The following is a 71053-nucleotide window of genomic DNA, read 5'->3' on the forward strand; positions in this document are numbered from 1 at the left end:
TAAGTTGTGCTTGGGAGGCTTCCTGCAAGTCTCTTTCACTGCAGTTTGCTCTGGGTACACCAACTCCAAAGTTCACATTTTCATTATGAATTTGGGCTGAACCTATTAATCTAGAGAAATAATGAGCAGAATAGGTACCTGGTGAGGTGCCTTCCCCGGGATGTGCTGACATTGAACTCCCTCAAAGGGCCTGTGTTAGATAATGATCCTAATAGGTGGCTCCTCCAGGCAATTTGATAGATGTGCACTATCAAGCATTGTCAGAAATAGCTCCGTATACAAAGCAAGCGTTTATCATCATGGACACCTTGCAGGTGGTCACTGATTCGGTGACATTGTAAGAAATAAATAGATAACAATCCCCTGCTTGCAGATGGAAGAGATGATAGTTTAGAACAAATTAGAGCTGTCTCTAGGCAATTTTTTCATAGAGGAGTTTTTGATTTGAAGGTGCAGGACAGTACCTCCTCTGGGTGACCTGTATAATTCCACCTAAACCCCGTGTTCACTGGGTCAGCTGAACGCATAAGAAAAGGGGGGAAAAAAAATCCTTAGCATCATTAAAAGAGGCATGGAGGAACTGTTTTTCTTCTAATTTCTAAGTTCTTAGGTAAGTGAAGAGAACTGCAAATTAAAAGGTGAAATTCCTGTCTGGAAACACCTGCTGTTTTGGTGACTTGGGTTGAACAGACAGTTCAGCCTCTCTGAACTTCTTATTCAGTGGCAGTGTCCACAGCTCGCAGTTCAGGTATTCTGCAGACAAAAAATTCACTCGTTTATGGAATTTGAGCCACTTGGGGAAAATCAGCACACAGCTCACAACCTCAGGGATCAGGGGAATAACAAGAAAAATGAACTTTCAAAAAAAGGCACTTGTTTAATCAATAGAATCAAGAGGATGGCTTGTTCTCATCAGGGTGTTCCTGGAGTGACTTGATGGGTGCGTTCCACTCCCACCCTGGTGTTTCATCCACACCAGCTGAACTCCAGTCTGCAGCGGTGATGTCACTGCAGCTCTGATCCAACTTGAATCCTTCCAGCAGCGTTCACAGCTGAGCAACGAGCAGCTTTTAATGAGGCAAAAAGATCATCTCCATTAAGGAGATGAGGCTGTGGGTTGTACTGACAGTGGTTTTTTATCCAGATCCCAGGCTCTCTGCAGTAACCCTGCTGCAGCAGGCTCCAGCCGGCATCCCTCGTGTGCTCATTGTGTTCAGCCCCTGCCTGCTTCCCGCCAGGCTCTCTTCATTCTGGGCAAAATCCTGCTGGAAGCACTCGGCCGGGGGCCAGGGGCAGCTTCCAGCAGCTCGTTGTGACTGCTGAGATGCTTCACTATTAAATTCAGCCCAGGTCTTGCGTTTGATCGCTTTACAGTGCACAGCTGGGGTAGTCCAAGGACGGAGCGTTAACCCAGATGTTGTGGCTTGCTGAGGGGCTTGAGTGCTGAGCCTGAAGTTTGGCTTTTAATGTGTGGGTGGTGGAGGGTGGGAGGTGAAAACAATTACTCAAATTAACAGGCTTGTAAGCGTTTTGCAATTTAAGCTTCTGTAACTTTGCTTTTTTCTTTCTCCTCTTTTTCTCCCCCCTGTCCTAACTGAGAAAGATTTAACATTTAATTAACCTGACATCACTTAGCAGTTGGGCACGCAATTAGGTAACAGATATTAATTAGGAGATGCGACTGGTGGGGACTTTCCCAAGCTGGGATCTTGCAGCACAGAGGCTGAGCGGTGCCTCGGAGGGGCTGTGCAGCCAGGCGCCGTGCTGCGCCAGTCCCCCGGGACCCTGCAGCCTTTCATCCCATCCTGTGTCGTGTGTCACAGGCGGCGAGGACTTCAGAAACCAAATCAAACAGCCGTGTTTGCTATGGATTTAGCTGCAGCTTCTTCTCCTCTAATTGATTGTACTGCGGGGCTCCGGAGGAGCTGCCTGGTGAGCCTTGCTGCGATGCTTGCTCATCTCCTCCGTGCGTGCGTGCTCAGGAGCAGGGCAGGGGCTCTCTCCTGGCACGCACCCGATGGTTTTGCAGGGACGTGTGGTTTAGGAGAGAGGCCTCCTTCCACCTTTCCTGAAGGAGCTGCTCCCCACCTGGAGCTAAGGATGCCAAAAGCCTCACAAGGGGCACAGCTCACCCCGGGGCTCGGTTTGGGTGACAGCTGGGTCTCTGGGGGTACAGGGAGTGGTGCTGCAAGGCACAAAGGCAGGGTGGGGGTTGGGGTTGCTTGGTGGAAAGGGTCCCTAGCAGGGGAGCTGCTGAGATAGAAGAGAGTTTTGTTTGTAAGACTCTGGTTTCAGGGAGCTGTGTAAGAAGCCAGAGGGGCTGCAGCTTAGTTCCTAGGTAGGAAGGGCTGAGGGATGAGTTCCTGGGAAGTTGCCTTGCTCTGTGAGGTCTGGAGGTGCACAGCACCCTGGTGCAGCTCTGCTGGTCCTGTGCTGGCTACCATGAGGAGGATGGCAAGTGGTCACAGCCTGTCTATATGGGCTGCCAGTGGCTACCTGGCAGAACAAGAAGGGCTTTGCCCTCCCTGCACCACCTGCCTCTACGTGCCAGAACATTTCAAAGGTCTGAGGGAGAAGTCCCTTGCCTAAATAGCTGAGTTCTCTGAAAAGGAAAGGATGAGCACAGCTTCTGCGGGGGCAGGCAGAGAGCTGGGGGATGAAACCGCCTGTGCTGAGCCCCATCCAGCAAGAAGAAGGCTCATGTTGCCATACTGCAAGCCCTTTTTTAAAACATAAATCAATATTGCCTTCTGTGAGAGGTGGTCACAAGGCAGGATGGGTCCTTGCCTTGCACCAGGAACAGGAGCCAAGGAAAGTTTGAGCTGTCAGGAGCCCAAAATGAGTATATCAAATTTATTCATAGATGGCAGCTTTCTTAAAGGCAGCTTTCCTCCACAGCTGTGGTGCAAATCAGAGCCATATTGTCCAGTGAATCTCATTTACAGCAAGATAATATGAAAGCTGGTGTGGCTGGGCCTCGCTGTGGGGTTGCAGGGTGCCACTGCTCTGCTGTCACATCTGAGCTGGGGGAAAGCATAAATGTCCTCTTAAAATACAGCGGTGGGAACCAGAGCTTACAGGGTGCAGACTTTAGAGCGATTTCATCCCTGGCTCTGATGGGAGTGGGGATGAAATTCGCTCTTTTTCCCAGAAAATAAGTGCCCGTAAGCCATGGAACTTTACCCACTCCTCGCCCAGCAGCATTATTACGCTGAAAAATGGGATTAGACAGAATCGCTAATTTGAACATCACACACACAGACCAAAATCCCAAGCACCCTCCCTGTCTCTCCAGGGAAAGATTTATTGCCTGCTAGAGTGTAATTAATTTCCCTTAATAAGGGTGAGCCACTTAATAGGAAAGTCATGTCCTCAAAGCTGGGTGCCGCCTCTCAGCCTGGCTGTGCCCAGGAGAGCAGCCAGGGGAGAGCTGTGGTTATCTTTGGGGAGGAAAAGATGCTCTTGCAGCACGATGTTCTCACGGTGCTGTCGTCGGCCGTGCTGCTCGCGTTGTGCAGCCTTGCAGCAACCGCCCGGGAGCAGCTTTCAAGGGAAAAAAATCGATATTTACTAGTTACGGGCCAATCTTCCTTCCAAAGTACAAAACCTGCTGATTTTGCGCAGTTCGGAGCCGCGCTGAGCTGGGAAGCAGATGCATTTTGTGCACCATTTGAACTGAATTCCTTTGCTGCGAAGCAGGGAGTGGAAACGTTAATAAGATGTAGCTGCTGTCGTGGGCTTGGCTGCCCCAAACACCAGCAGGTCCCTGCTCCAGGGGAGAGATGGGGTGGGGAAAGCGAGGGTACATCCTTGGGGTCAGGGCGCAAGGCTGGTGGAAAGGAAAAGGATGATTTATCCTTGTCTGCATCCCTCGTATAAATAGCACCGAGGGGGTTTGTGTGCTAATTGCAGCCTGTCGGGGCTAGCTTAGCTCGTTACAGGCAGCAGCTGCCAGGGGGGCTGGAGGGCTCACCCAGAGGGAGGACGGGCAGCCGGGGAGCTCCTCAAGGGTCTCGGCAGCTGGGGGAATTGCTGGGCTTTAAAAAGAGCCAGCACAGGGCTTTTTAAAGCCCTTTTCTAGGGCTGGAGGCATACCTCATGCAGCTCAGCCATCCTAAACATGCAAAGATCAGGGGAGAGCTGGCTTGCACCATCCCTTTTCTGCCTCTCCCCACTCTCAGGTCGTTTTGGCTCATCTGCGTGGGGAAGGTCAGATCCGGATCACTGGCAGGGTTCGTGTTTCCCAAGTGCTGAGACTTTGTGAGCAGCCACATGGTTTATCTGAAAGGGCTGCAGTCAGACGAAGCAGTTTTGGAGGAGCAAAAAGAAAGCAAAGCTCCGTAGCTGGACTTTGCTCCCAGCACTGAGGAGCCCCACAATTTCCTGCCAAGAAATGGTGAATTTTCCTCCTAGTTATCCACAAAATAGTCCGTCTGGGGGTCCAGAAGCGGGAGGCAGGGGGGACAGTGACTAATGACAGCTCGTGTACTGGGGGTCCTCTCTCTGCTGCCACGCAGCACAGCTGGGATGCGGTGGGAGAGGGGCGCGAGGCGGACGGAAAGCTCATTTCCCACCGAGGGTGACCTTGTGGCCCGCGAGCCTGGGAAGCTGAGGCCTGATGGCACTTGATTGATGGCATGCGAGGAGTCGTTCTCCCTCAATGTCAGTCAGCTCGCCTCCGCTGACTGCAAATGAAGGCACAAGGAATTGGAGAGTAATCAATGCCAGATGGAAAGTGCAATTGGAAATGTTTCTGTCTGGGGCACGCGGCCGGGGAGGAGAGCTCGGCTGGGCAGCGCGGAGCCCGGCTCGTGCAGGCTCATGAACGCTCTCGCTTTCCCTTTCTGCTGCTCAATTATCACACACACAGAGATGACAGGAGCTGCATCTCCATAGGAACCTGCCGAAGGTGGAAAGCACTCGCCAAGAGCTGCCAGCTCCGGGTCCTGCCAGCTCCGAGCAGCTCTCGCGGATAAGAGAGGCGACGCCGTCACCCCGCCAGGCAGCAAGGGGCATGGCTCTGGAAAGCAAAAGCTTTGCACTTTGCACAGCACAGAGCAGAGAGAAGGAACCTTTAGGTTCCTTGAGAAGGAACCAGGCAGCTGTGAGAGCTCAGAAAACCCCTGAGCATCCCCAGGGAGCTGGCAGCAGCGAGGCTTTCGGTGCATCCCCTCGCGGCTGAGCATCACCCACGTGTGGTGCAGGATCCTGCTGCTTTCCGTGGCCGGGACTGCAGACATGGGAGCAAACCCTCAGAAAAGCTGTATTTCCTAGGGAAACGAGGGCATTTTAAAGAGGAATTTAGTGATTTTAACTTTAACTGAGAGAAAGAGACTGGGGCATAGCAAATGTCAGCAGAAAAATAGTGCCGTAAGTGATGCTATTCAAGCGCTGCGTTTGAACCACTTGTTAAAATTAAAGGCCTGCATTAGTTTGTTATAGGGAATTGCCTCGGGCACATTCAAATGCATTAGTTCCTGGAGCTGTGCTGATGGAAAAGGCCATCAGAGAGTGCCGGTGCCATGAAATGCATTAGAGGCACCCGGTGGGACGGAAGCTGGGGCTGTCAGGAGCGGGGTTTCTCCAGCCACGCAGATCCATCACCGGTGATGGAGAGCACTTTGCAAGGCAGAGCTGTGAGGAGCCTTCAAAGAGCAAAAAAACCTTTGGGATAACGGGAGTGCATCCCCTCCTGCGTGGCTGGCACAGCTCAGCCCTGACAGAAGAGCAGAAAATGAAAGGAAAGCCAGGCAGTGCTGGGCGGCCACGAAGAGGAGGCAGAATGGGGCTGCAGAAGGGTTGCCCATTTTTCCATGGGGCCGTTCTGCTGCAGCTGGGATCTCCCAGCTCAGGAGCTCAGACAGCAGCCGTAAATTTTATTTGGAGTAGATAAACGTCATTTCCCAGCACACAGATCGGCTTGGTCCATTAGGCAGAGGCAGCTCAGCCCGTGCAGGGCAGTGCTGCCAGTCCCAGGGGTCCCTCTCCAGCAGCAACCACCTCGTCTGATGGGATTAATGCTGGGAAGCAGCAAGAGGGGCTCTGCTGTGTGGTAATCACAGCTGTTAAACGGTGTGGTTAGGAAAGAGGGTGATTAACGGGAACCCAGCAGCAGCCAGCACGGGGCTGCTCCATCCCATGTTTGTGCAGCCCTGGACAATGGCAGGAGGCAGCGAGGAGGGTCGAGGACGGAGGACAGAGGATGCTCCTGCTGGTGCCACCTCCTGCCCCTGGAAGGACGCGTCCCCATCCCATGCCAGCATGGTATAAAACAGCGCCAGGGCTCTGCTTGCTCGCTATAAATAAAAGTCCTTGCAAGGTAGAACCAATTTCCCTTTCCCTTGGGACAGTGCTGACGGAGAGTAATCCCATTCTGTTTGGCAAATAAGACTCCTGGCAGGTTTTTTTGTGTGTGTGTGTGTTTGAGGAACAAGGCACCTCACTGCGAATCAATTCCGGGTTCACTTTCTCACCCAATACCCACCTCACCTGGAAACAAGGAGGAGGGGAGGAAACTTCAGAGGCAAAGTTTGATGCTAATAGCCCAAGTTAATTGCCAATTGATGGGAGCTGGGCTTATCAGAGCCTACAGCTCGCTCCACATCCTGACACCTCCCTCCTTTGCTCTCACCCATCTGGCATTTGCCATCTGCTCTGCACCATGCTCCCCACTTTACCTGCTGTAATATTTCCTATTAAGTGGCTGCTGTAGGAATTTGCTCCGTGCCGAGCGCTGGAGCCCCGGGAAGGGCAGGGGCACCATGGTTGGTGCCGTGCAGGCACGAGCTGAGGATTTCATTAAGTAATTGGTGCGGGCGGGGGCTTGCAGGCTGCGGGGAAGGTCTCGGCTCAGCTTTTCTCCTCTACCTCCATTTGCTAATGACCTGGCTTTACCTTCTCACCTCCTTTTCTGGCTTGATGCCACAGTCAGTTTCTGCTCTTTGTATCTGTTGTTGCCCTAAAAAACAAACAAACAAACAAACAAAAAAACTATTTTATTTTGAATAGAAGCAGAAACACTATTTCACTATTTTAATGCAGAACCACTGCATTGCTTTTCCTGCTTCCCAAAATCACCTCCTGCAGACAATATCCTCTTCCTCTTTGGAGGCTGAAACTATTTGCTACAGTCATAATTTCCTTTCAGCTCCAGAGATTACTTTTGAATATTTCTCTGTGGGTATTCAATAGCGATGCTCTTCTGGCCGTAGAGGAGGTTTCAACAGAGCTGCGAGGTATTTCCCTTCCCGACGGAGCGGGCATAATCCATTCGTGGCTAACTCCTGTGTGACCACGGGCTGGCTGTGGCAGGAGAGTGCTCCTGCTCCGGGCACCCCCAGCTTAAAGCAATGCTGACAAGCTCTTTCTCTGCAGTTCAGCAGCAATAAGATGCTCGGTGAAGAACCACTGGGGCAGGGGACAAGGCCACATGCAGAAGGGAAGGGACGTGAAGGCAAACTGCAGGGCCGGCCCCAGCCCTGCCATCCATCTCTGCCCTGCTCCAGGAGCTCTCCAAGCGAGAAGCAGCAGCGAAGCTGCTCGTGATGTTTTTAATCAGCCTGGGCAGTAAAAGGAAATCAGTCATGTTAAAGGAGAATCGTAAAACAGCTTTGAAAACCACAGAGCCGTGCAGAAGTGCTCAGCTTTGTTTGTTTAGAGCCCAGCCATTTTACGGTGCCATAAACCTCCTGGCACGTAGGCTGCAGAGCGTAAATCCTGCTCCAGCTCTTTTATGTGCTGCCTAATGATAGGGGCAATGCGTGGACACAGACGAGTGATACAGGGAGTCAGGGCACTGTGTCTCCGTGTCCTTGGTATCTCCCAGCTAGCCTGGCTGGATTTATTTTTTGCCAAGCAGACAACTCCGTGCTCCCAAGATGCGACAGATGCCGCAGCTTCCCCCTGCCCTGTGCCGCTCATTTCGATGCAACTTGCTGAGCTCCTGGGCTCATCAAAGTGATTTTTCCACTTTGTCACCATTCTCCTGGTGAGGTAGCTTCCTCTCCTTGCTCTCAGCTCTGGCCCAAAAAGAGCATCGTGGCTCCTTATCTCCCAGAGAGGTTTCCTGCAGGACTGGGTTTTGCTGGGCTGGTTGTGCTGGAGGAGGCAGCGACGCAGTGGGCTCTGCTGGCACCCTCATCTCCACTGGGATCTGGGGTCCTTGAGCTGAGGGGCATGGAGAGAACTCCCAGCTCTTCTCCAGGCTGCTCTCCATCTCTCCTGGTTAGGTCCAGCCAGGGTTTGCTGCAGCACCAGCCAGGGCAGGTGACAAATGGCACGTGAAGGTGTCGCGGGGAATATGCACACCCAGTGATAGAGGCGTAATGAATGAAACATTGGTGGAATTGATGTGGGGCTGCTGTAATGAAGGTACACGTGTTGTGAGGATTAGGACACGGGTGTGATGAATATTGTCTATCAGCTGTGATAAAAAGCCTATCATCCCCAATACATATTTTCAAAAACTAATTTAAGGCTGAACGAGATTATTAAAAATGAGGAGAGGAAATTGTCTGGGATATATTTAGAGTCCCTTGGTAGGTAGGAAGTGGAACTACAGCCTGTGGGGTGAAAAGGATGGTTGTGGGCATTGTGACAGCCTCTGATAAGGAGACAGGGCTGAGCTGGTCTGGAGGGGAATGAATTAAAGCTCATCTGGGGTCTTGGTGCTGCACGCAGGGACCAACCCCACTGGGGCTGAGCCACCTGCCTCTGTCCCCAGGCTCAGTGTCCCCAGTGTTTCTTTCTTACTTGGTTCCTTTCCTGAATCTTTGCCTGTTTTGGGGCTGAGCAGAGAAAAACAGAGAAGCTGCAAACTTTGTTCCCTTACGTACGGTGACACTTTCTCCCACCAAAAAGTGCTCCAAATGGAAGCCTTTGGGTACACCTGAACTCCCCTGGGGAGCCTTTATGCAACCCCACGTGCAACCGGACTCTGTGTCTTTGTTCTTTCTGAAAAATCCTAAACGAAACCGTAACCGGAGAACTGAGAAGAGGGGCATGCGCTTTTCACCCAATCATTATTAGAAAATGTGATGAGAGGTCAGTTGCTGGTTCTGTATGATTGTCACCAAATAGCCGCAATGATCCTCACCCCGACTCAAAAATTATTATGGGAACAGAAATGGAGAAAACTGTGTGAGACAGCGGCACTGCAGAATTTAGAAAGAACATTAGGCGACCCTCTTAGGGTGCAGGGCTTCCTCAGCTTATGGGGACGGAGCCCTAAACAGACCCACGATTACAGGCTCGGCTCAACGATGCCATCTTGCGACAGTCAGCCCCAACCAGCATTACAAGCCTTGCTGAAACTGCCAAAGCAGGAAGGAGCCAGCCTTCTTTTACTAGCATACAAGGAGTCAATGAACCTTGTATGCAATTTCTAGACAGATTGAGGGATTCGCCGGACAAGCAGATAGATAATCATGAAGCTAAAGAGGCTCTCATGCTGAAACTGGCGATTGAAAACGCTAACACAGATTGTAAGAAGATTCTGCAATCCATGCCTAATGGGACAACCTTGGTACAAATGATAGAGGCCATGGTGTAATTATACAAAACTATAATAGCATCATTCCTTGTGCCAGGAGCCACTCTGCTTGGCTGTGGGATCGACTGTGGGGTGGACGTCCCCTAGGTGCACCCCGAGCTTTTTCCTCGGAGGGATCTCCACTCTCAGCCACTCACCGCGGGAGCAGACCTCCTGAAGCCGTGGACAAATTATTTTAAGTGATATTTTCCTGTGGTATGAAAGAGAAGTGCAAGAGGCCTCGTTGAGTGATCGTGTGATTGTGCTGTGCAAGTGAGACACAGCATCACTGCGAAGCAACATCCCTGGCGCTTAGTGGCTTGTTGGCTGCCGTAGATTCTAGTAGGCACCCTACTTTACCATCGTAAATCTGCTTGTGATTTTTCACCCTGTTGCTTATTGTACCTTGCTTATTGCAATGTCTGCTGTGCTTGACAGAAAAATCTATAGAAAGCGTTTGGTTGGTTGAAAATAAAAAAGGGGGAATTATGTAAGAATGTATACTCAATAAAGGCTTCAGTTGCACACCAGCCTGGAGTCGTGTGATAAATTCCCTCCATTCTGCCATCAAAAAGTGCCCCCAAGGGAAGCCTTTGGGTACACCTGAACTCCCCTGGGGAGCCTTTATGCTGCCATGGGCATTTCTCTACCAACAGCTGAGCAGGTCTGGAAGTCCTGGCGCAGCCCTCTGCCTGCCCTGCAGCTATGGGTTTTCCCCTTGCTGCCCTTTGCTTTTCCCCACAGTGTTCCCAGCCCTGCAGTCGGGTTCCTGGGGCCAGGACTTCCCTGCAGACACTTAGTGGCACTGGCCCGTGGCTCCGGCCATCCGAGGAGCTGAGTTTTGCTCTTGAGCGTTCCCCCTCTCTTTCATTTAATCTCGCTGTGATGTTCACTATGACAAGATCATTAGAAACCGAGTTAATGTTGCAGAGCTCTTCCTCCCAAGCAGTGTGTAACCACGCAGACGATGCCTGCAAGACAAGAGACTTAATTGTGTTCTGTCGGTATCCAGGGGGATGTCAGCCAGCCGAATTTAAAGCCAGGCTGGATGGGGGTGGGAAATGCACCTCCATTACTCACCCAGGCTGAATGAGGTTTCGGTTTTATTATCTCCTGAAATAGCCAGTGCCTGGGAGGTGCTGATTGAAGCCATTTGAAAACATGACAACATCCTCGGGACAATAGGTGTCTAATCTAATGAAGCCAGAATGCATTAGCTAAGAGCTGCGTAAAGCGAAGAAAATGCAATTAAAGCATTCCTGAGGACAGATGTCGACCTACGTAGGGGACACTGATATGAAGACGTCGGCAGAAGTCTAATGAAAATAAATGATCTGTTTGAAGCATTCCTCAAATCGATAACGGAGTCGGAGGCACCGCCACTCTGCCTCGGCTCCCAGCGTTGTCACCCTGGTCCCTTGCTGTCCCCAATGACATCTGTCCTGCGTGGAGGGCAGCATGGGGATGGCGACACCCCATTCCCCTTCTCTGCCTTCTCTCACCTTAGTTTTGCTCTTAGGAAAGCTGTGTTTGTTTGTTTGTTTGTTGTTTTTTGTTTTCTTTTTTTTTTCCCAGCTGTGCAGGGGAGCCGTGCCCGGCAGGGTTGAGGTCCCCGCATTGAGCCCTTCGAAATGTGACAAGCAGGGCGGAGGTGGCAGTGGACAGGACATGAACAGTTCTGTCCTTTCAGAACTGTAAGTCACAACTCTCAACTGAAATTAAAAAAAATGTAAAAATCCCTTTTCAAGCTCCCCAGGTTGCTGAACGTGAGCTGGCCACATGCCTGCAGCTCGGGAAGCCTCCGAGGGTGATGAGGGGTTGTTCACACTGTTGCATCGATGGTCCTGCCCCACATTCCTTCACTTTCTGCCTTTTCCCCCTCTTTACCCCATCACCCAGGCGCTGCTTTGTGCACAAAATGGGCACAGAGCAGGAGCAGAGACTGCCAGGTTTTGCTGCACTTTCACAAAGAGGATTCCAGGGTTTCTGCAGGAGCAGATTAGGGCCGGGCCATCTGCTCCCACCTCCTAATCCCGCCATCCGGCACCCTGCCCGCTGCCTGCCGCAGGCCCCCCGCTGCTGAGGCTTTGGGGTTTGGGGGCTTCGGGGCCACAGAGCCCCCTGTGCAGGGGGCGATGCTCTGGGGGGGTACCCCCAGGAGCTGCCACTGTTACCTCCCCGCTTGTTTGGGCAAATGGCAAGGGAGGAAATGTTCCTTCCCTTTATCATTTAGCTGTGCTCCGCTCTCTCTCGAGCGCTGCTATATTGGAGCTGCATCAAGGATGTGGGTTTTTCTGTTGTACAGCTAACACACGTTTAGACAGAGACACCTTCCTCTCTCTGTACTCCTACCCACGTTATAAATAGTAATTAAAACCACCCACTTCTGCAAATTGCTGGCAAAAGTAACTCGCATCAAATCACGATTCTCTGGCAGGAGTTTAAATTGACAGTGACAAGTTTATTTCTAGAGGAAAGTTTTATTTTTGGCAGTTTGATTCATTGTGCCACGTCACACTCGGATGTGGCGCGATGTGCTACCTTACACGTCGCATTTCCCTGCAAGACAAAGCAGAGATTTACACTTTGCTTTGTGCTGCGAGACAATGCATCAGCTTCTGAGAGCCACCCTGCTCTTCTTGGGCAAGACAATGCTCTGCTGACAATAATTTTAACAGAGGCAGGGAAACTCAGCCTTTTGTAGGCAAATGTTACAGTCAGAAGCTTCCTTATAAAATAATTCAAGCTGGAGCCGGGAGCTGCCCCAGCTGCAGGCGTTGTGCACCCCACTCTGTGCTTAACAAGGATTAGGAAATCCAAGATGCTGCAGAGCTGATGCAGATGTCCTCCTGCCCAGCTCAGCACAGCCAGCTGCCCCAGTAACCCCACCGCTGCTGGAAAGGACACGGGGATGTCTGCGGGGTGACCACGGAGCCTCTCCTGCACGCCTGGTGCCAGTTCAGCCCCCGTCTGGGGAGGAGAGCTGCAGGATGTATGACCCTGAAGAAAACAAGCACAGAGTAATTGCTTCAGGAATCCTGGTTAGGAAATGATGGAGAGGGAATAACCCTGTCGCTGTGTCTCACACGAACCGCTGTAATAATTCTGCTTCTCCTGCAAAGCTGCATTACATCTTCACTTAATTTAACTTTGCCCAGAAGCAGCCACAGTGAAAGCAGCCTGGGTCCCCGAGCTCGTTCCTCCCCAGAGATGTAAAACAGCTCCCATTTACATACCTCTTACCCCAGGAGCTTGTATTTACAGTCACAAACCGCTATTTATCCGGCACACCAATTGCCATCACCCCAGAGCACCTAAATCTCACAAAAAGCATTTTTATTGCCCTATTAATCTCTCCCTCTCCCGTTGTTTAATAGAATTCACTTAAAAATATTTAACAGCCTAAGCCCCCCACGGCTGAGTGCCATTCCTCTGGCTGCCTTGAGGTACTGCCCCATCTGTTGCCTGCGTGTTGGGGACACCAGGAGCAGGGTGCTTTTAGGGGAAATTTCCCATGCAGCCACTGCACCTCCCTAATTTCAACACAGCCCATCTCAGCCTCCTTTCCCAGGCATCCCATGGGTGCCACAGCGATGTTTGTCTAGCACAGAAGGCAGAGGATGGACACCGGTCCAACAGGAGGCAGGACATTCGCATGAACATTCCCGGCTCTGCCCTGACCCCTGGCTTTATGTTTTTGCTTTCAAAAGCAGAAGACGTGTCCCAGGTCATTGGTATCTCTGCTGCCTCTGACCCCCATGCAGCAGGGACAAGGACATCTCACCAGCTACGGCCACAAAGAGGGTGCAGGGGATGCAAAAACACATGAGCACCTCACCCTGCATCGCTGCCTTGGGCTGCTTTCATGGTGCTCTCCCTCTGGCGCTGATTTGGCCCGGGAGGACCCATCCTGAGCTTTGCTTCTGGCATCAGCAAAGGCAAAAACCCTGCTGCTGCCCCTTGTGCCTGAGCGCCCTGCTCAGCACCCAGCTAAGAGATGCTGTGTTCCCCCTGGGAGCACAGGCTTCACAGCAGAGAAAAGCCTCACAAGAAGAACCTGAATTGCCCAAGAAAAACCTGAATTGCCCTGTTTGAAATTCTTACCCAAAAGCGCAATGTTTCTCTAAAAGCAGCTCTTTGTAGCAGATGATCTAGGGCTCTAGCGGGGATAAGCTGCTGCCGCTTTATTTCAGTTCCATTATGGAATTTAAATACTGGGCAAGTTAATGGAGATGTCTACGGCTGCACATAAAGTAGGGAGCTGTGCTCCCATCCCGCTGTGCCACGAGCTGGAGCCTCTTGCTCCCTGCTGCCAGGGCTTGGGGGGGAGGCTGTGCCACCCGCAGCACCCCAGGGTGCCAGGGGGGGCTGGATCCTGCCCCTCGGTTTGCAGAGCCCTGCAAGGAGCTGGGCTTTGTGCTCGGCCCAGCGCAGGGGGACGTCCCCGGTGCAGCCCCACGCTGTTCGTCTGTGCCCAGTGCTGGTGGGGAAATATTTTAATTGCCTGTTTGTAAAGAGCGATTTAACAAAGAGCCGTGCCCGGGTGACGTCTCCGAGCCTGGCGTGGATGCTTGGCTAATGATTGCCTTCGCTCAGCTGGTGCCAACTGCCAGCACTTCATGGAGTTTCTCTCCTCTAATGAAGGGTTGATGAGGTGCAATGCAGATGTGTGCACGCAACTGCTGGACCCCTCCTGTCTCACCGCCTCTTGCAGCTCTGCGTGCACCGCTGGGGACAGGACCCCCACACACATCCTGAGGCTGTGACAGAAAAGTGCCAGTGCTGGTGCCCCGTGTGTGGCAGTGGGGTGCCAGCTGGTCCCTCAGCAGAGGACATCTGCTTCTCCTGAGAGTGCCAAGGCTGCCTACTTGCTCCAGCATCCCACCGGCATCCTTCCACAGTCCCCGAAGAGCCAGCAGTGCTCTGACACCAGCACGGGGAGAAAGCTGCAGCGGTGCTCCCAGGCACTGCAGGGGGTGCACTTGGGGACACCCAGACCTGTAGACACCCCACTGTGGTGGTGCTTCACTGCCACAGGAATACCCAAACCCCCTCTCTGTACCTTTTCTTTCCCCCTTTGCCACCAGAGGACCGTTCCCAGCCAGCAGCAAGCAGCTGGGGGAGGACACACATCCCCAGCCAGCCATGCCAGCCCCGCCGCAGGTGCATTTTGCTTCCAAACACAGCACAAAGCTGAAAAGGCCACGCTGGGGGCACAGCTCCTGTCAGCCTGTGAACTCCTGCTGTCAGGGCTCGTTTTGTGGCAGGTTGTTGGAATGCAACAAAAACCCAGGCAGGAGAAGGGCCAGCCCTGATCCCCAAGGTGTAGCCGTGCAGCAGCAGAGCCTGGGCAGAGCAGGCAGCTCCAGGACTGATCCGCACCCCCTGACTCCCTTTCTTTGCTTTTGTTCACGCCTGTCAGTCGTGGGCAGCAGCCCAGGGCAGCAGCCCCTGTGCCAAGCGATAAGGGCTCTGCTTTGTCTGATTCCGAAGGTGCTTGTCAACCTCAGCAAGATAAAAAGGCCAAACACATTTATAATTGTGTAATTAAATGGCTCCGGTGCCTTCCAGGCATCTCGTGCAGCTGGGCAGATGGCTTTGACGCCAGCAGCCTCGAATAAGTGAAGAGGCAGCTGAGGCCACCGGGGGTTGGTGGCACCCAGGGACGTGCGGCCGAGCCTGGTGGTCCCTGGGGGTCCCAGCTCTGCACTCCACTCCTGCTGGATGTGCCCCCGACAGGCACCGCTGTGCCCATCAGGGGTGGCCCCAGCAAGGGGAGGGGAAGGCGCAGGTCCCTACAGGCTCTTCTCTGTGCTGAAATGATGTTCCTGCATCCCCTAGTTTTATTCAGAGTGTTTTGAGCAGATGTTGTTGGGAAAAAGTGAAGAGAAAAGCCAGAGCTGGATAGGTGAACCCATCCGTAACAACTCTGTCTCTTAAATTTCCCTGTGGTGACTCTGCTGACCATCAGGTTACTCCATTAACTTCAATGCTAGAGAGCCCTGCGAGGCCTCCAGGGGCCTCTAGATTCCTGGAGGAGTCCTTATTTTGCCTCTAGGGCACAAGAGGAGGTTCGTAGGGCATCCCGGTGTGCCCTGGGAGGCCTCTAGGGCATCCTAGAGGACACTGGGGGTCATTGGGAGGCTTTCTGGGGGAGCTAGGGGGGCACTGGGGGGCCCCGGTGGACCTGTGGAGGATCTAGAGTGCAGAAGACAACAGGAGGCCTGCAGTGTGTGTGAGAGTGCACTAGAGAGCACTGCGAGGCCTCCAGAGATTCCTGGAAGAGTCCTTATTTTGCCTCTAGGGTACAAGAGGAGGCTCGTGGGACATCCTCGAGTGCCCTTGGAGGCCTCTTGGGCATCCTAGAAGAACCTGGGGGTCACTGGGAGGCTTTCGGGGGGAGCTAGAGAGTGCAAGAGGTGGGAGCGGGCAGGCACTGGGGGCTTTATTCCCAACACACACCAGTTGCTAAATGGAAGCCCAAGAGCTGCAGGACACGTGCCCCGCTCCCAGGAGATGCCAAAAGCTGCCATGCAGCCTCTGTTCCTGCTGCTGCCATCCCCAGGGCTCCCTGGAGATGCCCTGGGGAGGGCAGAGGCATGGGGATGGTGGGACATTACCCCAAGGAGGGCCGATGCACCCGTTCACACCACACTTGAGGTGACAGATCACTGGTTATGATGATAGATAGCACTGGGTCTTCCCAATAATTATCAGGTGTTCGTATTTAAATGTAACTCTCCCTCCAGAGCCAGGCTCCTTTTAATGTCCCCTGGGTATCGCTCTCCCCCTTCCCGTGCTCACCCCAAAGCGGGGAGGATGGAGGACGAGAGGCAGAGCTGTGCTGGTCCTTGCCCCTGCCACAGCACCTGTGGCTCATCCCAGGGCAAGGCAGCACACACAAGAGCCCCAATACGATCTACAGCTGTGCCAGCACCGTGTATGCCCTTGCCCCATCGGCACCTGCCCCTTTCTCAGGCTCCTTTGCTCCCAGTCTGGCCACAGCTGGCACCCACAGAGACCTCAGATGTGCATGGAGGGGAGCAGAAGGCAACGGCATGCCCAAAAGGAGACGGGACAAAATGCAAACATCAAGGTGACAGATTCTGCTGTCCTTGGAGAGCTGTGACATGATTTTCCAGATGTTTTCCAGAGCTAGTTTCCTCCCTCAAAGCCATTGCTTGTGTCAGAAGCTGATACATCCATTGCTGGCTATACAATACGCACGGTTGCAGCCCAGGCTGTAATTTCCCCCTCAAACCTCCGTATCAGAGGACTAAAATTAGATCATGAGAGGTTTGCTCAGGTCTGTTGTGCAGAAAATATTCACAGTCCAGTCAGCTCCAACAGCAGAGAATGGGGAGGGGGGGAGAAGGGAGCAGGAGCTTCAATGTCAGCCCGTGCAATCCATCACTGCAGCAGGGCAGTCGCAGAGCAGTGAGCAATAAGTTATGAAGATAAAGCTTCCAGCTCGGAGCAGGGACATGCTGACACCGCGCAGCACAACCGCTTGACCCAGGAAGCCGGAAAATCGGCCTCCATTTTAGCAAGGCAGCGAGCTCCTCAAGCGTGGGCCTGCCCTGGGAGGGCTGGGGAACGCTGCTTCCTCGGCGGCAGGGAGGGGAAGGGGCTTTTGCCATGCTCCTGCCAGCCCAGGGGGGATTGATGGAGACCTTCACCCTCCCCCCAGCATCCTCCCTGTCCCCTCCTGTGTCCCCCACCAGCACAGGGATGCCCAAGCCCCCGTCCTTACCAGGAAGGTCACAAAAAAGGGTGAAAACATCACCCACGGGGCACAAGAGGCAGCAGCGCAGGTAAGGCTGGGCAAAAAAATACCTCTGCTTGGCTGGGGTTTGCGATCCACTATTCATAACCCTGCTTCAGAGCACTAATTATTTCTTTATAGTGCCAATATAGCCCTGGCCAGGCTCCTAGTGAAGACTGGCTGAATTAATTGATCGACAGAAGGCAAATAGACTTCACCCGTTTTAAGCACCCATTCAGTTCCTTTTTCCTAGCAGCTGTCACTGTTGTCAGCACACTGAAACGAGGCTTTTGTACATGCTCTTTGGCATTAAGCAGCCCAAGAAAAAAGAGAAGAAACGGGAACCGCTGAAAGAGTCGCGCTGCATTATTTCTAAATATTATTGTTTGTGCAGCGCCTGCATTTAATATGCTGGCCATACCCTGCTTTCGTTTACTCAGTTAAACAATTAATTGCACGCCTTGAGCACAGGAGCTCAGCAGTGTTTTCCCTCTGCTCAGCAGCATCCTGCACTCAGGGTGAGGATGGCGCCAGCAGCTCCGCTCTGATCACGTCCAAGGCTGGGGGCTCCCAGGGGGAACAAGGGGCTGCTGCCTGCCTGACCACAGCTGGCCCCACTGGTCAAGGGCTCAGCCTCTCCCTCTTCTGTCCTAGTTAAACAATATTTTTTCTTCCCTACAGAAACGTCAATAGCAAGAAACAACCACGGCACTGTTCCTGCACACACTGCAAAAAGGAGCAAAGGCTCTTGTTTTAGCTCACATGCTACTTAATAAAACAAGGCATCATTTCACACCTTGCTGCCACTTCAACTGTTCATTACCCGATACCTGCTATCCTCACTGAAGCGGTGCTTTTCATCGCAATGCCAGAAATAACCCACACATGCAAGCCAGGACAGAATTAGTGGTTGTTTTTACTTAGTTATATTTAGGTATCTCATTATTGCAATCTTCAAACATAGTTCAATAAATACAAAATTAACAAAATGTCAATAGATCTTTATTACCATCTATAATTATTATTATTGTTCTTCCAAGTCAATGGTGATTCCCTGGAGATGTCTGACTATAGCTCGATCATGAAATGTACACAGTGTCCCTTACAATCTTATATTACATTTGTTCCAAGCTTATAAAAATATATATTGACTTCTCAAGTACGTATTTACAGTATATAACATGTGGTTAATGAATATCAAAAAGCAGCTAGAGATGAACCAACGTGACCCCAGTTTTGGTTTTATGCCGGGGGGGGAGTTACATGCACCAGCTCTCATGATGCTGCCTGGGGCTGTGTCCAGCACTGTCCTAATTCAGGCTCCAGAAAATTGTTCCCAACCAGGGGCACAGCTGGGACCTGTCCTACTGCCCTCAAGGAAAACAAGACCCAGCTCAGAAGGGGAGGATTCCCAAAGAGGAATTCCTCCAGCACAGGCAGAGCCAGACCCCCAGAAGAGGCTGTACTGCGCCGTTTCTCGCTGGCCAAGAGGAACATCTAGTGGAGACATCCTCATTAGGAATACAAAGAAAAGCCCAGAAACAGGTGGCTTCCTGCTGCTGGAGAGGCGGCAGCTGGAGAACAAAATGTATTGGGTCAAATACACCATGGTATGAGGAAAGCAAAGCCCCAAAGAGCAAAACCCTTGAGTGCTTCTGCATGGGGCTGATGCTCCTCGTGATGCCCTGGGGGCTAGCCCCAGGTCCAGGACACGAGCAAGCTCTTCCAAAAGCACAGCAGGAACCCAAACACCTTTTTCAACCTTTTTGTCAGCTTCAGAAGGAACTTCGCCCTGTGTCAGACACAGCCTGGAATAAGAATCTGAAATCGTTCTGAGGCATTTCCCTTGGTCGAGCAGCTGCAAAACAGCATTGCTAATTAATTTAATTATCAGGCATTGAATACTTCCCCAAAGAGGAGGTGCTGAGAGGGCACAAGTTAATTTTAAAATCGCAATAACAATTTATAACTTAATCTGCTGATCTGATTAGTTCCAGGGCTGATGAGGAGCTCGGTTAGAGGTGTTTGCTGTTGCCACCAGCTAGGCTAGGAAGCACGCTTTGGTTACGTGCTCTCCTCTCCCTTCCAGCAGAGGCCAGGAGAGCCAACACACCGCGCTTCTGCCGCCTTAGAGCGTGATCCCAGCCACAGAATGCTGCTGTCTGGAAGAAAAAGAGCTCGCTGAAACATCGAGCCCAAGTCCCTCACTGTAGTAAATCAGGAAAGTAATTAAACACAGAATTTCTTTTGGGACCAGCTAGAGAGACTCAGATGAAGAAATGTCGCTTCCAGTTCTGATTGTGCTGGAGAATGCAGTACAGGAGCCTAATTCAGCAGGGGGAACTCTTAAATGATTGAGGAATGGTCTCATTTTTAATTGGAGCACTCTAGCACAGAGAGTGCACTGTACAAGTGCCCAGCCACATGGATTAAGAGGCCCCAGGGCTTTGCTGCAGGGCTCAGCTGCTGGGGAAGGACAAGGACAAGGACTTCTTCCTCACCCTAATGTCCCACATTGCCTCTGCAGGGAATGCAGAAAATGCATCCGAGCTTGCCAGGTCTGCCACTTTTGTCAACGTTGCCTTTGGTTGTAAGGCTCTTAACTGACAAATAAAGCCCAGGAGCGTTCCCAAGGAATAACATTTAATCTGCTGGAAGGGGAACACCACACTCTCTTCGAACTTTTGCTGAGAATTCATTATTCTCGGGCACCTCTGCGGAGCTGTGCACGCTCTCCCTCCATCTGATCTCCCTCACCAGGCACACGAGAAACCTGCACGGCCTTGATCACTGCACAAACACAAGGAACCCCTTGCCCAAGAGCATCCTGCTACCAGCAGTTGCCTTCCAGCTGGTTCACGGAGCTGTCCTCAGAATCACCTCAGCCTCCCTCAACAGATTATAGGGTTTATTTACAGTGATTGGGACACCTCTTCTGAGGTCTCTGTAGCTGTTGACAACTGTCACTATTTCCAGAATTTCCTTTTGCTGCCTTCACTTCCCTGCCCTTGGGCTCGAGATGCTCAGAGCACCCTCAGCACCTTCCTGCATGTCACAGAGAGGTCTTCTGCCCCAGGCAGGCTGTGCGCTCATAGCCAGCTCCATTTTCCAGACCGAGGGCATGGTGTCACCTTGTCACCAAGTCCTGGCTTTGCCCAGAGCCCCAGAGAGCAAGCACAGCAGCCTGGACTCAGCCTGGCCTGCAGGAGGCTCTGGGGAGCTCCCACGAAAGGGACAAGAGCAGGAGATGGGGGAGAGGATCAGGAATCACGTTGGTTCAGCTCCCTGCCTCAAGAACTAGAATATACTTTCTCTATAGATAAAATGTAAACATAACGAGCATACAAATTGCACTTGATCCTTGGGATCTGGCATTTCTACCAAATGAAGGTTTCAGTTCACAATTATTACTCTTCTGGGTGTGAAACAGCAGGATGCTGAGCAACTACCCGGATCGGACAAAAGTGAAACTTAAAGGGAAGTTATTTCCATAAAAAACTGACCGAGTGACACTGGGGAATGCTGCTTAAACTTCAGAAGGAGAGCACCAAGAGCTGGTGGGAGCTCACTGTGACATTGCCTGGAAATGGCAACACAAGGCAGAAAAATGAGAAGTAAACATCAGCTGGCACCTTCTTGATACCACGTGTTGGTGAAGTTCAGCTCTGATCTCCAATGCAGTCACGCTGAAACAGCTGAAAAAAAGGAAATCCTGTAGTGTTGAGCACTCCTGACCTTCAGCCAGTGGCAGCAGCCAAGCCAGAAGCCTCCGAGGGCACAGCATTCCCCTGGGGCACACGTGTGGGTTCGAAGAAAACCACCAGGAATGAGGCTTTACTGAACAAAAGCTGGGTCCCTGAAACGATGCAACCATCTGTCTGGGTGGGGTGAGTATGATGTCGGCCCCACAAACAGGCTGCATTAGCATCCTTCAGCTAATTGCCATTTAGATTGTGTCCCTTTGGTGCAGGCTACCTGCATAGCCTCCGAACCCAATGCAAACACATTTCCAACTGCATCGTGAACATCCTCCTCTACAGCATTCGTTCCCTTTGTAAATCTTTGCCTTTCATCATTAATAATTCACTTGCAATACTTACAGATGATAATAAAAGGCCTACAAAGCCCAGAACAAGGCTGTGAAGACCCATTTAATTAACCAACTTCAAGGAAACTTGTAGCGTTAAGCAGATGCAATTTAAGCCTTCCGTCACGGATCAGGCCTGTAGCAGTGGGACCTGCCAGTGCGTGAGGCACACGGTGCTGAGCCTCGGGCTGCTACGAAATAAAGTGCTGATGTGCCAACCTGCCCGGAGGGATGCTCATCCCCAGGCTCCAGCCTCACCCAGGTGGCTCAGCCCACGGCCACGTGGCGATGCTCTGCCCGCTACGCCCCCCGTCACTGGCTGCACCCACCTGAAGCCCCTCTTTCTCAGCGTTCACCTTGCCGTGGGTTTTTCTCTGCTGTTGTTCTCTCTCCAGCATCCGTGGCTGGCTGTTCGGTGCAGCATTAGGACCGCAAAGTGAGCACCATCGCTGGCAAACCTTACAGGGGTGTGGGTTAGTGCCAAAGGTGAGCAGACCCCTCTTTTCCAGGCTCCTACAGCCATCCTCCTGCCCAGCAAGCAGCAGCTTGCCACCACGGACACACCTTCCCCACTGCCTTACTGCCTCGTGTCCCTCCTGGTGCTGCATCCCAGAGCAGTCAGAGCTACCGCACTTCCCCACCAAGCCAGCGAAGGATGCAGGATGCTCTGCCCACGGGACTTTGCAAGGCAGAAAGCTTGAAGGCTGAGAGCATCAGCAGGGCAGCCCAAGGGCATCAGTGCTCACCCTCTCCTGGCTGTGGCCTCCGTTTCCTCCGCTGCAACTGTCTTGCCAGGACAAGAAATGTTCGGCACCGTTTGCTCTGCGCTTCGGTGGAGAACATTTGTGTTTTGTTCACCAACAGTGGTGTCAAGACTCAGCGAGGTGACTCTTGGAGCGGAAGGGATGTGGCTGGGAAAGAAAGAGCTTCCTTTCAGCGCGCCAGATGGGCAAAGTCACCTTCCCAAAGCGGGGCGCTGGGTGTGAGCTCTGCTCCAGTCTCTAAAAATAAAAGCAATAAAAGCTCCTGGTGGGGTTGGTAGAAGATGTCAGCCTGTATAAAAATACCCATGGATTTCACCAGTAGGATGCTAGATAGGAAAACGCTGTCAGCTCTGGATTGAGACAGTGCACAAATGTCCGTCCACCCTGTTGACCTAATTACCATGTGAAATGGCATCGTTACATTTGACTCATCTTACAGAACAGCGATGGGGAGAACCACAGCCGCCCAGGCACACCGTGCCTGGTGTCCCAGGGATGCTCGGCTTCCCTGGCACAGGGGACGGGCCGCCCTGCCCTCTTGCCACGTGGAATGACTCGCTGGGCAGCAGCCCAGGGACTCCTACATCCCACCTGAAACCATGAGGTTTCAGAGATTTGGTCTGGTTTGGGGCCAGCACGTGGCCGGCGCCTCCTCCCACTCCGGTGCTCCGTGCTCCATCACACCTGCACGCCCCGGCCGTGCATCTGGATCACCTGGGCCCGCAGGGTCTGGATGCCGCTCAGGATGGTCTTCTGGTGCTCTGCCAGCGTGATCCCCAGGCTCAGGACATCTCTGCAAAACATACCGTCATCAGCCACAAGGAACAAGCCCTAACTGCGGCGTCCTGTGCTGACTGCTCTCCAGGACAGAGCAGCGTGGATTTCAGACCATTGGGATACTATGGACTAGCAGGAGTAAGAAATCCCCAAGCTGTTGTCCCAGCTGAACAGCACAGGCCTTGGCAGGGAGCTTGGGGTGACAGGAGCCCCCAGCACACCACAGATCCCACCCCAGCAGCTGGAGCTGGAGGCCCCGTGCTGCTTGCAGAGCCACCTGTTGGCAAATCACTCCTCGATTTGACCCTGCTCTCCATCTGGGACAGGTAGGACTCTGTGCCTGCCAGAAATTACAGGTTAAAACCCAAAGCACAGCTTTCAATCGGCTCCAAAACCCAGCAGCTGAGTTGCACAGCACATGCAGCCCAATCCACACCATTGCTGGGACATGTTCTCTTTTGCAGCTCTTGCTGACGTGCTCTGGCAGACCTGCCCTTTCATTCAGCACCAAGTGGCTGGTATTTAAAAGCACAACTCGCTCCCCCCTGCACCCAATTACACCAGGCTGCGGCCAGCCCCTCTCACTTACTGCGCCGTCATCCTGGCCACGGACTCCAGGTAGCAGTAGCCCGCAGCGGTGAAGTTATCCCGGTACCTGCCCATTTCTATCGCTTCCAGCCACTCTCCCACCGAGCTGAAGGCCGGGAAGGCTGCGAAGGAGCGCTCGGCCAGGGGCATGGCGGCACCACGAGACCTGAGGACAGACAGGGCGGTGAAGGGGAGCGGGGACGGCGCACGGTGGCGGGGACCTGCAGGGGAAGGGACAAGAGGGTACCTGGCGCATGGCGGGGGCTGCGGGCTCTGCACCATCTTGCTGAGGACGTCGTGGATGTGCGAGAACTTGGGGCGCTGGCTGCGGTCCTTCTGCCAGCAGTCGAGCATGAGCTGGTGCAGGGGAGGCTGGCAGTTCGCCGGGGCCGGCAGGCGAAAGCCGTCCTCCACCGCCTTCATCACCTGCAGAGCGGGGCAGAAAGGCGAGGGGACAGCTCTGAGATGCCAAAATACAGACTGCACCCAAACCTGGCAGCTGGGAGGCCCTCCCTCCTCACCGCCAGCCACAGCAATATCACCATCAGGCATGTAGCAGGGGACTCACATCCTGGTGGGACATGTCCCAGTAGGGTCTCTCGCCGTAGGACATGACTTCCCACATGACGATGCCGAAGCTCCACACGTCGCTGGCCGGGCTGAAGTGGTGATACTGGATGGCTTCGGGGGCTGACCACAGCACCAGGCTCTTCCCACGCTGGCCGGGCAGAAAATGGGGTGAAATGGTGTTGTCACATAGGACAGGAGGAGGGAGAGGCTGACACACGTGGTGGCCCTCTGGTGCACCCTCTCCCTGTTTCACAGCTTGTGTAGCACGCATAGGTTTCATGCTAAGAGAAAACTTGTGCCTCAATTTGCTTTAAAATGGTCATGCAACAGTATGCTACATGGGAATGTGAGTTCTGAAATATTAATGGGAGAGAGAATGGCTCTGGGAAGAGCTGATGGCATTTTACACATTAATATTTAACAAAACCCGTCTCCGAGCTGCACAAACACACAGTCCCTGCACCCCAGCTTGCTCTCCTGTAATTAGCCATCCTGTACTCCACCTCTGCAGATCCCTCCAGATGCACTGGGCAAAGCAAGTGACAGACACCGCAGCTAATTGCAATTAACAGGGGGGAGACCTCAACCCCAAAGCCACAGCTTGGGCTCCCTGCACCCAGCAGGCTGCTCCGTGCCCACGCTGGCACCGAGGGAAGGTTTCTCCCATCCCTGCGGGCACAGCAGCCGAGCTGTGAGCCGCAGCACTGTGGGATGCTCAGCACTTGGTTGTGCTTCGCCAAGGAGTCTACAAGGTAGGGATGCTTTCCCCAAGGTGTCTCCCTGGAGCTTGTGATAAAGGCTAAAAAAAAATCATATCGCAAGACTCTTTCTGCCATCAGCTTGCTCAGAGCTGACAGAAAACCACAGCTCCCGACAGATTGTGGGGCAATCCCCGCAAACAGGCTCCTCTCCTCGGGATGGCCATGCCTGGTGCTAGGACACAGCACCGGGAACCTGTGGCCGTGCCCACCAGCTGCTGCCTCCCTGGAGCAATGCTCCCTGCAAACAATAAGGGCTGGCCTGACTGCAGAATCGGTGCTTTTTAAAATATTAATGCCTGGTTAATGCGACATGCTAACAGATTCAGCTGATACGGGGCGAGCTGATGAGGCGTGAGCATGAAGCGAGCAGGACTTCGGTCCTTAATTGAAAACGATGAACTTCATTATGAGTGATAAAATAGACATAACGAAGCCTGAGGCTGCCCTCTGCCACTGCCTCAGGTTCGCCCCCACATGCACGGAGCACTGCTGTGGGGCAGGTCCCCGAATAAATGCATTCATTTCCAGTTGGGAAAGAAACTGTTACGATGCAGATCCTTCCTCAACGCTCAGAGCAGGCTGCAAGCCTCCCCAGCGCTGCCAGGAGCCAGTCCAAGGGATGCTGGCCACGGCCAGGCACGGACACCAGGGGACATCTCTGCAGGTGTGCCGTCAGCATTTTGCTTTTGGGAAGCACTGGAAATTAAGTTTGGAAAAGCCTCTTACCATGGTGCTGAAGATGGTCTCCATCTTGTCTTCTTGCGGCTGCCTGAAACCCGTTATTTTGCACGCCAGGCTGCTGTTCACGAGGACCTTGTGGGCAGCCAGGCTTTTATGGATGTAACCCATCTCTGCCAGGTACTTCATGCCAGAGGCAATCCCCTGCAACATGGTGATGAGCTGGGTGGATGTGAACTGTCCCTCGTGTTTCTGCAAAGAAAATAAATAAATAGATAAAGAGGAGGAAAAGCCAGAGCTGAGCAATGCCTGTTGAAGCCCAGCAGGTGACAGAGCCCGGCGGTTCCCACCGGCTCCACAGCACTCACCCTGAGGAAAGAGTCCAGCACTCCGTTCCCCATGTACTCCATCACTATCATCATGGTGTTCCCTGCACGGACAGACAAGGAGCACTGCGTGAGTCCTGCCTCCTGCTGCAGGCAGCTCCGTGCTGGTGGTAACGGAAACACGGAGCAAACCTCCCAGCCCTTAAACCTTAAACCTCCCCTCCAAATAGAAACGTTGTGTATTTGACAGATTTTCCTTGTGGGATTTTTGATGCATCCAGCCTGCATCGTAAACTCCACCACTGAGGCAACAATCAGAGGAGATTAACATGATCATCTACTAGGGATGGGTGAGAGGGGACTGGCAAATCCTGCTGCTGAGCCCCACCGATGCTTTGGCACCGCTGAACCTGCAGCTGCTGCTGGAAGCATTGCTACAGCTCACCCCAGAGGAGCTCGCAGTGGAAGATGCTCCACGTTAAAGACACGGTTCTCTCTTCCAGAATTATTGGGAGCACGAGCACGGGACCCTGAGAGCCACGCCAGGCTCGCTGTGCTGCCAGCAAGGCTCGGGGAGGAGCAGGGATCTGGCACAGCATCACCAAACGGGCTGAGCACGGTGCGAGCAGAGGTTTGGTGGAAGGATGAGCACCTCCCCTGCTGCAAAATGCAAGGCTGCCTGCACACGAGACATTGCAGTTAAAGAGCAGGCACTGCCGGCATTAATTAAGCATGATAAAGCGAAGATCCGGCTAACAGGAACGGAAACACGGTCGCCAATAGGAAATTCTCATTAGCTGGAGAATTCATTCTCATTTCCACGGCTGCTCTGGAAAGCTTGGTACAAAGATCGTGACACAGACACAGGCTCACAGATAGCCCGCAGCTCATACACAGACTCATCAAAGAGAAGGACAAGATGCTTTTAGGGACTCTGCGCCTCTTAATAAGCTGAGATTAGAAAAAATACATTATTAATTTACCAAACTACACAAAAGTGACCAGCTCAGCCCCAGACTCAGGACAGAAATACTTCCTTACCTAATAAAAGAGCTGGTTCGAGGCACGTGCTCGCATGCCTTTGGATTTCCACGAACATCCATTTACCAGCAGCACCGAGCACAGTGCAGCGAGCACTCCCACGAGGGCTGGGAGCAGGCAGCCTCATCCGTTTTACTGACAAAACCCCACTGCAATTTGCTTTTATTAAGAGCGCGCTGTTTTGCTGCTAAACCAGTCCCGCTCCCCAGCTTTATTAATCGAGCTGTAAGCATTTTATTAATCATCGGCATGCTTAAATAGCTAATGGGTGAGGAAACACTTGATTTCCAGAGAGCAACAGTTTGGCACCTGCAGCAGCAGGTCATCGCTCTCCGAAGCAGCAGGTTCAGCGCACTGCCTGAAATCCACGGTGGATCCCTAAACAGGTCAGCATCCTTGCTGCCTTCTCCCAGGAAAATCAACCCAAAATCTCCTCGAGCACCACGCAGCAGCACTCTGCCCGCCGCGCACCCCACCGTACACCCACCAGCCGCTGCTGCAGGTCAGCCAAACGCCTCCTTCAAGAGGTTACAACACTCATTTCTCTGCTTTGCCAGCAGCATCGGGTATTTTTTGAGCATGAAGCACACGACTGCACCGTTTCCATGCTGATGGAGTACCGGAGCCCGCTGACAGCGGCATCGTGCTGTCAGGGCTCTTTGGAGAGCGAGGTGCTGGCAGCACGGTTGCCAGCACGCCCAGACCCTCCTGCCACACGGGAAAGTTGCTGGGAAAAAAGAAATTAAAGCTGCAGAAACGCCCTGTGGGAAAAACTCTAGAGCATTTTGCATGCCGTGTCTCCATCAGACAGCACCGACATCGTGTCTCTTGTGGAGGTGCTTTAATTACCCTGCGTGAAGACCACTGCACGCCCCCTGACATTGCTGGACCCCCCAGAGCAATACCTGCAGGCGGGGCAGCTCTGTGCAACCCCACAACCTTGCCCTCTGAAGCAGGGAGAGAGAAAAATGGAATTTAGCAGGCTGAAATGACAGGGCAAACAGCAGGTTGGAGATACTTAAAAAAAAAAATAAAATCAAACAACATCCTACAGAGAGAGCTCATTCATCCTTTCCCAACGCACTGGAGCAGGCAGGGCTTGTCAGCAGGTACTAACAGGGTAACAACACAAAAAAGGAGTGGGATTTGCTTCACTTCCCCTGGAAATTTACACAGGAGCCCTCCTCCAGCATGCCAAGCCATCCCACACAGCACGAGGCCCCCTTTACCTCTGGTGATGACCCCCTCCAGCCGGATGACGTTGGCGTGGTCGAACTGGCCCATGGTGCACGCCTCGGCCAGGAAGCAGCGCTGCTGCTTCGCCGAGCACCCGGCCCGCAGGGTCTGGATGGCCACCGGCAGCTCCCGCTTGCTGGGCAGCTTCAGGCAGCCCCTGCAGATCTCGCCGAATTCCCCTGCATGGCAGAGAGATATTTTAAGCAGTGCCCACGCCATAAAATCCCTCGCCTTCCCAAAGGGCCCCCCTGGCATCGCTTGCATGTCTCTCCCTCGTGCCACACTGATGTTTTTCTTCCAGACCAGGAAAGAAGGAGCTACCTGAAGCCATCCCTACGGCTCCCTTGAAGCCTCGAAACACATACTGTGTTTTTTTTTTCCAAGAAAAGAAGATCAACCCCCAGCCACCAAGTTCATGCTCCCCAGACCCGGCCCGTTCTGCCCCCAAGCTCAGCAAACACCAGCTCTGCATTTCACAGCAACAAAGCACCAGCACTGGGAGCGTTTCTGCAGCGTTCGAGGCTGAGCATCCTGCTCCTCGCTTGGCAACAGGTGCTACCAGGTTCGTAACACAAAAAGCCAATATTGGCTTTATAGGAAAAAAAAAAAAAGTGTACATCTGAAAAGCTTTCCTAATTTCAAAGCCAGGTACTTGTTAGGTCAGCAGTGAGACAAACGCAGTCTGAAATTCTTTGCGTTTAAACAATTTCCTGACTAATTTCTTTCTTGATCTTTCAAACACTGATTTGTTTCTGAAAGTTATGTGGGATTACGGCCTCAGCTGCTCCACCCAGCAGCTACCAGGAAGACTTCTTCCACTTCCACCGCTGCCCTCTGAGCTGGTGGGAGAACCCTCACCCCTGCCCTTCCTCCACCTCTTCTTTTTCCGTAGCTGAATTTCTCTTTAGGGAGAAAAATGACAAAGAATAATCGTGTTTCCCGTGTTCTGGCGTACATTAGCGATTAAAGCTCTAGGGCCCGGTGTGGGGATTTTAATTTGCTTTTAAGTTTTAGGCAGTGACGCTGATGAAAATCAATAAATCATTAAGTTCACATATTTATAAATAGTTCCTGTGCTGCTGTCAGCCTGCCCAGATGCAGATAATTGCTGATGCTTTCTGGTGCGCGCCTCAATCCGTGGCCTGTACTTGGTGCCTCAGAAAAAGAAACAGGGAACAAGAAACCCAGCTCCTGGACAAAAAAGCAGCCCCATTCCCCATGGGATCATGGCACTGGGAAGGAGCTATCCCCAAAGTTGCTGGTGAGGTGGGCAGCTCGGGAGGTAGGAGGGTGGCAGCAGTGGCATGAGGCTGCCAAGGGGGGGGACAACCCCGTGGGGACACGCGGAGGGGCCGTGAGGGGCAACCTGCCTGTCCCGATGATCCTCTCGATCTTAATGCTGGCGTTATCCAGCTCTTTGGCAAAGAGGTGCACAGCCTGCATGGGGTCTTCACACGTGTCAGGGTCAATGTACGTCCGCCTGGTGGGTATTTTAACTGCAGGAGAGCAGGGGAATACAAAAAGAGCATGAGGGAGGCTCGCCTGCCTGGGATGGGGTGGCTGCTGTGCTCCCCTGGCTCTGCGCTGAGCAGAAACCCTCCCGTGGGCAGCTCAGCGCCCTTCACGATCAGGTGAAACAGCCAAAATGCATCCCAAGAGCACGATGGCTCTGCTGCTTTTGCAACACTCCAGGGAGCAGAAGAGCCTGCGTGTGCTTAACGGGCATATGCCAGGCATCAGCTAAACTCATCCGTTCTGGCATTCGGATTTCCTTTGACAACTGTTGTCTGTACAATTACTGCTGCTCAGTAACCAAGAGTAGCCCCAGAAAACAAAGCTGCCTTCTCCCATGGCCGTTCGGAAAAAGCTGACAGAATAATTCATGTGAGCCAGGGATTGCTGAGAGCATCCCCAACTCCTGGGCACGCCGGGGACCTCTGTGAAGGACGGACGCTGGCGTGGGTGCTGCTGAGCCCAACGCCCCCAGGGAGCATCGCTGTGCTCAGCCCTGCCCTGGGACAACGCGGGGTGACAACGACTCAACAGCGAGGGATCAGGGCAGCAAGAAATACGGGGGACCCCACCAGATGTCCTGATCATGGCCACACAGTACTTACAGTGGAAGTAGAGCTCCTCGTCCCCGTCCTGGCTGGCTTTGCTGTACCCACACTGTCTGCAACGAGAATCGGGATGGCATCAGCGCCGGGAGCAGCCTCCCACGGGAAATCAAAGCCAAACACAACCCAGCGCCCACACTGGGGCTCCTGGACACGGCTTTGGACAGGCTCCAACCCACACTTCCAGCCCCTCTGTGTTACCCACGCTGCCTGCTCACATCTCCTGTGGGCTCAGCACCACGGGGGCTCTGCTTGGGTCCCCCTCCCAGCTCCTCCACACCATCACGCTGCTCTGCTCACCTCCTCCAGACCATCACGCCGATGACCATGGACACCAGCACCGTCAGCCCCGCGATGGCCACCACGGCGATGATGAGGACGGGGTTCTGCTCGCTGGAGGCCACTGTCACTGCCGGGAGGGAAGCAGAGGTGTCACACCGCTCCCAGGGCACATCCCTGGTCCCGCATCTCCCTGTGACAGTCTGCAGCCTCCAGCAAAGCTGGGGGACAATTCCCCAGCAGTGCCAGTTTACTTCTCCCCATCCACACAAGGATTCACGCCCTGGACCAGTTCTCAAATCTCAGGCTGGTGTCACCAGTCAGCACTGAGCAAAAAGTTCCTGCTTGGTGTGGGGAATGATTTAAAATCGATGGCTTACCTATGGGTTTCCTTCACCACGCCCATCCCTCCCCTTCCTGCTTTTTGCAAACAGGGGCATTAGAAAGCTACATTCTATATAAAGTTTTTATTGGCTTCAATTCATTCTGAAAATGTCTTCTGTGTGGTAAATGGATGCAATTTAAAGCCCTGTTAAACACAATCTGTGAGAGTCGTACTGAGCCAGCCATCTCAGGGCTTTCATTTCGAGCCAGGGTAGGTTATTAAACTGAAACCCTACCATCTCTCCAAGCCCTCTTTTAGGCAGTGAAATAAGATGCTTCTGGCCTATGGTTATGAATGGAAACTGTGAAAAGTAAAACCCCAGCAAATAACCCCGATGCTGGCTGCCCTTACTCAGCCACGGGACAGAGAAGCTGAGTGCCTGGGGCACGCATCCTGCTCCAGATCTCTGCCCGAGCTGCTCTTGTGCCCCCCTCTGCAGCCACCCCGGCTCTGTAGCGCCTGCCACAGCTGCACAGAGCCTGGGTTGGCATTGTCCCCTCTGTCCCTGCACTGGTGGGGACTGATGGGCTCCCCTCTGGTGCCTGCTTGCTGGTGACATCTGCTCTGGTGCCAACACCACACCAAGGGAAAGCAAAATCCACTCCACGGACACTCTTTTAGGTGCTCCAAAAAAAAAAAACAGAGATGGTTCCCAGTCTCCAGAGCAGAGCAGAAGAGCCACAGACTGACTGCCCTCGCTGATGCTGCACGGGAAGTACACAAACCTCCAGGCCAGGCAGACCGGCAGCAGCAATCGTGTTAAAACAGAATGGGAAAATGCAAATAAAATCAAGTCCTGGAAAGCACCTGCTCTGAGATCCAGGGTGGCAAAATGAGTCTCACTCAAAGGGGAGAGAAACCCACAGTGTGAAAGCAGCAGCATCGTGAGCAGGAGCATCCTGTGTGCGCGAGGGACCACGAGCATCGCCGCCACTCACGCTCTGCCAGCGTCTCCACTTCGATACTAGGGCTGTAGTTGCCGTAGTCCTGCGAGGAAGACGTCCGGATTTGGAAGATATAGAGGGTGCCAGGCTTCAGGTTATTGACTGTCACAGCCGTTGATGTGGTTTTCACGGTCGAGTAACTCTGATCCCTTTGATCCTGCGAAATGATGAGATGCCCGAGATTGGCTGGGACCAGCAGCTGCGCCACGGTCCCGCCAGCCCAGCCGCACCTCCGCCTCGCCGCCAGGTCCCAGCAGCACGGCCCGTGACAGAAAGGATGCGTTTCCTAGATGGCTCCTTAATAGAAATTACATGGATAAGCCACGGGAAATGGCAGGGCCAGATGATGTGCTCTGCAAGACAGGAGGAGGATGGGGTGGTGGGGAGCAGCTGTGTTCCTACACAGCTCCTTTCCATCCCTCCTGCCCACCCTGCACTGCCCCAAATGCAGGGGCTCAGCTGCTGGCACCCTCAGACCGTTTCCTACTCCCCTGCTACGGCTTCTCAAGCCCCAGTGAGAGCAAACAGACCTGCTCCTGCTCCAACAGCATCCCCCCATGCCATGCCTGCAGCGGAGATTTTATCTCAGCATTGTCACTGCCCCACCTGATGGGTTTGATCTACCAACCACACACAGGTACCAGCAATTTCTTGCCTCAGGTGGCCTGGAGCTGTGTGCGATCCCTTCCAACCCCTGCACACCAAGACCAGCCTTGGATGCTCTCAGCGCTGCATGCACGCAGGAAAGCAACTGTGCTGGGCAATGGTGCAGGGCTGAGGACGAGGTGCCACAGCGAAATGTGTGCAAACACACCGACCTGCTCTGCTCAACACAAGAATGAAGCTGTGGGGAGGTATTTCTGAGCTCCCTGCGCTCAGCTGGCACATCAGGGAAGAGCCCGGCTGGAGAGGGCAGGGAGCAGCCGTGGCTGCAGGGTGCTGAGCTCCGGGAGCTGCTGGCAGCAGCAGCAGGGATGCTCTCTTGGGAATAAATAGGCGTGCGTTAGCACACACTGAGTAATCGCAGTTGGCAGATGCATTTGCTAATGGTCCTGTTCCCCGGGCTTTTATTCCCTTGCCCAGAGACCTGAAGATGTCTCTGCTTTGACCAAGGGAGAACGGCGACAGCCAGAGCCTTCGTGCAGCTAGCAGCAGGCTGGGCTCCGGACCAGCCCCGCGCTCTGGCACGAGGCACGGCGGTGGCAGCGACACATCCTGCCGCTCCCAGGGCCGGGGATGTCACCGTGAAATGGGTTTTCTGTTTGATGTGCTCCTTCACTCGAATCTCCGAAGTTCAAGTATGGCTTTAAAAGCATAGATTAGGAACTAAGTTGATTTTCCTGTCAGCATCAAAAGCCTCATTGCAGTGAATAATTGCTAAACTGTAGTTTAAATTTTCTACCCAAGCAGGATGTTTCCTCATTTCACATACCCTGAGTATCTTGTTGCTGCAGCCCATTTGCAAAGGAATTACCGTATTATGCTCAGCGCTCGCCCTCACTCCCAGATTCCTCCTTTCAAATCTATCAGATGCTGAAAATCACATTAATATGAATCAGCTTCAAGGTAGCTTGTTTCTAAATACAGAATGCCAACATGTCACCTGCACGCTTTGCTTGACATGCAATCAGTTTCATAACGAGCCTGAGCACACGCAGATAAGGTAATTTGCGGAACTGTGTCATAAACTGCATTTATTTTGATTTAGAGCTTTGTCCCTGCTCTCTGCCCACTGGTATCTCTTCTAAAATTCTCAGCCCACTGTGTCTGTCAAATAAGAGCTATTTTTTGAATTAACAGGCTGTCATAAAAATGTTTCCTCGTGTCCCCTCCAGTGTGCCAGGCCACTCACAGCTCACTGAAGTTATGGGTTTGGTGGGACTCGGTCCTAAAGCAGTGAAGACCACAGGTCCAACACTTTCTGAGAGAACAGGCTATGAATATAGGTGTCATCTCATCACAGATCTGGAAAGACCGTATGGTTTATACTTCCTAGCTGGCGAATGGCAAGCACCCAAACCTCGGATTTCTAATATTCTTGAAAAAAAAGCCATCCAAAGAATGAATGAACGCGAATTATTAGGTTTACTCTTTCTCCCAGGGAGATGTCAACATTAGGACTGGATGAAATCTTGCTGCACAGATGGGGTAAAAAAAAAAAAAAAAAAAAAAACAACACTAATTAAAATAAACTCTACAAATAACCCAAATTTCCTAAAACTTACATAAGCAGATTGCATAAGGCTGTTGGAGAGGAAAAGCCTTTACTGGCACCCGTTGGAAGCGCTCCTGCCACTCTTAGGTGCCAGTAATATCATCGCCGTGCCGCAGTCCCCGCGTGTATGTCCCATTTTCCACCGCACCCTTTTTAAGCTGCAGGGTGCTGACAGCAGCAGGAGCACGGCCACAAGCAGAAGTATTTGGGATGCTGCATGGGCAGAGGTTGGGTACGTCCCCAGAGCCCTACCTTCTCGTAGTACTTGACCTCGTACTCGGTGCTGTTGGTGGTTGGGAAGCCCGGCTCCTGCCACGACAAGGAGATGCTCTTCTGCTCGATTTTATCCGTGCGGATGTCGGTGACGGGAGTTGGCGCTGGAAGAGTGGAGAGGAAAAAAGGGTGATGGCAAAGGCAGAGCATCCCCAGCACCCACCCCGCAGCACAGCCTGCCTGCCTGGGGACACCACACTGCCAAGACTGGGTTGCCTGTTAGGAACAGCCAAATTAATAACTGCAACAAGGAGAGCACGGGTTAGAGGGGATTTTATCACGATCCTCATGTTCATGGCCTCTTCTTTTCTGCTTTTGTCCTCTGTTGTCACAGTAAAAAATTCAATAATTTGAATGGCTGAAGAGCATGCACCTTGCGCAGACTGCACTTTCCTCCCTCTGAACCAGGGCTGGATTAGAGCAAACTCCCAGCTGGTGATCATCCAACAGGAGAAGACAGTCCAAATACAACTGCTTTAGGAACTGGGCAGCAAGCAAGTCCAAAAAAAAAAAAAAAAAAGGCCGACCCTATGCAGAATAGAGACCGTGGGCTGGTAGAAGACACCAAGTCCACCCTGGTGCCCTGGGCAAGCTCTCCCACTCGCCATCCAACCCCCCCAAAAGCTGGGAATTGGGCAAAGCTGCCTGCCCTGCCTGCTGCCATGCCCCAGGAGCCAGCTGTTTGTTTCTAGCTAGCACACTGCACGCTGGATCCTCCTCCCTGGCCTTTCTGCTCCCATTTAGCTCATCTCCCTGTGCAGGATGCACTTGCCAACTCTTCCTGCTTTCACCACGCCGGCTCCTTCCCTGAACCCCTTCTCGTGCCTGCAGCCTGTCCCAACACCCCAGCCTTCCAGGCCAGCAAAAAGTTGGCTGGAGCTGCCAGAGCGTCTGCAGCATGGCTGGAGCTTGCCAAGGAAGCAATGCTCACCCCGAGCAAGACAGAAGCAGCACGGACGCGATGCTCTGCCCGTGGCCAGCACACCCACTGCTCGCTCTGTGAGAGCAGGGAGGATACAGGAGATGCTAGGGCATCAGTCTTTGCTGCAGAGGATGCCCCTCAAGACAGACACTGCATGCTTTAGTAGGGAAAATAAAATCCGTGCCTGGTGCTTCTCTTGGAGCCCTACTTTGCTCTGGATTAATTAGGAAAAACGACCTCCCCATGCCTAGGAAAGCCTTCCACCTGTGTCACCCTTCAAGCATTAGGGGCCTGAACACAGCAGAGTAAAGCCACTTACACCCACAGCCCTGTGGCAGGCCCAGGGAAGGCTGTGTGGGGAATGAGCTGTTTGCAGCCTCCCCTGCTTCTCCATCAAAGCAGGACCCCGGCTGCCCCACCAGGACTCCCATGGAGAGGAACAAGTCCCTGGAAAGTAAACTTAAGTATCTGTGAAATTTCATATTTATTACTTAGCTCATTAATCTCTGCTGCAGAAAAACGTCCCCCTGATGTTTTATTCATGACGATTTGCTCCTTGATTCCGAGTCCTCTCGGCTCCTTCTGAGAGCACGAGGACCTGAGCTGCAGCCCCGCACACTGAGGGGTGAGCAGGGAGCTCCGGGCTCGTGCCCACAGCCCCTGCACGCTGCTCCCTCCTCACCGCGATCTGCCTAAACACGGTTTGACATTTTAAAAAATAATTCTCCGAGTAAATACGCTGGCCCCAGAGCTGACCTTTAAGGGAATATCAAATTGTTCACGCGTAAAGGAGGAGGAGCAAACTCATTCCAGCAGCACGAAGCAAGGCAAAAAGGTTGTTGGCAGCCCCGCCAGGCCAGGCAGAGCACGCTCCCGAAGCCAGCCTGACACTTCGCTTGGTTTTTTGCTCCTGTAAACTAAGTTAAGTGCTCCTTGCTGTTTTATATGATTCCCATCAATAAGACATCACACGGATGCCCTCCTGTATCTCTGTATCCAGCAAACGGACTGAGAAAACCTGAACAAGTGGTCCTGACTGTTAACAAAGCCATCAGGAGAAATCACGCTTGCTGAGTGCTTTGCCATGGAGCAGCACTCGTGGCACACGCCAGGAAAGCAGGGACCAGCCTCCAACACGCTTAAAAGGGATTAAAGAAAATCACACAGACTGTAAAGCATTTCACACTGTGGAGAAAAAAAAATGTGTTGCCCATCAATATTTTAAGCTCCCCTAACATCGCCTCTATTCTGAAAAAGCAAACATTAAATTATTCACCACTCTGCCTGGTTTTATACACTCCACTCCGTTGCATCTGGGTTTCCTCCTCTCCATTAGCCGCTGTGCCAGCAGCAAAGGCACAAAACCAGGCATGGGCATCACGTCCTGCCTGGACAGCCCGCGGCGTCCGAGCAAGCGTCTGGAGGGGATGAGTGCCACCGAGGACGTGGAGGCTCCAAGGCTGGGACAGACAGTGGGCTTGCAGCCCGTTGACTCATCTTTGTCCTGAGACAGGAGCTTTAATTATCTGGTTTAAGTGTCCATTTTGTGTCCATTAATAACGTGGTAATTGAGCATCGCTCCCTGCAAACAGCAGGCTTCAGGCAGCTCCGTCGGGGGAGGCAGGGGCCAGGAGCTGAGCGCTGCCAAACCCACAGCTACAGCACGGATGGAGGTGATGCCCTGAGGTCAAAGAGCCAGTGAGGAAAGATGAAGTCACGTCAGAGCTCAGGCAGGGGAAGATCTTTGCCCAGACAGAGCTCGAGGCACGTGGAGATGCCAAGGCAGTGCTGTGAGTCCGCGGGGAGAGCTGACGGGGAGCAACTGTGCTCTGGTGCAGACCCCTTTTCTGCTCCACCCCATGGCATTATGCACGCCAGGGCCCTGATTAGTGCAAGCACTAATTGCTTAGAGGCAAAGCCTGACTGACCGCAGGGTTGCAGAGCGGAGCAGAAGCAGCAATTTGCACCTGTTAATTCGTGTGAACCAGCACCAGAGAGCTGCACACCAGCATCCCAGAGGTGCCCAGGAAGCCTGGAGAGTCCAAGCACGTGGCAGAGCACAGGGCAAGCTCCGAAGAAGCAGGAAACCTCTAAAAAATCCCATGCAGGAGCTGCTGCAAGGCTCCAGTGCCACTCACTGCCCCTCCTGGGGGCTCTGCTGGGGTGCACGGAGCAGCCTGCTTCAGAGCCTCCTGTTCAGCATCATCCCCTTCTCCGCTATCCCAGAGAGGAGAATGCCTTTCTGCACTGGCTGCATTATTAATCTGCAACGGATTTAAAAGCCCTTTAAGATAGGAGCCGATCCCTGCCGGGAATATAAATGACATCGTCCCACAGCGTACATTTACATAGCTGATGCTGCTCCACTCCTGCAGGTAAACAGCTCCGCTCACTCCTCAAACATTTTTGTTTAGTCCCATGCTGGGGCCAGATTAGAAAAAACACGGTATTAATTTTGCCTCCTGCAGACTAAATAGCATCTTTTCTTTTCCCCTGCAAATACAATGAACAACTGCTAATTCCCTCATGTGAATGCTGAAGGGGAAGGGCAGTGTGAAAGCTGCACTTAGAGCTATATTTAGAGGAGCCGGGATTTGACAGCTAAATAGGGTCTTGTTTCTTTGTTTAATTTTTCCTCTGAATCTGCATATCTGGAGCCAGAGCCTTCCTGCTGCTGCCAATGACATCCCTGAGACCATCATATCGCAGCCATGAAAGAAGCCACCTCTGCTTCAGGCATCCCTGAAGTCTCGCTTTCTCCTTATCTCCAGCCCCATCCGGCACTCCTGCGCTGGGCTCGAACAAAGAGCAGCCCCAGGGCTCCGGCCAGCGGGGCAGGAGAAAGGAGCAGCTCCAGCCTGGGAAGGGACACCTTCAGCAGCAAAGCACTCGAGGCTTTCAAGAAGCTTCCTGAACCTCAGCTGCTCAGCTAATTCTGAGCCACCATCTGCATCCGGAGGCTTGACAGCTCGACAAGCGACATTGATTTGGAGCAGATTACAAGATTAATTATGCCATATTCTTTACGCATACTTCAATTCCTTCGGGAGTATATACAGCGTGGAGTAAGGGGCTGAGATTCCCACTTACCCAGATGAGAAGTTGTACTGAAGAGCCTCGGAGCTAAGGCACGGGCTGGTGTCACGGACTTGTTGCTTTGTTCCCTTTGGAGGACAGGGACCTGCTGCCCTTACCCTGCCTCCTGTCCCAGGCTCTGCCCTGCCACCCACACAGGAGCCTCTGCAAAAATCCCTCGTTACCAGCCCCCGTTAAGCTCTTCCCTACACTGGCTCAGGAATAACCTGGGCTCCAGGACAGCTCTTCCCAGAGCAAAACCTCTCCCTGAGCAGCACCGATCCTAATGAGGAATGACACCTCTGCTGAGGGTGCCCTGTGGCACAGCGTCCACCAAGAGGATTCACGGAAATGATGATAGGGGAGAAAGCAACAACACAGGCAAAACCATTTGATCAAGTGGTGGGAAAATTATTTATAACAAGATCAAAGTTTAATCCCTTCAGATGAAATTGTTGGCCAATTCCTGCCAAGAGGTACGTGAGGATCATCCGTCTCCATTAACCATGGCTTGGCAAAGGGTTTTCATGCAAATTAATAACGTGGCCACAGAGGAGCAGACAAGGACGCGACAAACCAATGCTGCTTTTCCCCAGGCATGGCTGACAGCTGAGCAGAGAGCAACACCCTGCAGTCAGCCGGGACCACAGGCAGAAGGGATGCTCGCTTCCCCTTGTGCTAAGGGGACACAATTTGGAACCTCAGGTGGGAAACTTACTGCCACAAATTGTGCTGTGGGCCAGCATAGAAAACAGAAAATCATTTCTGTTCCCAAAGCGTAACTAATATCTGAGTTACTCTTTAGGAACGGGCTGAAGACGTCTATTTGAAGGTATTATAGTGACCTGTAACTCATCCTGCAGCCAAAGCCCTCACAAGTGTCTCGAGGCCACCAAGGGCAGCGGGTGACAGGGATGAGCACTGGGAGCTCCTCCAGCACCACATTCTCAACCCCCGACCATACCTGCGAGCCCGGTGGAGACGTTGACCTCGGCATACTGCTGCCCTGCCAACGGGCTGACAGCCGAGACGCCGTTGAGGGCCGCCACACGGATGGTGTAGTTGGCGTGAGGCAGCAGGTTCACCAGCGTCACGGTGCGCTCCACCAGGCCCGTCTGCTGCGGCACGAAGCCAACGCCACTGCCACACTGCTCGCAGCCACCCCGTGCAGCAGGGCAGCGGCCGCACCACAGGCTGTAGGTCAGGTCGCTGCGGCCACCAGCATCCGCGGGGGCACTCCACTGCAGGACCAGCGAGGAACGCCGCAGGCTGTAGACGAGGTCCCTCGGGGCCGATGGAGGACCTGGAAGGAGAGGGACATCCATGGTGAGGCCGCAGCTCGAGTGCTGGGTTTGATTTTGGGCCCCTCAGCACAAGAAGGACATCGAGGCCTGGCAGTGTGTCCAGAGAAGGGCTACGAGGCTGGTGAGGGGCCTGGAGCACAAGTCCTGTGAGGAGCGGCTGAGGGAACTGGGGGTGTTTGGGCTGGGGAAGGGGGGCTCAGGGCAGAGCTCATTGCTCTCTGCAACTGCCTGGAAGGAAGGGGTGGGGAGCTGGGGTCGGCCTCTGCTCACAGGGAACTGTGCCAGGAGCAGAGGGAACGGCCTCGAGTTGTGCCAGGGGAGGTTCAGGCTGGAAATGAGGAGACATTTCTCCTCAGCAAGAGCGCTCAGGCGTTGGGACGGGTTGCCCAGGGAGGTGGTGGAGTCCCCGTCCCTGGGGGTGTTCAGGGAGAGGCTGGACGTGGTGCTGGGGGACAGAGTCAGTGGATGGTGGTTGGACCAGATGATCTTGAAGATTTCTTCCAACCTTAACGATTTTATGAGCTGCCTTGGATCAAGTGTGAACCTACGGCTTCTCCACATCTGGGGTTTGGGGCCATCAGCAGGGACACTGGTGGTGGTGGAGTGAGCCCAGGTCCTCATGCAGCAGCCGCAGGTGGGCTCTCAGGATGGAGGACCCCACAGCAGGCTCCTCACTGAAGGAACGTGCTCTGAGCAACCAGCCACAGCTCGCAGAAGGTGTGGGCAGCATCCAGCCAGGCTGGGCACCTCTCCCCGCCATCTCAGCCAGGCTCAAGCCCAGCCACCCGTGGGCAGAGCGAGCTCCTCACCGCTGCACAGGCACCTCTATCACATCCATCACTGGAGGAGCTGGAGTCCAATCCAATTAACTAGAGGCCATTTAATTAAAATCCGCAAACTATATTAACTACATGACTGAACTCTAGTTTTACCAGTGAGTGCCTGCAAGCCTGCCTGCGTGTCCTCCTCACCAGCCCTCAGCCTCAGCCTGGGAGCCCCACGGAAGAAGGAGACCCCTCCAAGCTCCCTGCAGTCCTGCCCTCTGCTTTACAAAGAGCCTTTACTCTTCAGCGAGACGTACGCGTGCAGGAGGCAGACGGAGGGTCCGACGGGGACCTGGAGTAGTTCTTCTGGCACGAGCAGAACGTGGAGGCTTCCTCGTGGGTGAAGCTGTGCTCAGGGCAAGGAGAGCAGAGAGGAAGACGGAGCGAAAGCTTGTAAAATCCAGGAAGGCACGCTGGAAAGAGAGAAAGGGAGTTACAGAAAGAACAGCACGAGCAGAACGGGGCCCACAGCTGATGACTGCACTGCCCTGTTCCCTGGGATGTCCTGTGCCTGCTCTTGGACAGCAGACATCACCCTCTGAGCTACTTGCTATGGGTGATTGGGTGATCCCGGCACCAAGGGAGATGCTCATTTGGTTTGATCCACAATGGACATTTCAATGCTGTCCCTTCGTGCTGACCTCCAGGGCTGTGGGACCCTTTCAAGGGGCTGTAGAGGCACAGGAGGAATGATATCCACTGGCTGGACACCAGCAGGAGCGATGTATGAAGGGGGCTGGAAGCTGTGTGGGGATTTGGAGGAGTAGGCAGCTGCAGAAGGAGGCAGGATACAGCAAATACACAGCTTAGTGTGCACAGTCAGGTAAGCAGAGCAGAAATTACACGGGAGACGCAGCAAGACTTAGCAACAACCCAAAAAGGGGAGGAATACGGCAAATTGAGAAGCTGGAGAACTCATCAGTCACCAGAGCTTCGTGCAGAAACCCAAGCCACAAGGCCACGTCGCTGGCAGCTGCGGCTTCATCACTGCAGATTATGCAGCAGTCACTGCAGGCAGTGAGGTATGTACCAAAGCCAAACGACAGCAGCAGAAATTGGCTTTTGTAGGCCATACACAGGCTTCCTTTATCCTTTGAAAAGCGTCTTTGATATTCATACAAGTAAGTGGTTCGCACAGTGGTCAAGGATTTGCTTGATCTTTACCACAAGCAGCACGCAGAGTACAAGTAATACCCCTAGCAGGACACCCAGGAGCTAGTTCCGCATGGAAAACGTGTTATTTTACAAAACCAACAGAAAACAGGCTGCAAAACCCCATAAAGCAGTTTGTTATAGCTTCAGTTTGACCTTAAAACAACACCTGAAAAGGAAGCAGCCTGCAAACAAATGCATTCTGCTTGGCTTCATCTCAGTGGTGTGGGGCTGCTGCCTGCTACCCCTTCATCAGCTCCCCGAATATTCAGGCTTGTGAAGTTCCTGGACGAACAGCTCCCTGCACACAGTCCCCTCTCTCATCATTTTTAAAGAGTTGGCTGCTGAGCCCGTTCCTTTTAAAGCAGATTATTCCAGCGCACTCCGGTTCATTAGCTTTCTGCGTGACATAAAACTGGCAGCTCCGGCTGTGATCTGAGGACAAAGCACCAGGCAGCACCGGGGCAGGGAAGATTCTTGCACGGGATGCTGAAAACGAGCGAACGTTTACGGGGGACGTTATTTCATCTGCCTTTAGAAATTCAGTGCACTCTGATCGTGGACAGGGGGGGAGCCAGCACTGCTGCTGTGGCTCCTGCTGGTCCCATCGCCCCCGGCTGCTGGCACAGGGACAGCCAGCTGCTTGGCAGAGCCACGAGCAGCAATGCACGGGAGAGATTTCTGCTTTTCTTACGTATCAGATGCAGCCCTTCAGGAGCCACCTGAAAGCCTTGAATCTTGCCACCCAAGCTCTCTGCCACTCGGTGCAAGTAAAGCCCCCAGAAAGCAGCAGATTTGGCCACCTCGAGCCTAGTCCAGTTGTGCCCAAGTAATGAAGAGAGGCTTCCTGGTATCTGGAATGGAAATCTGCATTTTCCAATAGATGGGGACTCAATACTACATTTCAATAGTAAAACTGTTAAAAATGGAGAAAAATAATAATACTCATAAAAAAAAAAGAGCCCAGCATGGTACTGAAGAGCCCACAGCTTTGCATTTGCCTCTCCCAGTTTGCAGACTGCACGCCTCCAGGACCAGATAAAGATGACCTTTAAAAGCACAGGCTTGACAAACACAGCCGAGGAGTAATATTAAGACGGCGTGCCATAATGCACAATAAATGTCATTCCCTACTTAGGGTGTTAGATAACACACACAAAACTAGCAGGTGCTTAAATTACTTCCAAAACTTCCAGCTTCCTCTTAATATTTGAGAAACCAAAGCAAAGCTACTGTTACACTAATAAGCATAGCAATGTATTTAGCTTGCATTTCCTTCGGTTCAGCTGTACTGACCACAACACGGGGCACAAATACCATCAGCCAGGGATCCCACAGTGCTTCAGGCACGCCGTGGTGTTTGCACGCAGACCCCAGGCTGGGCTGAGCCCCCGCAGGCTTCGGTGCTGCTCATCCATTGCGCTCCACGGGGAGAAGCTGCTCATTACGGCATCAAAGCCTGAACGCCAGCATCATGTTGCTGCTCGTACCCTTTGTCAGGCGGAACAGAAAAATCAATCTTGTTTACAAACTTGATGGGACCTGAGCAGTAAAAGCAGTGGATATACGGCCGTCATAGCCCAGAGTGAACGGCGAGCCTGGCAGTCACATAAATTTGACATCTCGCGTTAGGAAATTGAACGTTTTCAATTAGAAGCATCTTTCAGGCAGTTCTTCCCTGACTTCTAATAGCTAGGAGAAGTAAGCGTACAAAAGCCTCTCTCAGCCAGTATGTCAGCTAATAACTGCGTGAAACACCTCCGTTTGTACTTCCCAGGATCACAGGCACCACGACGCTGTGGGGCTCAGCCCCGGCTGCTGCACAGCCCCAAGTACGATTACAGCCACCCCTACGGAGGTCTCACCCCGCCTGCAGGGCTGCAGGCTGGCAGCCCACAGCCTTTCCCTTCTTTTCAGTCTTCTCCAGATCAGGACGAAGCAGAACTCCCCTGACCTTCCTGCAACACATATCAATGCCCAAACGATTTCGAAGCTGCCAAATTCTTTAGTGAAATCACAGCCAGTAACAAGGAGTGCTGCAATCTCGATCCTTTCTGCACACTTCGTAATTTTGTTCCTTTGTTCCCATGCTCCAGAAGGAGAACAAAAGCACCCTGGAACATTTGATGCGTCGTACGTGCATCTCAGTTTCTTTTCTCAGCTAAACTCCCTGTCTCCTCCACCTCATCTCATAAGTGTTTCTGTCGGACCCCAGCTGTTTTAGGCATCCCTGTTATTTTGCACTGCTCATTTTTGTGCTGGGTATGTGACAGCTCTCGAGAGAACAGGCCATCAATTTATAGAATGAAATTCTTTTTTGTACACAATCTTCTATCCTTGCCCTCTGCTACTATCACAACTTAATTATTAAATAATAAAATCCAATAATGCCTCAGCTAGGAGCCAAAGAGAAGCAGCTGGGTGGGTCAGACAAATTAATTGCCTCTCTCCTTCTCCATCATCTCTGCCCACGCGAGATGCTCCCCATCCGCCAAGCAGTCCTGATTTGTCTCACCACCCTCCCTCCTTGCTCCCACACTGCATGCACAGCCCAGCCAGCAGCAGCACAAGCAGCGTGGATTCGTGCAGCAGGCTGGCAGGTAAGCTGGCACAATGCACCCCCGGGAAGGGTTTCTCTTACAGACACATCTGCTGCAGCTCCCAGACACGAGCAGACGACTCTATCAAAAGCCAAAAGCAGCATCCTCTCCCACGCACAATCCTGCCCATGGGGAGAGCAGGGGCAGTTAGGGTCGCAGAGAAGCATGACGAGGACATGGTTTCCTAGTCAGCTGTCACGGGACAGCTTTAACTCCCCCTCCCCAGCAGCACTCAGGCAAATCCACCCCGCAGCACCACGAAGCCTGCCCACTCGAGTCCCCCAGCACTGACTCCCAGGCAAAACCTCCCTCTGCAGCCTGGACCCTGACTCACAGCCCCAAGGGATGGGGGAGGCTCCCCCACCAGCAAGGACCTCGGCATTTTCTAAGCTGCAGCAAGCTGAGCGTACAAATTTCGCCTTTAAAAATAGCGAGAGAGATCCCTGGCTGAAATCCTGATTTCATCGGCAGAGAGGCACTGGAGTTTGAGCAGCTTTATCTTGTTAATTGATGAGCGGTGATTAAAAGCGACTCACTAAGTGCATCAGGCAGGACAACTGACTGCAGCTCTGCAAGCTGCGGACTTGATTGCAGTTTCTGTTCAAGTGAAGCATGGCCAAGATTTTGCATGCAGCAGTGAAATGAAGTTATTAATCACCCCAGCTGTATTTACCAGCTGGCCAGTAGCCTGTTATGAGGTGCACTTATGAAACCCATCATTGCAACAGTTGACTACCTCCAACAATTAATTTAACCTTTGTTTTCTTTATGAAGTACAGGACCAGTGACCACGCTCAAGCAGGGAAGCTGGGGCAGGACAATTGCACGATTTGCAGAATCAAACAAGAAAAATAGGACTGAGAACAGGGCTCAGGTCTCTGGAGGTTCAGTCATTCACAGCCAAACACAGAAGCTGAACCTTCAGGATTCACAGTCTTCCTTTGCAAATGCTGGTTTGTACACACAGAGGAAAATAAAAGGTTTTTAACCGAGGGAGAGCAAAGAACTGAGTCCTGCCCCAGAGCCTACTGTGCAGGCACAGCTCCTGCAAGATTCACCCCATGGAGCGGATAACCTCAAGGTAAAGCTGCTGTCAGAGAGCATCCTGCAGCCCCTCGGCTGCCCCGTGCAACCTGATGGAGAGCAGCACCCAGCAGCACGCCTCTGCCTCGACTGCGTTGGCAGCAAGTGGCCTCTAGGAAAAGGAATCCTTCTCTGAACGAGCAGAGATCTGGGTGAGCCTCCCCAGAGGAAACCAGAGCAGATGCTCCCCAGCTCGGTCCTGGCACACTCAGCCCCCACATCTCCTCCGACCCAACTTCTCTGCAGACGTCCGTCATGTCTGTCACTTCTGTCTGTCTGTCTGTCCTTCCCCAGGCTCACACAAGTGTCTGCTGCTCCGCCTAAAAGAGCGGCATCGGCTGCAAAATGTTTTGTGAGTTAGGCAGCGGGCTTTAACAGACACATGCCAGGAAGGAGACGGTCACTGACACCGCCCCAGACAAGTCAGCAGGGCCCAGCAAAACCAAAAATCTATTTTCTGCAGCTTATCAGGCTTCTAATTAAAAAGTGTTCATCATTTTGCAGAGAGGAAGGGGCCAAGACCTAAGCAAATACTGCAGCTTAGCATAAAATATTGAGAGAATGAGCATAGATGGGAGATTAAACACTAGGTGGAAATTGCATCGTATCATGGATTTAGGAATAAAGCTACTTAACCCGGGCAACTTTGTGTTAATGACAATACAAAAATCAGACAAAACCTATCAAGCACTTCCCACCTGCCTCCATCACTGGAAAAATGTGTGTGCATGTGTGTGCAGGCGTGTGTTTACGTCTTCGCCTTCCCAGTCACGCTGCACGATGCCAGATCACATGAAAGCTTCCCTTTGAATGGCAAGCCTTAGTTTTTACCCAAAGTTAAAAGCACCTACTGCGTTTTCTGTCGAGCAGAAAGCTGCTCAACAGCACGCTTCATCTCAGCTCCGACAGCTTCAACCACAAACACTGTGATGGAACTGGGGTGCACAACGAAACGCCCTCTGGGTTTGTCTCCCTCTTCCTCTCGGAGAGCCTCGGATGCACCAAGTCCAGCAGGAGGCTTTACCAGCAGTCAGAGGGCGATTGCTTTTCTCCTAACCACATTAACACAGCAGCTCCAGGAGATGCTCCCAGCCCTGCAGAATGGTTTCCTGCTGCCCTGTATGAAGCGCCTGGGCAGCAGGAGGAGCTCACCAACACAGCCATGCTCACCCCTCCATGCTGCCTGACACCACCTCCTCACGTCAGGCTTTGGCAGCTTGGTTTTTGCCCTCTCAGCACTCAATCTGAATGCTTCTGATGAGCTCTGCCTCTTTGCTTTTCCACCCAACCTGTCTCAAGCCAGCTTGTTGACCCACAAACCTTGCAGATATCTGAGAACAAAGGGAAAACAGGGAGGGCACTGCCCGAGTTCGCACTATTGAACTTTCTCATGTTGCTGAATTCCTGCAGATAGCGGAAGAGCCGTGTGCTTGCCAGCAGGAATCAATAACGCCTGCAGTTTCACCCAAAAACGCCTATACAGTCATTTATAATTAACACTACAACTCGGTTGTCTTCCAAAATCAATTCCTTTCCATTTTTTTTTTGTCAAGAAATTGTATTTGACAAAGTTCATCCACTTTTAATGCGTGTTAATTTTCTCTGCTGGAATACGCATCCAGGAGGAGGCTGATCAGGAAGGAAAGCAGCCAGGTAGGGGAGCAGCTGGGGCTGAGGAGCGCAGCAGCAGGACCCCACGTCCCCAGCAGCCTCCAACACCCGCTCAGCATCTTCTGAGGCTTTTTGGGTCTTGCACCAAACACCAGTGGCTCCCAGGGGAAGAACAGCTGCATCCCCATCATATACTGGCTGCTGGCAAGCACTGGCATGCACCTCCCGGGGCTCCTCCATCCCACAGCAGTGTGGTTGGCCTCAATACAGGGGTGCAGCATGTCGAGGCACCCCAAAAAAAAACAAGGGTTCCCCCCAGAGAACGACCAACTCTGAGGACCAGCCCTTCCTGAGCTGTTTGGTTTGCATCCGACAGTGGTTAAACATCACATTGCAACCACCAAAATAGGATGGGAAAAAATATAACACAAAACTCTGCGTGTTACTTATAAGGGTCTCCACTCCTCCTGGCAGCACAGTTCTGTCACCGCTCTTTCTAGGATTTCCTTCCCTACCCTGGCAGCCCTTGCAAAGATCACAAGGAAACAAGCTCTGGAGCACCTCCTCCCAGCCCCTCTGCGTTCTCACCTCCCCTCACACCTTCACCACAATCTTTTCAGCCCTTAGGGCTTGCTTTTCCCAGAGGTTTTCCTTCCAACACTGTAGTCGGGTTTTACAAATCCTGTCCCATGAGAAATATTAACAGCACATCCAGAATCACTTCCCCTGCAGGGCTGAAACACGAGGACACCCCAGCAGAGCAGCTCTGCGCCGCAGTGAGGGCAAAAGCTAAAAAATCCACTCCCCTTGGTGTGGAAATGCAGATCTCTGTGCAGATGGTGCACACAGACATTATTTCCAGGAGGACCAAGAAGAAATGTGCCCGTCCCTGTGATTAACACACATTAAGGTACGGAGAAGCCCTTCCCGAGCACCAAGGAGCACCCTCTGCTCCTGATGCAGGTTGCCAGCAACCAGCACACGCCGAGCCTGCGTCCGTATCCATCCCTCCTGTCCGTACAGACTCACTTTCTGTGATCACCAGTCATATAAAATATGAAACTGTCCTCACTGCCATTTCTCACAGGAGCTATTGCCAGGCTGACCCGCCCCCCCTCCGGACCAGGCTGGCACATCCAGCCCCCATCCGTCTTAATTCCATTATCAAGCCGAGCAAGTCACTGGTTATTATGTTCCAAACATTTCACCGAGGCGTCAGCGGAGATGCTCTTTATGTCAGCACAGCAGGAGTGACAGGGAGAGGCTTTGTGCAAAAGATGCCCGCATGCCCCAGGCACCCCGGGGTCAACACCCAGGGGAACCTCTGGGTGACCCAAAAGCTTCTGCACGAGGTCCACAGCACCTGCACACCCCTCCTGGGCCTGGAGCAGAGGGGCTGGGTGCCCCCATGCACCCATGGGACCCTCGCTGCTGACCAAGCTGCCCCAACACCCCCCAGCAGCACCCACACACTCTGTGCCCACCCATCCCACCCCACCAGCAGCAGGATTTGGCCACGCAGGCGGTTGTCCACTTCTCGGCAGCCTCAACAGCAGTTCCCATCCTCGGGGCTGACTTTTGGGTCTTCTGCAAACTTTTTGGCAGGGAAGACACCAGCAGGGAACACCCCTCGGGCTCTCAGTACCAAGGAATCGACACCGGGAACCTTCTCCAGGAGGGCGAAGGAAAGTCAGGCAGCAGCCCGAGCGCTCAGCCTCCGCTGAGCTGTTTTTTCTGCTCAGGTGAGCACATCATTTCTGGCGCTTTCTTTACGAGGTGATCCGGCAGCTGGGTGTGCAGCAAGGGCGGGCGCAAGATGCGAGACGATGCCAGCCTGCACCCTGCCCACCGTCACCCTAGGGAGACGACGGCTGCTGTAAGCTCTGGCAGCAAATCCGCTCAACCCAAGGGACCCTAAAAGCCAAAAGGTGGGAGCTGGGCCCTAGCAGAGCAGGGCAGCTCAGCCTGGAAGAGATAACCACGACGACGCTGCGCTGAACTCCATAAAATCACTAACAGAGTGGAGAAGAGAGTGCTGTTATTCAGCGTTTCGCAAAACACAAGGATGAGGGTGCAGCTAATGCAATTATCAAGCAGCAGGCTTCAAACAAACAAACAAACAAACATTCCCTGCATACAGCATGTAATTAAATTAAACCCCAGACACAGACTTCGGAGCCTTTCCCATCTCAGAGGGCTGGTTTCCCTGAGCACTGCAGCATCATTCTCCGGTGCTTCACAATTGCTTCTTTTTCTCTCCCTCCCCCCCCCAAAAAAAAAAAAAAGCTCAGCATCCATGCTGATGCCCTGGAAGGACGGCTGTCAAGGAGCGCACGCAGACAAGGACAAGTTGCCCCAAAGCAGACAGGGCACCTTGTGCAAAAGACAGCGCCGGGGTGAAGTTCCAGCGGTATATTGAGCTGCTGAAAGCCTTGTCAACACGTGGCCTCGGGTAACAGAGAGGCTCCTGCCTTCCCCGTACATGCTGGGTTTGCAATCTTGCCTCGTCTTATTGCAAAAACTGTAATCAATACTGTGCAGGCGGCGAGCGATACCGTTACAGAGCCCCACTGTGAGGAAGGGAAAGAAATCTTGTCCAATCTCCATGCCTGGGCAGGAGGGACGGAGTCAGCGGGAGGGAGAGATCGATACGAGCACCGGATCAGGTCCCTGCTCCTCTCATCTTGGTGCCCTACCTACCAGGATGGGTATTCCAGGCCGTGCCAGCCTGAAGAGTATTCAAAGGCAGTTTTTCTGCTGATTTTTTTCTTTAATAACCGTTTTTCAATAATACTGCTCAGCAGCCTTCAGTCCAACGCATTTCCAGCATCCCTGAAACCTTTAGGACAACACTACTCTATAATTTTAGCTCTTGTTAAATAATTTGAGAAGTACTGAAATGAAAACCTATGTCCAGAGGCTAGATCTTTGTGCGTCTCCAACAATGAGCTCTTAATAGCTGAAATTAAATTCAGTGATTTAGTCTAGAGGAAAATTAAATACCCAAGTATATTTAGCAAGGCAGGCCTGAAATATCAAAATTCATTCAGCACCAAGAATACACTCGCTCGAATTCAGTGCCACAGCAGCACTGGAGAGAAACTCATCGCTATTTATGCAGGAATTTTCCTCAAGGACACGCTAAGGCAGGCACATCCACTGAGCCAAGTGCAATTTACTGTTGTCTTTCCCAGTTCCCTGCTGCACCTCCCAAATTACTCCCCTGCCGAGGGCTGGCCGACCCGCGTGTCCAACGCACCCCACTCCTGCCAAGGGCTTCAACCCATGCACAGCCCCCTTTGCCATGGGCAAGACAGGTTTCCCTCTGTATTTCAACCAAATAGTGGGTGTCCATCCAGCAGCCAGGTATCTATAACCTTAGGCCTGACAAGAATCCCACAAACGAATTGTGATGCTTGTAATTTTCTGAGTAGTTTGCTCTAAAATTAAGTGTCATAGAGTAATTTGTGTCTGGCTCTGCCACAATTTCCATAGCCATAATTATTTCAGACACACTATAATACAGCAATATAACATTCAATCCAGAATAATAAATATCTCCAAGCTTGATCATTACTCCAAAAAGAGAAAGCATATTTTACATGGGCGTTTCATCTGCACAACTGATGGGAAGCGGCGTCTACCATAAGGCATCACAGCTTCCCCGGAGGCTGCTAATGGCTGCAGGGAGGCGGATATTCCAAACTCATTCAGCACCACGCTCTCCACACCTTACAAATGGTCACTTTGCTCCAGCCGTGCTCTGCTACAACCCAAGACCCAGAAGATGAAAGCCAAACCATAATTCGGAGAGGAAACCGAAGTATAAATTTCCTCCCCAACTCCTCCTTCAGCAGCATTTACTCCCTCGGTTTTACTCCCTCAACCCCTTCTTGATGCCCTGCCCTCGTTTCACATCCACTTCCACCAGCACGGCCACGGTGCACCCAGCTCCAGCCCCGACGAGCGCCGCTAAATCTGAGCTTCAGCTCCGTCCCGCGAGCAGCACGTGGCTGTGCAGGATAGAAGCAAAGCCTAGTGCTCGCTGCGGAGTCCCAGGAGAAAAAAGAAATTTATTATGCATAATACCCTGGCATCAGTCAGAGGATAAAATAAACTCCAGGAGCACACGCAGGTTTGTAAGCTAATGTATAAAAGATGAAACAAATCAAGAGCCCCAAGCGCTGTGCATTTGGATCCATCTTTTTTTGTACTTAAATGGAAAAGCAGACCTCAGGCTTCAGGAGGTATCTTTGTACTAAATAGCAGAGTATTGCAATTTTTTATCCTAAATCTCTTTAATTCTCAATCAAACTACTTATTTTCCAACTGAAGACACTGTAGAGGCACGATGTTTTGACGGGACATGCACAACAGAGGAGGACACTTTACCAGCACCACTTCCCACTCCCACCCCAAGCTTTTGCTCAGCAGGAGCGAGCCCTGGCCAGGCAGAGCACACAGACGTGGGCTGGGAAACATGCACGTTATGTGCTGTGCTGTGCCAGAGCCTGGATGCCTTTTGACACCAGCAGGTGCATAAAAAGATGCAAGAGTAGGGCCGCATCATTGATCACATGCCCTGAAGGACTCACAGCTCATAGGGACCTGTGAGCTCTGCACCTCTTCTGGGGATGCGGAACACCAAACACCCGCACGTACAGCCAGGAAGAAGGATGCAGGGACCTCAATTTCCCCAGCAAGGCAGTACTTCAGGGGAAATAGTACACAAGGGAAGACAAAGAGGTTTCCCCCCGCTGTAGCCAGTGTAGTCTCCCCTCATCCCAACAGCCTACATGTGCTGCTTCTGTTCCTACCACTGGAGGGGTCATTTTTGGTTCCTATTTGGCATTTGAATGCCTGTAGTGCTTCCAGCTGGCATTTATTTATTAGCAGAGCTCTCATTTTCCAAAAAAAAACTTCTTCGCGAAGCAGAAAACCCCTGCTCAGGAAGTCTCCAGCTCATGCCATCTTCAGGTGCTTTCCATCATCGTCCTCTACCACCAGACAAATTCACATGGCCCATTTCTGGAGTAACACGAAGGACTCGCAGTTGGATTAATGCACTCAACGCTCTGCAATTCCAGCCCGAGGCTCTCCCCAGGCACCTGCAGCAGGAGCCTCGCCTCGCTGACCACCAGCCCCATGCAGCAGAGCTGCCGACGTGCAACACGCAAGGTGAGCACACGGGCCCTGAGACCCACAAGGACACCAGCCTCGCTCTCAGTGCTGTCATCATGAGAAAAATGGTAGCTGTAGCTCTCAGGGACGGGTCACTTGTGTTTCCTTTTTTTTATTTTATTTTAAATTGATGTCTGCATTTCATCAGTATGAGGAACATACATGTCTGGGAGGCACTGAGTGAGCCCGGCAGAGCTGCTCCCTGGGCAGGAGCTGCCCCCAGGGCACAGCAGCTCCCAGAGCCATGGCACGGTCCTGAGGCTGCAAGCAGACGCTCCTCCGATGATGCAGCCTCAGCTCCTGCCTTCGATGCTGCCTCTCTCTGCATCCCCACCTCGCAGCGGACACAAGGACTGCACAATTTCATTCACTGCTCCCAAAGAAGGGCAAGACAAGTGCCTCCGTCCAGCACAAGCGGCCGGGTATCAAAGGCTCTTCACGGACATCTCAGGAGACCTCTGTAAAGCAAACGGCTCCCACCTCAGAGCCATCACGCTCTCCACCTTCAGCCTGTGATGCTCAGCAGCGCAAAGGCAAGGAGTAGAAGGGGAGGTCCAAGGGGACCCAAGCGGAGAGACGGCTCTTTTAAAACAGCAAACACTTGCCCTATTTTAGCGCTTCCCTTTGGAAAATACAAATCAAGGACTTTTACTGCTATCTTGGGTTTTGCAGAAAAACGTCCTGCCCTAGCCAATTTCGAGGAGGACGGATGTGGCCGTGGGGCAGAGGCACTGCTCTGCCCGGCGATGCTCCCTAGGCTCTTTTCGGGCAGTTTCTGATGAATCCCCCCAAGCTCACTGCAGCTGCTCAGCGTCCAGCGTGCGTTACATTTCCTACAACCACGAGCAAAGGCTGCTTTCTTCTAACAACTGCCCCCCTGTGCCTTCCACCTCATCCCTCTGTTTCAAGACAGCAGTGCCAGCTGCTCACCCTGCAAAGCCCCAAAATCCTTCACACACATACAAGGGACAAACGAACCAAGGATGGTCCCTGCACACTGGGGAAGCATCACAAGCTGTGCAGGAGACACCCAACCTGCCCCTTTTATCCACCCCAAAATCACTTGAAACCCTATTTTTAAAATCCCAACAAAGCACTAGCAACTATTTTCTCCCTAAAATCAGCTTCTGTAAGATCAGCCCTGCACAGACGGGACACAGCCGGCTACAGGCTGAGACACCGGCACGGGCTGCCCCGGCAGCACAGCGCCAGCTCCTGCCGCTCCCATCAAAAGCAGAGGGAAATAAATTGAGGAGACCTAACTACAGCCCGAATTCACATCTCTGTCAAAGAAGAGTGGCTGACAGCTATTTTTGGAACCGGTCTCCATCATATTAATTCAACGTCTGGTTGAGGTTGTCTCATTTGCAACAAAACTGGCTGGTAAATATTAACCTTGGGCTTTGTTGAAATTCTCCTTGCAGAAATTACGAGGGATCGGGTGGAAGAGATGAAGCACAAAAGACAACTTCGCAGCAAACATCAGGCAGATCCTCCCGCATCACCGTTTCATTTACAGAAGCTATTGCAATACCCTGCAAAGCAAATGGCATGAAGGGGCCGCGGTTCATGCCTGGCAAAATTAAGGGTAAAAGACATCAATGCCGAGAAGCCAACTGCAAACGAAATAGGGATGGACAGATGATCGTCCACAGTGCAGCGGGACCTTCCACCTGCCCACCGCGCATCTGCTGGAAATAGGTTTTAAGATCAGAGGGAGCACAGGCCAGCAGCTGGCTATAGATATATATTAGACAAGAAAAGCAGTTTAAATGTATTTACAGTGACAGAACCTCTCCTCTTATTTGAGCGTAGATGTTAAACAGATGCTAAAGCTGCTCGCTTCCACCCTAGAGACGGCTGCATTTCAATGATCACCGAAATGATTCATCAGAAATGTGCAAACCCAGGAAAGCCTGTCAGGTACTCCGGGATTTCTTCAGAGAAATGGTGTTATATAGGAAGATGGACAGTAAAAAGGCTTGGCTTTATTGCAGCAGTAATTAGCACTGCCATAAATCCTATTAGTCTTTTTTCATCTCCCCTAATTTCAGCGTGAGGATACAAATGTTCTCTCGGCAGCAAGATGATTTCAGCACCTAAATCACCAGTACAAGGAGCTTTGGGATTTCATTCAAACGTGGATTCCTGAGTTCAGCAGGAAATAAAGCTAATGCTTCCTCACAGAGAAACCCTGCACTTCCCCGGCCTCATCTTTCAGCTCTGCTTCTGCCACAAAGCTCAACCCTCAGCCCAGCCCTGCCTGCGACCCTTCCTCTCACCACCATTCATCCCCATCACCCTCATTACTCCCAGGGCTTCTGTAGCTGCATGTGCTCAGCCACATTGACCAGTTTGGTGAGGATTCAAACTGGCCAAAGGCCCCCAGAGTGGAATTTACCCCGTTAACACAACCTGCACTGCCTCATGGCATTGCCCTGTCCTTATGGAGATCACCAGTGCACACCCGTGGTCCTGGAGCAGGAGCACAGCAGGGCACCTGCCTCATCCACTCCTGCCATCCTATTTCCTTCGGATTCAGACCCGGTGAGCTGCACCATGCTCTCTTGCTGCAAGAATCACGGCAGAGACCACAAGAGGATGCATCGGGCTCGCTCCCAGCACAGCCCTCTTACGGACCACGGCAGAAGAGCCAGTCTTGCTGTGCATCGCCCGATTGCTCGAGCATCCTCCGACACCCACTGCATTTCTCCACCTCCAGCTCAAGGGCTTCTGTCCTTGTTGGGGAATTTCTGCAGCCCAGGATGCTTTCATCAGAAAGCTTTTTGAGTTACTCACTTAGTGCCGTGCTAATGCACAAGCTTAAAAAAAAAATAAAATAAAGACACATACACACACGCATAAAAAACTTTCAACTCTTAGAAACTTATTTTCTGATATTTGACCAGACATCAGACGCTGCTCCGCTGAGAGTGACTAATGACCTGCTTTCTGTGAGAGGGGGGAAAAACTTAATTATGTCCATTAAATTACTTCAAATATTTTTCCTTGGAGAATATGAATTATTTAAACTCAACACAGAGAAACCTGAAACATTAGCAAAAGCCTTCTGGGACTCACTATGTAAATTCCCACTCCAAACAGATGGGGAAAGCGTGGCGAGCTGCCATGCAGCCACTGAAGCAATGAACAATGCCGAGATTTCAATTCGATAGTTTTAATAAGGTCTTTTAAAGGAGGGCACCGAGCGAAAAGCCACTAGTGGGGCAGTAAAAGCCTTGCTGGGGTCAGGGAGAAGGGGCACAGAGGGCACCGCTGACACCTCCACAGCCTCACCCAGCTCTGTAAAAGCAGATCGGGTTCCTCCAGCAAAGCTCGCTCCCCTACCACAGACCCAAAGCACCCAGTACCTGTCTGGGCCATATTTACCCACATTTCATCCATCTCCAGCCATGGTGCTGCGAGGCTGCAGGCTCTGAGCAGCTTCTCCAGAGGCCACAGACCCAGCCAACAGATTCGAGACACCAGAGTGGGCTTCTCCACCCAAAACATATTCACACCAGTACAGTCAAAGCGGTTCCAGTCACACCAGTCCCTCCGTACAGGCCCCAGGTGTTCCTCAGAAGGGCATCAGCAGGAGGAGGCCTCAATTTGCATGCACCCCTTGCCCCCATAGGCACACACCCCACATCCCCACGGGCACACGGCCAGAATCACACCCGGCTCCAAGCCAGACCCAAACCCTCAGAGCACCGCTAGAGAGCCCTCCGTGAAGGCAGGGGTCAGATCTTTTACAGCTGTCATTAAAGGCGACCTCGTGAGCTGTAAAGCCACCACATGATTAAGCTGCGTCTAAAAGCACTGCTGTGGGGCTGTTAACGGGATCAAGTAATTTTACAGCTACCAATAAAGCTCTGGGAAACGCCTGATGGCATTCCGAGCACCAGCACATCCACCCGGCCAACACCACGCTCCAGCCACCAGCAACACACCCCACACCCCCAGCTGCCACCTTCAGACGAAGCTCGGGCTGTTAGGAGCAGACTCCCAATTAGCCAAATGAACAACATCGCCAAGCAAGGGCGCAGCCACCGCTCCGAGCCGTGCTCAGCACCCGGCACACGGGCACAGCACAGCCACGGGCTGCAAAAGGATGCGAACGGCCACGTTACCTCTGCACCTCCCGTCCCTCTCCTCGAAGCCGGGGCTGCACAGGCACTTCCCGATGGGGACCAGCCACTCTCCCTCGGCGCTGCAGTGCATCCGCGGGGGGTTATCCACGTCCACCTGGGCGTGCTCCACGCAAGCTCCTTTAACTTCCACCAGCGTGGCAAAGGCCGCCTCTGCTACCGTGTCCGGAAAGAGCGCCAGGTTCTGCAGGGTGGCGAGGCACTTCTTGTAATAGACCCGCACGGAGACCAGAGCCACGCAGGCGCCAACGTCCTGGAAGCCCAGGTGGAAGCCTTGCTTGCTCAGGTGGCCGATCTCCCGCAGCTCCGTGTTCAGCTTCATCTTCCGCTCGCCCAGGTCCCCCTGCGTGAAGCTCTCGTCCGCAGCGATGGTGTCGATCTTCGTGTGCTTGCTCTCGTGGATGTTACGGCCCAGGTCGGAGTCGGACTCGATGTAATACAGATTGAAGGTCTCCTTGCAGGTGCCCATCACGCCCGGGATGCTGTTGCAGTCCCGCAGGGTGAACTTCAGCTCGATGAAGATCCTCTGGCCATCGCGCCTGGCGATCCAGCCCGTCTGCAGCCAGTTGTTCTGGTTGGGCTCCATGACGTTGCAGACCTGGTAGGTGCGGATCGGCTTGTAGTTCTCATCCACCCCGCTGATTTCTTCCCACTGTGGAAAGAGCACAAAGGCGGTGAGAGCCCAGGGGCTGCCGTCAGCAAGAGCCAGCCGCCCAAGCAGAAACACAGCCATCGCTATAAATACCACCACCAAAAGCCTCTCCACCTACCCGGCCATGACAGCACAGACACTTGAAGTGCCCGAGCTGTGCTGCAGGACCACCCAACACAGACATCCATCAACAAACAACCCAGGGCCAGCATGAGAGCAAACATCAGCTGCTGACCAGCCCACAGGAGGCCAGCATCCCCCCATATGTCTGGGATTTTCCGTCCCCAGGGTCACACATCAGCACAGCAGGATGCAGCAGAAGCTCATCTGGGTGCTGAGCCACCCAGGGAAGGCAAAAACAGCCCAGAGCATGCAAGGGCAGTCGTGCCACAGCCCAAGGACAAGCACCTTGACCAGCAGCAGCTTCTGTCATGCAAAGTTTTAGCTGGAACAGGACAAATCCTCTGCCTGCCAAGCACCAACGGTTTTCCCCAAAGTTACCAGCAGAGATTCTGATTAGCAAAACGATGATTCAAACCGCACAGTCTCAAGGATGACCTGGCAACTTCCCAAAGCAATTCTTTCTGGGGGTAGATTTATGCCAGATTGCCAAACGCACCCAAAACAGAGTTTCTTCTGCAGACTAACAGCTGGGGAACGCAGATGACTCCAGGATGTATTGCCATCCACCCTAAATGCTTTGCTTCCTTTCTGGAAAATAAACCTGAAGCAGCGAGGAACACAACTCGGGCTTTCCTGCCATTCTCTGCCAAAAGCAGCCAGGGACCAACCCCGGCAGCACAGAAGGGAGCAGATCACGCAGCCCCGGTGCGATGCAGGATCCCAACGATCCCATCCCTGTCCCAGCACATCCAAGCACAGCGAGATCCCAACAAATCAAGCTGGGGCACAAACCACACCACACAGGCTTCACTGGCTGGCGTTTATTTGCTTATCACAAGAGCTTAAGATGCGTTCTGGGGAGGCGCTGCACCATTAACACAACCAATACCTGGCCTCTGGCTCTCAGACACCCTCCACAAGCTGGTGCTCACCCAAAAAGCACCAACTGCTGCCAGGCAGCCACGAGAAGCCCCTCTCCAGCCCCACCACGCCAGCCCCGCGCTCTTACCCCGTTGGATGGGTGCGAGGTCCAGCCCAGCTCCGCTTGTGATTCCTTTGAGTCCAGCAGGACAACTGCAGGGAGGACAACACGTTAACAAGCCAGCTCACCCACGCGTGACGCCCTGCAAAAATCCCACCCCGTGGACAGCTCCTGACCAGGACTGGCACTGCGGGGCTGGGGTAGAGCCGGGGCTGGGGGATGTGCAACCAGCTTGGAGTGGGGTCATCCCGGAGCCCAGTCCCAGCAGGTACCGATGGCACTTTTGAGTCCCCAATTTCCTTGAAAGCCTGCGCCCTAGCTTCTCAATAAATCACAGAACAGCCAGTCCTCTGTGTGACGTGAAGATGCATTTCCCCTGAAGTCAGAGTTCCGTCAGCTTCCCACAGGCAGGGAGCAGAATCGCTCCCTGCCCGGCAAGTTGTGCCCTGCCCCGGCTCCACCACGCTGGGCGCCACCCGCATCCTCCGCCGGTCGTTCCACCAGCGGGGCCACTCGGTACCCGCACTGCCGGCAGCGAGGAGCTGCACGTCGGGGGCTTTCGGTGGCATCCCCAGTCCCCTGCAAGAGCGCCGTGAGAGCGGGGACCACCACAGCTCGGCTGTGCACCGACCCCAGGTGATGCGCACCGGGGAGATGCGCCCCGAGCCCGTGCGCCCTGCAGCGCCTCCCCAACCCCTCATTCCTCCGCGCTCCGGTCGCTGCCTTCCGCATCCCAACCCGGCTCTCCACCCTCCCCGCGATGCCCCGTGCCCCCCCGTTCCTCCGGAGGGCTCCCGAAGGCTCCCCGCTCATCACCGGGGGCTGCGCCGGGATTAGAGAGAAACCCACGGAGCGCCACCGGCACCCGGCACAGAGCCGCGGTGGCACCGGGCGCTGCAGCCACCGGGGTACGGGGCACCGGGACGCGACCGAGGGATACCGGGGGGGGTCCGGGGGGTCGCGCCCGCCCCCCGCCCGGCTCACCCTGCTCGGCGGCGGCGCGGGGCAGCACCGGCAGCAGCAGCAGCAGCGGCAGCGCCCGGGGGAAGCCGCCGCCGCCGTGCGCCCTGGCCATGGCGCCGCCGACTCCGTGCGCCCCGCGCCGCCGCCGCGCTCCGGCCACCGAGCTCCGCCCCGGGCCCTCTCCGCCAATCCCCTTCGCCAACCGACGCGGGGGAGGGGCCTCGAGGAGCTAGCGGCCAATGGGAAGGAAGGGCGGGGCCAGAGCGGGCGGTAGGAGGAGGGAGGTGGTGTTCACTCTGAAGCCTACTGACGGCAGGGAGGTTGCTCCGGGGGGCTTTGGGGCCGGGAGGGGCCCCGGTGGGGCTTTGGGGCGCCTGTCCCTGCTGCCACGGGTCGGGGTTGGCTCCCCATGGGGCTGCTGGAGCACACACAGCAGCTTGCTGGAGCTGAGATGTGGTGGTCTTGTGGTCACAGCCCTAATTAACTGTGCCACAGGCTCTCCTCTGGATGAGGTTTGCCTCCTGCATGCCCTGTTCCCATTTTGGGGGGGTCTGCCCTGCTCGACCCCATGCAGCAGGCCCTGCATGACCACAGGGACAGGAGAAGGCAGCGGGATTCAGCTGGCACGAATGCATCTACCTGCAGACACCAGGCACGAGCAGGGGCCCTGCGCTGTCCCCATCATGCTGGGGTGGGTTCTCAGCCTCTGCCTGCTGCAACCTGCAGTTCAATGTGTCCAACAGGTCCCTCTGTGCTGATCTCTGCTCCTGCCCTGGCCCCAACACCCCCATCTATGTTCTTAGTAAATGCACCTGACAAGGTGAGGGCTCTGCAGCAATGCTCACAGGTCTCACTACTGCCTTCACCTGCACCTGGGAGCACCACGTTCGTGTCAAGCCTCCGCTCTGCCTCTCCAGGCTGGAATCAGAGAGGCAATTCCAGCTTCATCTCAAGCTCCCCCAAGCCCAGCAGCTGCTGTACAAGTCAGAGTGGCCAAAAAGGAGCACCAGGAAAGCACAGCCCTGGGCAGGGCAGGTCCTGCACACCCGGCGCTGGGCTGCAGCTTGCAGACAGCCCGTGGGTGCTCACAGACCTGCAGCAGGGAAGGAACTCGGCGTGCTTCAGTTATCGCTAACTGTAGGTGTGCAGGTCCTGGCAAAACGTTGACAGGCTGAACGCCCGTCAGCCTCCCGGCTGATGGCTGTACAACCTGCCGCCAAAGCCTGCTTATGTAGCAACACTTATTCCTGGGGGATGTTCCCCACGCTGTGATTATGTGCTGTCAGATGTAAAACATTGCAGGTCGGGAATAAAAATATTGAAGCTCCAGCTGAGGCAGCCAGAGCCGAGGGCTGGGTTGGGCATGAAAAGAGAGGTGCAGCGAGGTCTGCTGGAGACAGGAGCACGGTGGCAATGCCCGCAGGAAAGCTGGCAGGGGACACGGCCCTGCAGGAAGAGCAGCAGCTTGTATCGGCACAAATTTGCTGTGCTGAACCATCTTCAAGTGTTAGGCACTAAAGCCTGGGTTCTGCAGTGCCTCATACATGCATAAGTTTACGGGAGCAAGTAGCCTATTGAAGCCTGCTGCCAATCAGGCTCAGATTTGCACATTGCATAATTAGATTAATTAGATATGGTGATTGCAGTTCATTTGCCTTGTGCCCCAGCTTCCAAGTACACTCTTCCTGAAGTCAATGAGACCACCCGTGTGAATAAATTTAACCATATGCAGAAGTCCCTGCAGGATCGGGAATCCTGAGCCACCTAGGCACCAGCTCAAACCCCCGAGGGCCATGTTTCGTTAATCTCATCTTTCCAGGCATTTTTGTATCACCTAAGGCACTTCTGGGAAGTGTGGGAGGCATTGCGTCTGAGAACAAATCTGCTGGAAACCAAAGGCTCCTGGCCAGTTGAGAGGCAGGTGCTGCTGCTGCGGCCATTCTGCACAAAGGGAGGAAACATTTTCCAAGCCCAACGAGTATTCGCAATCAGATTTGACAATATGGACCTCTAATATTTCTGCTTGCTCTCCATGCCTGCCTGCACTCCCCTCCTGCCCCCGAAGCACTGACCCCATGTACTCCAGCTCAGCCCTTCCAACCACGGTGCAGCTGCAGCATTAGCTTTAGCCCAGCAGATCCAGGGGTAGGGATCTATAAAGGGACACAGGCAGCCCAGCCGGATGCCTGCAGCCAGAAGGTGTCTCCAGCCCTCTCCATGTCTCAGCCCCCCACCAGGAACCACTGCATTTCCTCCGTGTTAAGCCAGGCAGCAAGCAACCCCCCATCCATTTATCAGCACCCTTCCCGATGGGAGAGCTCAGCTCAGACCCACAGCCCAGCCCCTGGCACACCCCAGAGGAGTCAGGTAACAAGCTCACAGATTAAAATTTTCCCTTTATCCCATCACAGGGCACAGAAGCAAATAACAGGGTTTATTTATAATCTTCCTCGAGTGGGAACCGGAAGAAGTGACCCATTATTACTGGAGGTTTTTCCAGCCACCCAGGAAGAAAAGTGATATTTAGTTGTCGTTAAAGCCTCATAACTGCATAACAATTTCATGCTATGTTAACTTCGAGGTTTTCTTTCACATATAAATTTTTAAGGAGTAAAATAGAAAAACCCAGGCACTTGACCTTTAATCACAGTTATTTGTGTGATCAGTCAAGTGTGGGAAAAAGCTAGTTTGTGCTTGAAAGATGCCCTTTAAAACTAGATTGCTCTAATATGACACACGACTCACATGCGGTAATATATGGGATCTTGCTCACCAGCCTCTGGGGCACAACAGCCTCCCATTTAGCATTCACACACGGGATCTCGCTGCTGGTACATTGGAAGGTATTAATGTCATGCACCAAATCAATACAGACCCTCGGGACAGCTCCATTTACCAGTGAGAGACCCGAGGGAGGTGTGTGCCTTCAGTTCATTGAGGAAACTAACAGGGAAGAGGATTTCCAACGTGTATGGAGGATTTGATGCTCGAGATATTTCACTGGGAGAAGAGTATATCATGCTAATAGAGTACAAAGCTTTTCCCTCTCTCTGAAATATTATTCCAAGCGCTTACAAAAGCTTAATATTAGAACAGCCAGAGGTATTTAATTACGATTTCAAAGTAACATGTTGTGTCGGGGAAACGATCTCATGAATTTTTCTGTGGCAAGACTGGGTGACTAAAAGCCATTGCTGGGGTGAAGGAAACGCCGTAGCTTCTTAAACTGAGACACTCGGATTTATTCCTTATCAGCCACAGCCTAAGACCGGGGACAGCCCCCTGAGCCCAAATGGGGAGCTGTAATGCCAGGCAAGTGCCAGGGACATGTCCCCAGCAGGTCAGTGAGCTGGGCAGGGGTGCTGTGCCTGGGGACAGGGATGCTGTGCCAGGGACACGGATGCTCTGCCCAGGGACCAGCCATCTCTTCAAGCACCAGCATAGCAAGGGTGGCTTCTGTAAGCAAAGAGGAATACCAGGCTTGTCCCAGCCCTGTTCCCTTGCCCTGCCACAGCCACAGGACGAGCCCGCAGTGACAGGAGCGGGACAGCAGAGCCGCCTGCTCAGCCAGGCTTCAGGTTGCCTCGAGAACTTGTGCAAGGAGCTGAGGCCAGCGCGGCCCAGAAAATGTGTAATTCCCCGAGCTGAGCTATTACCTGCTGTAAGTGGTGGCAGAAGGATGGTTCTGAAACCACAGTGAAAATAACCCTCCTGGAAAAAAGAAAAAAAGGAAAAAAAAAAAAAAAAGAAATCAATACTGACACCAAGGAAAGAGCATCAGAATCCGAGACCATCAATTCCTGAGATAAAGAGTTGAAAGTCTCAGTGGGAGGACAGCCAGATCTAGGCTGAGAAACAAAACTTTGTTTCTTTTGCTGACAAATGACATTTTATGCGGAAGGACAAAGGAGCCAGGAGGACGCAGGCCTCGGTATGTGGCTGTAAGAGCTGCCCTTGAAGCAAGAAGGAGCAGGCAGAAACTTCACAGACGCTTCTGCACCTCTCCTTCCCCTTCCACACTTGACAGGATTTTCCTCCAGCTGAAAACAAGAGATTTGTGCGATTTCGTGCCGTTTGGGGCATGTCACGGAAACATATTTCAGCAAACCTTTTGCCACCCTGCTCTGAAGGGGTGACCCCCTCGGGAGGCTCACCCAGGGCTCGGGCACCGCTCCCAGCACCCAGCTCAGCCCCATAGGACTGTCAGATCCGCACAGCCTGCCGTCGTGGGCTGCAAAAGGAAAAGGCTCCATATGTACCAACTCCTTTCTACCTTCCACGTTGTTTGTCTGGAAATAAAAGCAGCCAGAGCAACGCGTTTGTTTTTTTAACGCCTTAATTTTTCTGTCAGATGCGTGCTCTTCCCTTCAGAAGCCCCGCGTTGGAAATGTTTTGCAGCAGCTCTTGAGCTTTTAAGGTAATCATATAAAAGATCCTTGACTGCATAAATGCGGCTAATCTGGGTAAACGCCTTTAAACATCTTTACATTTCTTGCTAATGGATTTCTAGGCAGCCCACAGGGATCCGCGCTCTAGAAAATAACGTAAAAAAAAAATATAGTAAGCGTCTAATTTTTTTTTAATGCCTCAGATTTGTCATATATTGAGAAAATCCAGAGCTCTGGGCAGCGTAAGATCCTCATACTTATATAAGCAATGCTCCATTCTGTCATCACGCAACAAAACCCAGCCTTTCACTAGGGGCAAGCATCCAGTCGATGTTAAAATCCAGCTCAACTGGAGACAAATTACCACCTGCTATTAATTAGAGCCAGCTAGGAGGGATCCAGGCTCTGCTAGTCAGTGGCAGCACCCGCAGGGCAAGCTGCCCTGGGCTCAGTGTGCACGCACGGGGAGCGAGCCCTAGTGGGGAGGATGCCACAACGGGCTTTTTGCTGCGCAGAGCCAAGCAAAAGGTGAGCTCGAACCATTTTTTCAGGAGCAGTTCCTCCCCTTGCCACTTACAAAGGGCTGAGCCTGTCGCCTTCCCCTCCTGGCAGAGGAAAACCAGCAGGAACACGGGGCAGAGGGTGGCGTTGTCACCTCTCCGGGCTCCATCGTGCCTCGATGCTGTAGCAGTGAGCACCCCGCGCTCCTCCTGCTCCGAGCGTGGGGCCAGCCCCAACGCCCCCGGGAGGCAGAAAGCACCCTATTTTAGGAGCTGTCTGATGCAATTAGCTCTGCGGAGGAGGAAGCCGGAGGAGTGCAGACGGGCCATCTAATTCTGCAGATTTATTACTGGAGTTAATTAGGCTCCCTGCGCTGCTCTCGGGGGACTGCTCGGTGCCGGTGGCGCACGGCAGAGCCGGAGCACGAGGCCGCGGCACAGAGGCCGCCTGGGCAAGAGCCACGCACGGGTCACTCAGATCAGAAAGGAGATTTTGAAGGATTAGGAAAAAAAAAAATAAAAAAAGAAAAAGAAACAAAGAGAATCGGTTATCTGCGAGGAGGTTTCAGGCAGTCACACCTGTCGCATCAATCTCTGACAACACAAGTGACACAAATCCAGTCACATCCCAGTCCCTAACGGCAACGCAGATCCTGGCACGGCGCTGACACCAGGCTTCAGTGCACGGAGCAGAAACACTCACTTTTTTTTTTTTTCTTTTTCTAGGAGAAAATGATGGCTTGCATTCACCTGCCTAGCGCTGCTCCAGCAAACCCGAGCCAGCACACGGGCAGGCAGCTCTGCGTTTTGGGGGGTCCAGCACCAGGACAGACCCTGCCCTCCTCAGGCACAGCACGGCGCATCCCAAAACGCTCCGAGCAAGCAGGGAATGGGACCAGCACATCCCCAGGGCTCACAGCAGCCACCAAACTGATCACAACATTAGTGCAGTGCAAAGGAATGAGAGCCTCTTCCCCCCCAGCAATGACCAGCACCAACCTGCCCTGCGGGGAAGCTTTGCTGGTGGTGCTGAGCACAGGGCAGGACCCCAGTACGCTGCCTTTGCGCACACGGGTTGCTCTGTGCAAACAGAGCCTCTGCTTGTTATTTTTCCTGCCCTGGCTGAAACGCAGCATTTCAGGCTAAGAGCTCAGGTGTCTGAGCCTCTGAGAGCTGAGGTCTGTGATGGAAATGATGATACACCTCGAGTATAATGGTGCAAACAGCCATTATCATAATTTTGATACCAATTACATGTAATTTGAACAAAGGAGTTGTCCTAGCTTTGATTTGCTCTCCTTGTATTCCTGGCTGGTTTCATTAAAATCACTTACAGAGATTTGCAGCAGTTCTGTTTGAAGTGCTGTCATTAGGGTTTTCATTTGCAGTGGCGTCGGAAATAATTTCCCAGCGGGCTGTTTATGTTTTACCAAGGGCCGTGCAGCGTGTGGGCCAGCACTCGTGGCCAGACGGACGAGTCACAGAGCCAGTCCTGCCGTGTACAAGGCAGCGTGTTCCAGCAACACCGCGCTGAATTTTGAACCCAAATCTTTCTAAATTAAAGCCCCACGGGCCAGGCTGTTCCCTGCTTTGTGCCTGCATCACCTCGGATGGGGAACCCCAAAGCATTAGCGCTTCTAGGGTCCGGGTGTCCCTGCTCCACAGCGTGTCCCCTATTTGTGAACAGCTTTTTCACTTTCAAGTCTCTGCACTGAATCACCATTCAAATCACCAAGTTTTCTAACTTTCTTGGCCCTCAGTAACAGGAAAATAAACCTCCCTTAACAAGGCGGGTGCTGAAGTGGCTCGCAGCACGGCGTGCCCTAGAGGATTCCCCAGGGGGAGCGGTGCTTCGGCTGCCCTTCAGCAGGCAATCAGGGATGCGAGCTGCGTGACGTGCTGATGAAGAAGGAAACACAGGGGCTCTCTCCGTAACGCCGTCCCCACCAGCCACTCACCAATTATTCCTCAGTCAGAGCCCGAGGGTGACGGAGAGGGCAGGCAGAGCGAGTCCTTCCCATTTGTCCGTGATAGAAGAGGGGAATGCACTTTGCAAATGACAATTAGCAATTTGCTCCAGCTGGGGCTAATTCCTAGATGCATTTTACTCTCCAGGACTCAACACTTGGGCAGACTCTAAATCAGGCACCAGCTCGCTCTGTCCAGCTCCATTAAAGCTCCCTGGTAATTACGGAGCGCTGGGTGAGCCATGGAGAGCTGGAAGCCTTCCCGAGCCCGAGGGGAGCCTCTGCTCCACTGCCAAAGAGCTGGGCTGGATGCGGCCCCTGGGGAGGGACCCCTAGGGAGATCCACTGCAGGGATCCCACTGGCTGCATCCCACTGATGGATGCAGAGCTCCCCAGCCCCACACATGGCCCCGCACCTCCCCAGTGCATGTTACTGGTGGCCGGGAGAAGCAAGGTGGGAGCACAGCCAGCAGCTCTGGAAGGCAATAAATCCTAATTCACTTTGATTATAATGGTGCGCTCACGTCCCAGGGCGAGATTGCCATGTAGGTTTGCAAAAATACTGCTTAAATAAACAGAAAGGGAGGAAATGTGGGAGAGAGCGTCCAATCTGCATTATAATTAGGGGAGAGAATAACAAATGGCAGAAACAACCTGTTCCCAGCTGCAGCTGCAGTTTGTTCCTGGTGCATCTGAAAGGCCATGCACCATCCATAGCAGGAGCCTTCTCTAGAAATGCGTGAGTGTTTCATTCAGGAATTGTGGCAAGAAAAGAACATCTTTCTGCATGTATTGCAGATTCCCCTACAGCAAAGCATCAGGGAGAGTTTTCTCAATCCGGCTGCTTGTCGCTGTGCTCAGGGCTGGGAGTCCAGAGGCAGAAGCAGCAGCCTGAAGCCCACAGAGGGTCACGAGGGGGAGAAGCAGAGCAGTTGGCCTCGGGAGCTGGAGCTCACCTTGGCATGGGGCCGAGCCCTGTCCCTGCCCAACTCTGCTCTCCTCCACACGGAGCCACCAGGGTCACCACCTGGCCACCTGGAGCTCAACGGATACACTTGGACTTCTTCAAACCCAGCCTAATTTATCTGTAAACCTTCCTAATGAGGCTGATAGCATAGGAATGGCGAGAAAGCAGCATTATTATCTGTAAACAGCAGAGCCTGACAGCATGTTTAATCACAGGCTGCGTAACGGCAACATCGGTGGAGGACGAGATTAGACACTTCTCCAATTAGTCATACATCAAAGGCACGAGCGCCGAGCCTGAGAGCCACTTAACCCACCAACAAGAGGAGCAAAGACCCTTTTTTTGCTCACCGTGGGCTCAGGGACCCGCAGGGCTGGGTGCCCCCAGATTCCCGTGTGCGTGGGGATGGCACAAAGCAGAGCCAGGGAGAGCTGCAGCCCCCCCGTCCCGGGCACCCCTGCTTTCTCCCAGCTCTGCAAGCTCCTAACAGGATTTTGCAGCCCGTGGTGGTGTGCTAATGGGATAGAGAGGTAAAGAGTTCATCCTCCTCACTTTTCTCTACTGCTTTCCCTTTTTTCCCCCCCTCAGCATCTCTTTCTCATCCAGGTCTTCTCCGGCTCACCTTTCCAAGCCCAAATGCTCCTGAGGTCTACAGATTAAAAGTGCTAATAACAGCCAGAAATTATTACGAGCCCTATTTATCACAAAGCAGATGGCATCTAACAGGCAGCAGCCTCAGGAGCCAGGACCATTGAGCTTCAAGAAATGCTGGCAAAGCCACAGGGTTTCTCCTTTGCCATCCCGTGGGTGATGCAGTGGCAGTACAAGGGGAAGCACAGAGCCGGGAAAGCAGCTCCAGCGGGACTGTCACCCGCAGCGTGCAGGCTTCCCTGGAAGCTGCAGATGCCCCAGGATTCAGGCTGTGCCCTGCCATTGGGGCTGCCCCAGCACAAACTGCCTGCAAGCATGGGATGTGCCAAGCACCACAGAACAGCAGGATACGGCCGCGGTCCCAGGATAACCAGGGCTGCAGCAGTCCCGCTGCCAAGCCTGCTTTCACGGCAGGCAAGATTTCAGCACATGGCCCCTCCTAATGCCAGCATCCTGGTGAAACCAGCAGCTTCTCCACAGTGGAGTCCAGGTGTTTTGATTTATCTGCGAGACATCTTATTATCAGCCTCTGCAACAGAGGCTCTGACCTTTCACGTCAGGGCCTCTTTGAATTTACTTCCTGCCCCAAGCTACAAAAGCAACTGTGAGAAATCAATTTTCTCTCCTCCAAGACCCCCCTAAGCTCCCCAAGAACTTTTAAAGGGCAGAGGAGCCATAAGCGGGACATCTCTTACCGTTACAAAGGTTCTCCATCACGTTAGTTTTGATTAATCAGCCTCCTGCTCTCCCTTCCCTTCCTCAGGGAGCACCAGCGAGCTCCTGAGCCCCGCTGCACAGAGGGAGAGGGGCCTGGCCCCCGAGGACATGACTGGCAGCGTCCCCTGTCTGCCAGCTGACACACATAATTCAGACAAAATATTCATTTAAGACCGTCTGAGCCATGGTAATAAAGCAGGCATTATGACAATACGGATCAATAAGTCCAGAGAGGATCCTTTGCTGAAACACGCTGCGATTGTTCAAACCAAGTCTTAATTGTGACAGGAATTGATTTCTCTTTTCTAATATCCCTGACTTTTAATTAAAAGGTAGTTAAGCTGGCAATACATTTCCAGGATCATTTGGAGGCAGAACAACATCAAGAAGCGTGCATTTGAAATGCAGATGCGGGGCTTTGTTAATGCAAGATGATGGCGACAGGTTTTGGAGCCACTCCATGGTGACACCAGGCTCCCTGCCCCAGCACCCTGCCCAGCTTCAGTCCCCAAATGTGCCTGCAATGAGGAGGATACAGGGACCAGGGAGTGCTGCAGCCCCTGGGGAGGGACAGGAGGAGCTCCTCCAGCCTTTAATTTTTTTAATTTCCAGGAAGCTCCCAGTTGGCACGGGCGGCAGCGGTACGGCCCAGCAAGGCGCGAGGGAGCCAGACGCCTCTCAGTCATCCTCTATTAGACTAAAATGGGCCAAAGTGACTTAGTCTGAGTGGAGGGAGGCTATTAACATCAGAGACTCCATTAAAAGGAGAAATGGGCCTTTTATCTACTCATCAAGAACCATAAAGGAAAAAAAAAAAACTTGGAAGCCACCCATAAATCCCCTAGGAAACCCCGGCCTGGAGCACAAGGCCTCAGGCACTGTCCCACCTGCAGGCCTGTGGGCAGTTTGGCACAAGGGCCAACAGATGCCCGTATAACAGGCAGTGGCATCACACCATGTGTCTGAGCCACCTTTTGGGGTGCCCAAGAGGTCCCTCGATGGCGAGCAGGGCTCCCAGGATGGATGCCAGCTCTGCCTGCAGCAGCCCACCCGTCCTGGAGGCAGAAGCCCCTCTCCTGCCTCTGGGCTGTGGGGCTGCCCCCCGAGCCAGAGCTTTGCAGGGTCAGCCCTGCCCCTGCAGACAGGACCATTATCTCCCATAAGGCCAGCTTTAATAACGGAGCATTATCAGGGCTAATCTAATCTCCCCTGCATTACCATCCAGGCTGGGTCCTGCTTGGCAAACACGTGTGATGCTCTCAGCAAAGTGGCATTTGGGCTAGGGCCATAAGGAACCGAGAGTTAACCCAGCAGCAACCTGGGGGCTGTGCCATGCCCACAGCCCTAAGCTGCCACCAGCAACAAGGCAGGGTCTGGCCACAGAATTGGCCTCTGCAACCCAGGCAGAGGATGGGGACACAAATGTCACCACCTCCACTGCTTGGGCTATGGGGCAGGTGGGAACCCAGCCCCCCGAGGTCAGCCAGGGTAGTTACAGAGCTCAGAGCCCCAGAGGAACAAAGCCCTCACCTCAAGGCTGACGTTTTTAAACCACAGGCATTTCTCATCATTTCCCACGATCGCAAGCAGCTGTTTACGCTCTTTGGAAAGCTTTCTCCCTTTACCCTCATAAATGAGCACAAGCACCAGTAAAGAGCTGTATGGTGAGCTGCTGTATCAGTTCTCATTACAAGGCTTTAGAGAGAGCAGTAATTACATCTCAGCACTGGAGTTCCCTGCATGCACACCCTCCTCCGTGCTGAGGAACCTGACAGTGTCTTGCATCGAACCAGCAGCAAGGAACTGGGAGCTACACACAACAGGGAGAGGTCCAGGTCCCGGAGCCTCAGACTGGGCATTAGGAAGAACTGAGGCAGCTTTTGGTCGTTGTCACAAAACACATCTGGTATTTATCCTACTGGTGGGTGTCTAAGCAGTCAGACACCATGGCACATCCTGCTTCCCCAGGAATGATTAAATTAGAGAGCAGAGGTGCTTGAGAGCCTGCTCCTATTGCCAGGAAAGACAAGCAAAGAGGAGAAGGTTCTGAGAAACATCCCTCCCTGCTCGTCTTCCCCAGAGCTGCTTGTTCACACCAGTTAGAAACACAGAAGAATCACCTTTACAAATACACCCCATTCATTTTATATTATTTGACTCATCAAATCCCTCTTCCCTTTGAAAGCACCTGCCTACAAAGAGGAAATCCAGCAGCAGAGAATGTGAGCTCTTCCCAGGAAGGGTGATGCTGTCTGGCAGGGCACCCGTCTCCACAAGGAGTGGAACAGCCCGGGCAAGCTCCAGAAGAATTGCTTGTGTTATAATACCTCTTCATGCTGTTAAGCTTTTAATTCATCTGGCTTTGTTACCTTGGATATTTTGTTCTCTAAATTAATACAGCCCCCAGAATGATAAAACCCTTCATTAATACCATTGGGTTATTGCCTAAAACAACAGCACATGATCTGGCACTTTTTAGTTTGATTTTGCTGTCACTTGGGACAGGATTAGAAGGAAATATATCTACTAATTCTTCCAATATCCTTCAGCAAGCATCAGTTCAGACCAAAGAGGACATGAGATGCCAGAGCTAGTAATTGGCAAGAAGCTCTTCACTTGCAGATGGTCGGAGACCCTTGATGGCACCCCAGGCTTTGACATAATTATCGCAGCCACAGAGCAGCTGCCAAACAGCACAGTACTTGAATGAAAAGGAAGAGAGCTGCTTAATCATACAGCCTCTCCTCCTAAAAGGGGACTTTCATCCCTGCTCAAATCCTTTGCAGGGGTGCTGTGGGAAGCACAAATCAAATATCAAGGAAGGGGCTTACGTGCAATTAGTGGCTCTTGTTTCTCAGACTGAAATTAGCATTTGTGCCCTTGAAGATGTGGAGGCAGTGCCACC

The 71053-nt window shown here is 53.0% G+C and overlaps 1 protein-coding gene across 1 annotated transcript; it reads right to left on the minus strand.

Moving 5' to 3' along the window:
• Positions 1 to 22823: 22823 nt before the first annotated feature.
• Positions 22824 to 59070, minus strand: EPHA10 (EPH receptor A10; the record flags this gene model as incomplete). The annotated part of the gene is made up of 17 exons (XM_084300826.1): positions 22824 to 22938; positions 23512 to 23676; positions 23758 to 23936; positions 24079 to 24228; positions 25568 to 25771; positions 25888 to 25949; positions 28116 to 28301; positions 29493 to 29618; positions 30240 to 30295; positions 30540 to 30648; positions 31842 to 32004; positions 34315 to 34439; positions 39297 to 39635; positions 40718 to 40873; positions 56221 to 56890; positions 58023 to 58087; positions 58980 to 59070. 17 exons carry the CDS (start codon positions 59068 to 59070, stop codon positions 22824 to 22826), a joined length of 2961 nt encoding a protein of 986 aa, XP_084156952.1.
• Between the last annotated feature and the right edge of the window lie 11983 nt (positions 59071 to 71053).

The sequence above is a fragment of the Netta rufina genome (assembly GCF_964035555.1).
Source record: "Netta rufina genome assembly, chromosome: 23".
Classification (NCBI taxonomy): domain Eukaryota; kingdom Metazoa; phylum Chordata; class Aves; order Anseriformes; family Anatidae; genus Netta; species Netta rufina.